This window comes from Furipterus horrens, unplaced genomic scaffold (genome assembly GCF_987537825.1).
Source record: "Furipterus horrens unplaced genomic scaffold, mFurHor1.1.pri manual_scaffold_13, whole genome shotgun sequence".
Taxonomy (NCBI): Eukaryota; Metazoa; Chordata; class Mammalia; order Chiroptera; family Furipteridae; genus Furipterus; species Furipterus horrens.
This window is the reverse complement of record NW_028327183.1, coordinates 55,268,430-55,329,377: the sequence shown is the minus strand read 5'-3', so window position 1 is coordinate 55,329,377 and position 60,948 is coordinate 55,268,430. Positions and strand designations below refer to the sequence as shown.

General features: G+C 53.7%; 4 protein-coding genes across 6 annotated transcripts; all 4 read right to left on the bottom strand.

Moving 5' to 3' along the window:
- Positions 1-1,494: 1,494 nt before the first annotated feature.
- On the bottom strand, positions 1,495-4,416 carry LOC149995437 (leukocyte immunoglobulin-like receptor subfamily A member 5). The gene is made up of 6 exons (XM_090261168.1): positions 4,367-4,416; positions 4,210-4,245; positions 3,759-4,043; positions 3,309-3,614; positions 2,216-2,266; positions 1,495-2,070 (listed from the first exon to the last, which is right to left on the bottom strand). Exons 1-6 carry the CDS (start codon positions 4,398-4,400, stop codon positions 1,934-1,936), a joined length of 849 nt encoding a protein of 282 aa, XP_090117294.1. The 5' UTR covers positions 4,401-4,416; the 3' UTR covers positions 1,495-1,933.
- A 2,473-nt stretch (positions 4,417-6,889) lies between these two features.
- LOC149995436 (leukocyte immunoglobulin-like receptor subfamily A member 6) lies at positions 6,890-11,365 on the bottom strand. The gene is made up of 6 exons (XM_090259223.1): positions 11,332-11,365; positions 10,656-10,937; positions 10,192-10,503; positions 9,692-9,973; positions 9,105-9,404; positions 6,890-7,267 (listed from the first exon to the last, which is right to left on the bottom strand). The coding sequence occupies exons 1-6, from the start codon at positions 11,363-11,365 to the stop codon at positions 7,146-7,148; spliced, it is 1,332 nt and encodes a 443-aa protein (XP_090115349.1). The 3' UTR covers positions 6,890-7,145.
- A 3,175-nt stretch (positions 11,366-14,540) lies between these two features.
- LOC149995435 (leukocyte immunoglobulin-like receptor subfamily A member 5) lies at positions 14,541-17,562 on the bottom strand. Of its 3 annotated transcripts, XM_090261170.1 has the most exons (7): positions 17,451-17,562; positions 17,304-17,339; positions 16,835-17,119; positions 16,385-16,690; positions 15,282-15,320; positions 15,202-15,213; positions 14,541-15,123 (listed from the first exon to the last, which is right to left on the bottom strand). In XM_090261170.1, the coding sequence occupies exons 1-7, from the start codon at positions 17,482-17,484 to the stop codon at positions 14,987-14,989; spliced, it is 849 nt and encodes a 282-aa protein (XP_090117296.1). In that variant the 5' UTR covers positions 17,485-17,562; the 3' UTR covers positions 14,541-14,986. The 3 variants fall into 3 exon arrangements, with proteins under 3 accessions (XP_090117296.1, XP_090117295.1, XP_090117297.1); XM_090261169.1 differs by lacking the exon at positions 15,202-15,213 and having other exon boundaries at positions 15,273-15,320; XM_090261171.1 differs by lacking the exons at positions 15,202-15,213; positions 15,282-15,320.
- Positions 17,563-27,190: 9,628 nt separating this feature from the next.
- LOC149995434 (leukocyte immunoglobulin-like receptor subfamily B member 4) lies at positions 27,191-31,400 on the bottom strand. The gene is given in 10 exon segments (XM_090259222.1): positions 27,191-27,427; positions 27,507-27,668; positions 28,284-28,336; positions 28,540-28,689; positions 29,619-29,669; positions 29,956-30,006; positions 30,291-30,596; positions 30,741-31,025; positions 31,210-31,245; positions 31,367-31,400. Coding segments are annotated over 10 exon segments (1,365 nt in total).
- Between the last annotated feature and the right edge of the window lie 29,548 nt (positions 31,401-60,948).

Sequence of the window (60,948 nt, the reverse complement as noted above, 5' to 3'; positions counted from 1 at the left end):
GGCTACAGTTCCCAATAGCACACAAAGCTGCCCTCTACAGGGGGGAGGGGGTTCTGCTTGGGGTGGAGAGTTGGGCTCAGCCCTCTTGTCAGCAACATGCACCGTCAGGGGGAGCGACTGGGTGTGGCTGCAGCGAGGGGACCCCTGTGGGAAGGCTCCGTGCAGGGGAGGGGCCAGGACAGGTGCACTCAGGTCCCCGAGAGGAAAACACCTCCTCTGGGTGGGAGGGTCTGCAGGAGGCCAGAGAGGAGGGTGACGGAATCACATCCACAGGAGGTCTGGGTATTCAGCTGAGGGGACGGTGGTGGTGAACTGATCCCTGAGAGAAGGGCTATGGTCAGAGGTGTGGGCGTGTCCCTTGGGTGAGGGGAGCGGTGGAAAGATGGAGGGCCCATCCAATATCCGCCAGGGTTGCCTGCAGGGGCAGATGGGGCTGTCTCAGGAGCAGAAAGCTGGGGAGCCGTGGTGACACTGTGGCCTGACCCTCAGCAGAAGCCACACCGCCCTGGGCTGGGTGTGTGTTTGTGTCCCCCACACACTTCCTCTCTCTGACTCCCGCGTGTCTGTGAGCAGGAGCCCTTCTCCGTCTCTCCCGTCCCGTCCGCTGAGGCCCGTGTGCCCCTCGCTGCCCTTCTCTGTGCGTGAGGGACTCCCCACGTGACACTGATTCCACCCCCACGCGCTGGGCAGAGGCACCAGGTGCGGGGAGTTCACAGGCTGTGATTACAACATGGAGAACTTACTGACCGTCTGTGTTGACCAGTAACTTCCACTCTATCTTCCTCATCGCAGAGAAGTTGGAAGCTCAGCTCTCACGGTTGTCGTGAGGAGCAGCAGCGCCCGAGACATGAAGACGCTCCATCTGGTGTCATTTCTGGGGCCTGATTGACACGCGGGCAGTGGGACTTGTGCAGGAAGGACTGCTTGGGAACCACAGGATTATCCCTCCCTCCCCCCAACCTGCAAGGGCTGTGGCCCATTCTTGGTTGAACGGCAGGTGAGCACAGATGGAAAGGACACAGGAACTCGCAGCTCACCCTGGGTCCTGCACCCCCACACACCGAAATGATGGTGGGCTCCCACCATGGGTCTGAGCCCTGAGCACTGGGCCCTGAGGGCATCTCAGACCTGGGGGCTCCCGCCTCCCATGAAACGGCATGTGGACAGGGGACAACTTCTAAGGTAAAAGAGACCCACAGGGAACCATGTGGTTGACTTGCATTTGTTTCTGATGACGTAAAATTCATGTAACATAGAATTGAGGCTTTTAAAGCATAGAATTCCCTGGAGTTTAGTAAATTCACGACGCTGCACCATCACGTCTCTCTAGTTTCAAGGTTTTCATGCCCGAAAGGAAAACAGCAAGGTGCCTGGCTCCCGTCTCTCCTGCACGTCAGCCCCCGAGAAACCACCTGATTTCTCTCTCAATGGGCTCCCTTCTCCTGGACATTTCATTTAAAATCACAGAAATGGGACCTTTTGTGTTTAGCCTTTTATTTAACTGAAAAAGTTTGATGTTCACTCACAATATGGCAGGTGCCCATAGTTTGTTCCTTACATTTAAAAAAACATTCAGGCTATGAAGACACAACATTTGGTCGTATGAATGGGATCCAGCATGAAGAAGTGTGTAGATGTGAATCCAAACCAGTCGTGTGGGTGACCGTCATGCCACTGGGGTGAGAACAGAAGGACAGTCAATGGGTGTCTGTGATGACTGGGAGGCACAGCCCCACAGTGGGATGGAGGGAGGCGGCTCACCAGAAAGATGGCTCATCTTTTCTGCCCCCATATGTCACCATCCACGTCTGCTCCCCTGGACGATCTCGGCAGTACTTTCCCCAGCTGCGCCCAGACTGTCCCTCACCACGTCCTGGGACATCAGATGAGCTTCACACTCCCCCACTCTGAACGGTGCCCGTCCCCTCCGTGCTCACGTCCCGGCTGCAGCGTGGGCCCTCCTCTCACTGTCTCGAGCCTGAAGCAGCAGCACCCCGAGGGCCAGCAGGACCAGACCAGCCACGCCCATGCGGATGAGGTTCTCCACCGTGTAGTCCTGGGGGTGGGAGGCTAGGGGTTGTGGGTAAAGAGGTCACAGAGGTCAGGGCAGATGGTCACCCCAGAATCACGGATGTCAACCCAGGGCACCTGCCTCCCTCTAACAGGACAAGTCCCTCTGGCCCAAGCCCCTCAACTCAGAGTTTCTCCTACTCACCGCTCTGGGGGTCTGTCTTATTCTGTGATGGGCTGATGGTGCCGGCTGCTCCTGAGAACCACAAAAAGATGGGACCTGACCCCTGCCTGTCCCTGCGTTCTCAGGTCTAATACCCATTTCTCGAAACATAAGCTCTGTGTTGTCCTTAGTGACACCTTTCTCTGCGGAGGAACGTCCCCTCTGGACTGCTCATCGCTCATGCCAATGCGGATCCCCATGACTCCATCTCGGTGTAACCAATTTTGGTGGTCCCCAAGTTCACTACAGTTTTTTCTCCAATTCAATGGAGCTCTGCTCTGCTCTGGTCTCACTCTGGGGCCCAGGACCACGTTGCTTAATTGCTTTGGGAGGAGAGTATCCACTTATTCTACAGCTGAGGATGCAGGTACTGGGATGAGGGGATGGTGGTCTTGGGGTCCGATGTCAGGAGCCCATTGCGTTGAGGGTCTGGGCCTGACCCCCTTTTTAACCAAGTTTATTGCATTAACCTGGTGGTTCATCAACTATTTATTTCATCAGTAATAATTCTTCGCGTCGTCAGGACTGCCTGCCATAGGATATGTGTGCGAGTTTATTATGCTTCTATGTAATTTACATGTATGCACATATATGCACACATATACACACACATAGAAGCACACACAGATCTATGCATATTATTTTCAAATGCTAGTGCTGACTCAGTACGTCATTATGACAGCATTTCTGGTTTTCTGTGGCTGAGCAGATAAGTAGCAAACGTGAATTTACACAGCGTGAAATATGCTGGTCAGACTCACACACACACACACATGTGCACTGAGGGAAGGAGACTATATCAGGTGCAAGGAGGCAGGTCTGCTCCGGGCCGTGTCAGGAGTGAAGGTCTTCCTTGGACGTGACCGTTGAGCTGATTTCTGAACGGGGAGGAGGGGCTTGAGCAGCCCCGTGAGGACCCGTCGCCCTCCCTGAGCCTCCTGCTTTCACTGCTTCTCACTCCCAGGGCCTCTCGGCCCAGAACCCTGGCACCTCCTCCCCTGACCGGCCACCTGGGCTGTCCCTGAGACCTGCCTCCCCACTAAGTCACTCAGGGGCCAGGATGAGTCGTCCTCACCTGAGACCAGGAGCTCCAGGGTGTCACTGGGCTGTGACCACACCTGGGGGGTGTTCCTGTAACAGCCGTAGCATCTGAATGTCCACCTGCGGCCGGGGGTCACGGGGTCCACAGGGAACAGGGCCTGCACATGCCCACTGGGGTGTCGCTGTGAGTCCCGGGTCCAGGGTAGCCTGTACTCTCCTTCCTTAGTCAGAATGAACCTGTCAAATCCCCTCCATGAGCGACACTGGAGGGTCACGTTCCGTCCTGGGGTCACGACAGGGCTGGGCAGGGCTGAGAGGCTGGGTTTTCTGCTGTAGGATCCTAGGAGAGAAGGAGGCAGCGTGTTAAATGGGGCTCACACCTCCCTCATGTCCCTCAGGGCTGGGCTGTGAGGGGGAGAGACCCTGAAAGCACCACTTTCCTGAGGACAGAGCCTGAGGCTGGGACCCCTGAGTGTCCTCTCACCTGTCACCACCAGCTCCAGGGGGTCACTGCGCTCTGACCGGCCAGCGGGGCTGTGGTAGGGACAGTGATAGATCCCTGCGTGTAGCTCTGTGATCTGTGTAATGGAGGTCTTGGCCTTGTCCCTGGGTTCCAGTGGCTTCTGTCTGTCCCAGGGCACTGGACTTCCCTCTTTGTCCACACGGTACTCCTCAGCTTCCAGGGTCCCTTGACACCAGATGGTCACGGAACTCCCCCAGGGGATCACAGGGCCTGGCTCAGCCCAGAGGGTGGGTTTGGGGAGGGTCCCTGGAAGCAATCAGGGGCTGGGTCACAAGAGATTCCTTATTCCTAGTTCTCAGCTCTAAGCCTCCAATTTCCAAGATGTCACTCATGGGTAAGAAAGCCTGGCCACCAAGAATGTGGCCCCTTGTCCCCAGGGAGGAGGGGACCTGGGACACCTGGGGAGACTCACCAGCCTGCACTGGGGTCCGCAGGCCCACGCTCAGCCCTGGAAGAGAGGCGCTGTGAGAGACGTGCCCTGAATCCTGAACGGGACCCTCCTCCCCATGAGCCCCCGAGTCCTGGGTCCTGGCAGAGCAGGGCTCCACCTACCCCTCCTCACGTCTCACCCAGGCACAGCAGGGCTGTGAGGGTGGGGGCCATGGTGTCTCTTCTCTGGACACCGCTGTACAGAAGGAAGTGGCCTCAGTGTCCTCGGGGTAGACAGACGCACAGGGTGTGGCCACTGGGAGGTTGGCAATTTTTGTCACGAGGGTGTCACGTCACCAGCTTCTCAGGAAGGGGAACAGGGTCTCCCCAAGGGCATGGTTGTCATTCCCATGATGGAGCCGGAAACAGACCTCGAGCCTCTTAAGACGTTCCTTGCAGGTGAGTTGACCCATGGGATGTCCTTTCAGGTCAGAGCCTCCCCCATGGGGACCCCTCCCCCTCAGCCTTCCATCAGCACCTGCCTGTGTGTCCTCTCCATTGACAGTGGTCACCTGGCCCTGCAGGTGCTTCAGGAAGACGTGGTCCCTATGCCTGCAGAGCTCAGACCTCAGAGACACGTCTCCCTCTCGCTGTGCAGGCAGGTCCGTTGTCACCGGGACCATGAGCACCAAGGGCACATGCAGGGAAGGAGGGGAAGGAAACATGCATCCTTCCCACTGGCCCCAGAGTGTGGCTTCTTTCTATAACAGCCCCAATCCAACTTCTCCTTTTTTGTAGCAACTGCATCTACTTCTCCTTCTTGGGAACCAGCCTCTGAGTCATTCCTGCCCCTCAGGGGCCCTTGTTCCTCAGAAGAGCTGTCCCCTCATCCTGTGGCCCCGTCTTCATTTTACAGCACAAAGAGTGAGTTCCTTCTTCCATTTGTGGGAGAAAGCTGATTCCCATTAAAATATTCCTCGGTGGTCCACGGCCTGTGTGACCTGAGCGCTCACGTTCCATCAGTCCCTGAGCTACAGTTTCATTGTTGGCATCATGTCACGAGCCTCAGTGCTCAGAGGAGGTTTGGGGTCCGCGGTCCTGTGTGGGTGGGCGGGGTCCATCCTTGTTCATTTCACATCCGATGAAGATGTTGGGATGAGACATGAGAAGTCAGGTGATGGACCCCACAGTCTAAGGTGGGCTACAGCTGTGCCCACTCAAGAGCCAATGCCATTTCAGAGAAAACCAAAACAAACAAAAAAAAAACAAACCAAAAATGAAAGTTTCCAAAATGGAGAGGGAACCACAACAGAGAAAACAGACCAAAGCTGGGGCCTCTTTGGATCCAGGGGTCCCCAGATCAGAGGCTCCTGCCCCTGTGCGGGCATGACAGGTACCCCAGGGTCCCCGCAGCAGGGAGACCTTTCACTAGGTGCAAATTGGAGGCTCTGTGGTCCCTTCGACCATCCAGGATGTCTCTGCCCACTGATGCAGTGCCCGGTCACAGCATTGAGTCACGTCGTGTGTGTGTGTGTGTGTGTGTGTGTGTGTGTGTGTGTGTGTGTGTGTGTGAAACAGACTCAATCCCGTTGAGTCTGACATGGGCGTCTGTCCAGGTGTGAGTATGAGGTTCACCTTGGAGTCATCCCTGCCAGGCACATCCCAGTCAGATGTTGTTTGAGCAGCAAATGTCATGGGGCAGAGTAGCTGAAACTCTCCACCCCCTCTCAGTCCCGAGGCCAGGACAGCCCTGGGAGGGACTGTGTGTGGAGAACCAGGTGTGTGTGAGCTGAGGTGAGTGTCAGCAGGAATGGACCAAGACGCACAGTGGTGTGAGCACTGCCTACAGAGTCAGTAATGGGGGTCATCATATCTGAGGAAACAGTTCATGAAGGATAGATAATAGTCCTTTTATTTTATATTTAGATTTCTGAAAAAATAAAGGAGCCACTGGTATTCTTCAAATAACAACAGGGGTTATATTATAGAGGAATATCGAATTTCAGAATCAAATTAGGCAAACATCTTAGAGGTAGGAAAAAAATGGAAATACACTCAAAACATTTTTTCCATCAAGGAGAAGATGCAGCTGAAGATACAATTATGAAACTGGAAGGCAGCAACGAGGAAATGTTTAGGGTGCAATACGGGGGGAGTGGAATTAGACAGTTAAATACAGGGAGACTAGAAAGAGAGAAACCCATGGATATGGGGAGTTTCAGGAAAAAGTGGTGAGGATGGCGTCTGCTACAGTCCAAGAGTCTCATAGCTGGCTGTTTTGCAGAGAAGCAGAGAGCACACCCAGTGGCAAGGACCACAAATCTAGACTTAAAAAAAAAAAATTATTTCAAAGAGTTGGTTTCACAGCCCACTGCCTGGTGCTTGCTTCAAACATCAATGTGCTCATTCAAACTGATGGCATTTCTGAAGAAACTCTTATCCAATGAGGACACAAAGAGCTTGATGTGTCCAGAGGGCATTTTTAGGAATGATTTCAGATTTATCTGTCCTAATAAGGATGCTATTTTTTAAAAAACAGGGCCCTACTTATATCCACGTATTCTGTTCTCTGAAACATATTCTGTGTTCTGAGCTGAAGAGAAGTCTAGATCAAGGGATGTGCCTAATAAAAATAAGGAAGAATGTAGACTCACATATGACAGTGAACCAGAGCATTAAGGTGCAGATCCAAAGCAGACACTAATGTAGTCTCATGCCATTGAAGTGACAAGTGAAGGGAATTGTTCTAAGAAAATCGGTAATGGTGGGACGGACATGTCTGCAGTTTAATAGCATCAGAGTCTCTACAGGCAACACTTGAGACGTATTTCATCATGTCAGCAACTCGTACTGCTCTTGACATTCTGTACAGTCAGTTCCCTCACATTGTGCTCCAGCTATTTCTCAGAACTTCCTGCTCAACAAGATTTATTTTCAAGAATCTACCTCATTGAATGGTGGACTTGTTGCCTTCTCTGTTCACATCCTCACTGCATTGTGGGCCCTCCTCTCGCTGTCTCGAGCCTGAAACAGCAGAACCCCGAGGGCCACCAGGACCAAGCCAGCAATGCCCATGCGGATGAGATTCTGCACCGTGTAGTCTTGGAGGAGGGAGGCTAAAAAAAATGGGGGTAAAGAGGTCATAGAGGTCAGGGCAGACTCAAATCACCCAAGTCCCCCTGAATAATCACCAGGGTACCTGCATTTCATTGACAGAGTTTGACACCCTGAGCGTAGTCCCATAACAGATTTTCTCCTAAGCTCCAGTCTTGGCATGTGAATTGTTTTGTGATCATCCCAGAGCATCAGCTGCTCCAGAGGAAAAGAAAACAGATAGGATGTGAATGAGGGGATGGGGGGATGCTCAAGTCCTCTCTTTTCTGATCCTGAATGGGCCTCTAACACCAACATTGCCAGACTTTGTCCCCAAGGTGAGCATTTCGGGTGTCTTACTTTGAATTTTATTAGAAAACAAAGGTGAACATGCAGGAATGTAATTTGTCTTGAAAGTCATGGCATGAGGGAGTGAAGGGCTTGGTCTACCTGCTCATTGCTCTGTCTCAGCTAATATCTTTTATCTGTGACTTGGGAATATAATTTCCATGTGACCATTCTTTCAAAAATAAATGATATCATATGTACAACACAGAGTTTTTGGATCATGCATTAACATAACCCATAAGTATTCATTCATTTTGTAATCTAATAGGAAGATTGATAAGAAATTAGCAAAATGATAAAATAAAATATTTAGCTGAAGACCTGCATGGAGTTACAGGCCTCTGTACACACAAGATAGGCTCTCATAATGTGACAAATAAAATTCCAGGAAATATAAGGACCTCTGAGAGGGGGAGGGCACTGACACGACTTCCTGTGAGAGGTGTTTTGGAAAATGACCTGATTCAGCTGACAACCTGGTGCTCATGGAAATAGAGCAGAAGTCCTGCCATCTCTCCACGCCCACGTAATGACATTGGTCCCTGGTGGAGACAGGACATGCTCAGAGTGGACTCATGTTCTTTCTCCCATGAGCATTCACTGGCACCAAAGCTCTCAACTGATTTAGTTTTTTCAAATCTGGGCCGTATAGGCTTCTGCTGTGAAAGGTGAGAGGACCACATCCCAGATACGGAAGGATTCTGTCACTGGGAACGTTTCAAGGAGGCTGAGCCAACTGCACTTCAGCCTAGACTCCCAGTGGATCCTCAATCACCCTGACCCATAAACAAGAGGCCCCCTTTACTCTGTCTTCCCCTGTGGGCCTCAGTGCACAGGTGCCGGGATGACGCCGGACCCTGGAATCAGCACCACGGACAGAGGCAGGCCTGGCGCCCACTCTTTGCTCCCCACCTGTGCGGGGCATCTCCCCTTCATGCATCTCCTCCCATGCTGACCACACAAGACCCAGTGACCTCAGCGCTACTTGAGACATGCGGTCCCATCCTTAAGTCTTCACCGTAATCCCCGGGATATTAGAAACAAACCCTTCTGTAAATATTTGATGTGTTGAAGCATAAACTCAGAAACTAGCATAGGACAGGTGGAGTCTGTGTGTCCTCTAGGCTAAGAGGACTCTGCTACCCCATAGACGTGAAGTTTGTCCATGTGCGTGAGGGTCTGTGAGCCCCAAATGCTGCCTGAATCACGAACCAGAGGAGGAAGTGGGGCTGTGCTGCCTCTTCATGTCCCATTTACTTTCCCCAAATGTTGGCCCTTCACCCTCTTCAGTCTGTTCCATGGAAACACCAAGAACCTCCTGAATCCTCAGATGTGGTGAGGCCTAGAGAGGGTGGGGACACCCCATCTTCTCCGTCTCTTTATGTGGGTGAGATTCCCCCTATTGGTGACTTCACTGTTTCACTTTTCTCCCCATCCCAGCCCAGAGCTCTCCTGGGACAGTCTGCTCCCTCAGTGGACAGGGTAGGAGTCCCTCACCTGAGTCCATGAGCTCCAGGGTGTCACTGGGGTGTGACAGCAGGTAGGGGGAGGTGCTGAGTGAGCTGTAGCACCTGTAGGTCCCTTTGTCACCTGAGGTCACAGGACCGATGACGAAGTTGGCCAGAGAGGGGGCGGCCATGTCCTGCAGACGAAGCTGCCGGGGAGGACCCGGGGACCCCTCCCTGTGCAGGTGGAAGGTGTCAGACCCGACCTCGGATCCACACCGCAGGGTCACGTTTGCTCCCAAGGGCACTGAGGGCCCCGGCTGGGCCGAGAGGGAGGGTTTTGTGTACAGTCCTGGGGGAGAGGAGAGGTGCGATGTGCAGAGTCACTCCCGTGCCCCAATTCTTGGCCCAGAGCTGAGGGACCTTGTCATTCCCCAGGGACACTGTCTGGGACACTCTCTGTCCCCCTGGGAGGGTCTCCTTCATCCCCATGCCCTGAACTCCCACTTCCTGACTCCTCCCCCTAAATCTGAGCCCCTCCCAGCCTCTGCTCCAGGTCCCTCACCTGCACCCCACATGACCACGGTGAGCCTAGGCTGAGCCCTCAGCAGACAGGACAGGGCCGGGCAGGGTCCTCACCTGCGATCAGGATGTCCAGGGGGGCGCTGGGGGCCGACCACGCGTGGGAGAGGCTGTGGCCGCAGTAGCACCTGTACCGGCCCCCGTGGGTGCGGTTCACCCGGCCCAGGGGGAAGTCGGGGCTGTGCTGCCCACTGAGACGCTGGGGGGCTGGGAGCCCTGCGTCCTTGCTCAGAGCGAATCTGTCACAGCCGGGCTCTGAGCGACACTGGAGGGTCAGGCTGTCTCCTCGCAGCAGCAGTGCGCCCGGCTGGGCCGAGAGGGAGGGCGCCCTGTACACGCCTGGGGAGGGGCTTCGTCAGCACCCAGGGGGCACACACCCACCACCCACGGGGCCGCAGGGAGAGTTCTCCTGGTCCCTCCCTGAGCCTCCCCCTGTGGTCTGTCCCCAACACGCCAGTGTCCCTGACCCCACGACCCCCAGGGCTCTACTAGGCACAAGGTTCAGATCAGTTACTTGGGTACAGGAAAGAACTGAAGACAAGTGTGGGCCGCCTCACCTGTGACCTCGATGTGCAGAGGGTCACTGGGGTGTGACCGCAGGTTGGGGTAGGAGCTGGGGGACCCGTAGCATCTGTAGGTCCCCCCGTGGGAGGAGCTCACGGGGCCCACAGGGAAGGTGGCCTGGGTCCACCACCTCCCAGCAGAGGACCTCAGTTCCGGTTTCATGCTTCGGGGCGGGTCAGCCCCTCCCTCCTTCAGTAGATACATAGTGTCCGTGATGTTCCGTGATCTGCACACGAGGGACACGTTCCCTCCCGCGGCCACCACTGGGCTTGGCTGGGCTGAGAGGGAGGGGGCCTCGTCCACTCCTGAGGGAGAAGAAGGACAGGAGGTGAAAGGACCGTCACCCCAACCTTCCCCAGGTGTGGGCTGTGAGGAGTGAGGTCCCTAAAGCCACACTGTTCCCTTCAGCCTCTGAGGAGGAGCCCGCAGTGGGGAGGGGACCCGGGTTCCCCCTCACCTGTCACCACCAGGAGCAGTGGGTCACTCCGCTCAGACACTGTGTTCCCTATACTGTATGCACACTGGTATAGCCCTGCGTGGTCTGTGCCCACGGACTGAATGAGGAACCCAGACTTGCTGGGATCCTGTGCCGTCCTCATCAGCCAGGGCTCAGAGCTCTTCCCTATATACAGAACGTAGCCATTTGCCCCAAGATTCCCCTGACACCAGATGGTCACAGGGCTCCCCTTGTTGACCACAGGGCCTGGGTCAGCCCAGATGGCGGGTTTGGGGAGGACTCCTGGAAAGGAAGAGACATGAAGTGTCAGGGGTGTCCTTGTTCCCCCAGTTTCCCCAGCTGTCTGTCCAAGGTTGCTCCCACACTGGTGACCATCAGCAGAGACACACTATGTGCCCCCAGATGCCCAGTGGTGATTTGGGGCTGAAGCAGGAGATCTGAGGGAAAACTCACCGGCGTAGACCTGGTCCCATGGGCCCCAACACAGCCCTGGAAGAGAGTGGAAGTGAGACTCCCCCCCACCCAAAACAGGGGCTCCAGAACTGCTCTGGGCCCCTGAGCACTGGGGTCAGACCTGGGCGAGCACACCTATCCATCCTCTCAGGACTTCTGTCCCCACTCAGCCTCCTCGGTCCTGGGTCCTTTTTGGGAAGCTTCTGTTTTCCTCCAAACTCACCGAGGCAGAGAAGGGCAGTGAGGGTCGGGGTCATGGCGCTGTCTCCCAGGGTTCCCGGTGTCAAGATGGCATATGGGGTCCACAGAGCCCAGCAGGACAGACAGACACACTGGAGTGATGAGGTCCTGGCTTGTGGGACAAATCACAGTTTCCTTCTCTGCCACAATCTGGTGGAGGAGACAGCAGGCTCTAGGAACTTTCATACCAGAATGAGTCTCAGCAGACCCCACCACACACCTGCCTCTGCCTCATGGGAAATGCAAATCCAGAGCGTGACACCTGTCCTGGAACAGGAGGGGGGAGGACACAGGGCAGGACTCTGGTGCATCTCTACTTCTGTTGTAGCTCCGGCTTTTCCTTTTCTAGAACCCACATGACCTTGGGAATTTCACTTCCCTTTCCCCAGAATCTAAATACAGATTTACTTCCCGCCTTTCTCCATCCCTGCAACCAACCAGTTTTTACTGAGCAGTTGCCTGTCCTGCATGAAGTTCACTGGGGGAGGTGACCTCTCCCCCCCGGACACTCTCAGTGCTGGTCAGTGACACCAGGCAGCACAGTGTGTAGGCAGTGGGTGATGTGGGTGTCATTTCTATAATTTGTTGAGAAGGAGAAAAACAGGACAGAAAGAATCAGGGGCCTCTGGCACCTTAGTCATGGAGTGTGGGAACCTGCTGGTGAGGGAGGGACTGGGACACCCTGGGGGACAGCACAGGGCACTGAGGAAGGAGGTGATTCTTCTACAGACACATAGTCACCAGCGTGTGCTGTGCCCTGTCACACAGGCCTCTGCTCCCAGCAGGTGCTCCTGGGCTTGTCTTTAAGGTATTGGAAGCCTGTTCATTACTGGGGTGTGTGAGCAGAGTGCTGCTTCGAGAAGATTCCGCTCCGTGGGGAACAGACCGCAGGGGTGGAGTAGGTGATAAACTGATGAAGCTCCAACCCCTTCTCACCCCCATGGAATGAGCTGCTCAGTCCTCTCAGCGGTTTATGAGAATTTCTCATGAAAGCCAAACACAAACCCCGTAACAGAAGTACATTTGAAGCTGCGTGAGAGGCTGCCGGGAGACATCTTTGTCATTATCTGGTCTAGGACATGTGCAGAGGCCTCTGCTCTGAGCAGGTTGGCTCAGGGGGCACCATGACAAGGCACCGTGTGGTCACAACTCAGGTGTGAGGGTCTGGGGAGGGGGGGTGGTCACTGGGATGGGTCTGGTATGCTGGCAGGTATGGGGACGCGCCCCGGCTTGGTGGAAACTCTCTGTCCTGCAGAGATTTCAGGATCGTGGGTGCAGAGAACTGAGTTGACCTGGGCACTGATTTCTGTCTGGGAGGAACAGAGGCGGCAGTTCTCTCTAGAGGAGAAAAGCCCTGAACCCTTTTCCTTGTGCCTTTTATTGAGAAGGGTACAGTCAGGATACACAAGTCACCAATTAACCCCAAAGTCTTTGGTTACTGTTAACTTCGAGGGATTACAGATAACAATGGAAGGAGCACAGTGATTGGTTTAGGTCTAGGTGTGCGGGATTCTCATGCCAGAGAATGACCAGGTGCAGATTTTCATACATTTTTTTTGGCCTGTGATTTTGGACATTTTGTTTATGTCAAGGAGGAGATACACAGAGCAGGGCAAGCTTCACAGCGTCATGTACATCCTTCAAGCCTGACTTCCCACGGGAACCCTTGGTGCAACTATTGGGTCTTGCCTGCCTCCAGCTTTCCCAGTTTTCCGGTTGAGACTTACAGGCCTTTTGCAAGGCATAGCACACAGTGGGGCTACACTTCCCAATACCACACAAAGCTGCTATCTACAGGGAGGAGGGGGCTCTGCTTGGGGTGGAGAGTTGGGCTCAGCACGCTCGTCAGCAACAGGCACCGTCAGGCAGAGTTACTGGGTGTGGCTGCTGCGAGGGGACCCTGTGGGAAGGCTCCGTGCAGGGGAGGGGCCGGGACAGGTGCACTGAGGTCCCTGAGAGGAAAACACTCCTCTGGTTGGGAGGGTCTGCAGGAGGTCAGCGAGGAAGGTGAGGGAGGTCACACTTACAGGAGGTCCTGGGTCTTCAGCGGAGGGGATGGTGGTGGTGAACTGGTACCAGAAAGAAGGCCTGTGGTCAGAGCTGTGGGCATGTCCCTTGGATGGGATGAGGGGTGTAAGGGTGGAGGGCCCATCCCCTCTCTGTCCTGGTTTCCTGCAGGCGTCAATGGGACTGTCTCAGGACTGAGGACTGCAGGGAGTAGGAAGAGGCTGAGGAGCCTCACACTTCCTCTCTGACTCCCGCGTGTCTGTGAGCAGGACCCCTTCTTCGTCTCTCCCATCCCGTCCGCTGAGGCCCGTGTGCTCCTCGCTGCCCCTCTGTGTGCGTGAGGGACTCCTCACGTGACACCGCTTCCACCCTCACGTGCTGGGCAGAGGTACCAGGAGAGGACAGTTCACAGGCTGTGATTACAACGTGGAGAACTTACTGACCGTCTGTGTTGACCAGTAACTTCCATTCTATCTTCCTCATCACAGAGACATTGGAAGCTCAGCTCTCATGGTTGTTGTGAGGAGCAGCAGCGCCTGAGACATGAGGATGCTGCATCTGGTGTCATTTCTGGGGCCTGACGCGCGCATGAGGGACTTGTGCAGGAAGCACTGCTTGGGAGATGCAGGTCTCCCCCACTTCAACCGCCAGCCTGAAAGGGCCTCAGAACTGCGGGTTGTCCTTGGTTGAGTGACAGGTGAGCACAGACTGAAATAACAGAAATGCGCTGCTCACCCTGGATCCTGCACTCCCACACCCCAGAGTGAGGGTGGTCTCCCACAAGGGACTGAGCCCTGAGCACTGGGCCCTGAGGGCATCTCAGACCTGGGGGGCTCCCGCCTCCCATGAACTGGCACGGGGACCGGGTGCAACTTCTAAGGTAAAAGGGCCCCACAGGGAACCATGAGGTTGAGTAGCATTTGTTTTTGATGAAGTAAAATTCACAAAACATAGAATTAAACCGTTTAAAGCATAGAATTCCCTGGAGTTTAGTAAATTATGATGCTGCACCATCACGTCTCTCTAGTTTCAGAGGTTTTCATGCCCCAAAGGAAAACACCAAATCATCCGGCTCCCATATCTCCTGCATGTCAGCCCCTGAGAAAACACCTGATTTCTGCCCCAATAGGCTCCCTTCTCCTGGACATTTCATATAAAACCACAGAAATGCGATCTTTTATGTTTAGCTTTTTATTTAGCTGCATAAGTATGATGTTCACCCACAATATGGCAGGTGCCAATACTTTGTTCTTTACATTTAAAAAAAACTTTCTGAGTATTGAAGACATCACATTTGTTAATATGAACGGGATCTGACATGAAGGGGTGTAGATGTGAATCCAAATCAGCCATGTCAGTGACTCTCAGGCCACAGGGGTGAGAACAGAAGGGCAGTCAACGGGAGTCCGCGATGACCACGAGGGACAGCCCCACAGTGGGATGGAGGAGGCGTCTCACCAGGAACATGAATTGCATTTCCTGCCCCCAAACCTTGCTGGCCACGTCTGCTCCCCTGGACGACCTCAGCAGCAGCTTCCCCAGCTGCGGCCCAGACTGTCCTCCACCACATCCCAGGTGATCAGATGGGCTCCACGCTCCCCCACTCTGAACGGTGCCCGTCCCCTCTGTGTTCATGTCCTGGCTGCAGCGTGGGCCCTCCTCTCGCTGTCTCGAGCCTGAAACAGCAGCACCCCGAGGGCCACCAGGACCAGACCAGCCACGCCCATGCGGATGAGGTTCTCCACCGTGTAGTCCTGGGGGTGGGAGGCTAGGGATTGTGGGGAAACAGGTCACAGAAATAAGAAAGATAAAAGTCACCCCCGAATCATGGTTGTCCTCCCAGAACAGCTGCGTCCCTCTGACAGGACATGACCCTCTGCCCCAGCCTCGTCACTGAGGAGTTCCCCTGCTCCCCACTCCTGGTACCTGGGCTGTTCTGTGATGGGCTGATGGTGCCCGCTGCTCCTGAGAATGACAAAAGGTAGGACCTGACCCAGCCTGTCCCTGCGTTCTCAGATCTAATACCCGCTTCTCGCAACATAGGCTCTGTGTTGTCCTTAGTGACACCTCTCTCTGCGGAGGAAGGTGCCCTCTTGAATCCTTGTCGCTCACACAAATGCAGATCCCCATTTCTCTGTCCTGGTGGAACCTATTTTGGTGGTTCCCCACATTCAAAACAGTTTTCTCTCCTATTCAATGCATCTCTCCTCTGTTCTGGTTTCAGTCAGGGACCCAGGACCATGTTATTTAATTGCTTTGGGAGGAGAGTGCCCACTTATTCTATAGCTGAGGATGCAGGTATTGGAATGAGGGGATGGTGGTCTTGGATTCCTATGTCAGGAGCCCATTGGATTGAGGGTCTGGGCCTGACCCCTTTTTAACAAGTTCATTCCATTCACCTGGTGTTTCATAATTATTTAATCCATTGGTAATAATTCTTCCCCTGGTCAGGACTGCCTACCATAGGATATGTGTGCGAGTTTATTATGCTTGTATGTAATTTACATGTATGCACATATATGCACACATATACACACTTACACATAGAAGCACACACAGATCGATGCATATCATTTTCAAATGCTAGTGCTGAGTCAGTACGTCATTATGACAGCATTTCTGGTTTTCTGAGGCTGAGCAGATAAATAGCAAACATGTGAATTCACACCGGATGAAATATGCTGGTCAGACTCACACACACACACACACACACACACACACACACACATGCACACTGAGGGAAGGAGACTATATCAGGTGCAAGGAGGCAGGTCTGCGCTGGGCAGGGTCAGGAGTGAAGCTCTTCCTTGGACGTGACCGTTGAGCTGATTTCTGAACGGGGAGGAGGGGCTTGAGCAGCCCCGTGAGGACCCGTCGCCCTCCCTGAGCCTCCCGCTCTCACTGCTTCTCACTCCCAGGGCCTCTGGGCCCAGAACCCTGGCACCTCCTCCCCTGACCGGCCACCAGGGCTGCCCCTGAGACCTGCCTCCCCAGTAAGTCACTCAGGGGCCAGGGTGAGTCGTCCTCACCTGAGACCAGGAGCTCCAGGGCAAAACTGGGCTGTGACCACACCTGGGGGGTGTTCCTGCTACAGCCGTAGCATCTGAACGTCCACCTGCGGCCGGGGGTCACGGGACCCACAGGGAACAGGGCCTGGAAGAGCCCACTGGGCTGTCGCTGTGAGTCCAGGGTCCAGGAGAGCTTGTCCTCTCCTTCCTCAGTCAGAATGAACCTGTCAAATCTCACCCATGAGACACACTGGAGGGTCACGTTTCCTCCTGGGGTCACGACAGGGCTGGGCAGGGCTGAGAGGCTGGGTTTGCTGTTGTAGGATCCTAGGAGAGAAGGAGGCAGCGTGTTAAATGGGGCTCACACCTCCCTCACGTCCCCCAGGGCTGACCTGTGAGGGGGAGACACCCTGAGAGCACCCCCTTCCTGAGGACAGAGCCTGAGGCTGGGACCCCTGAGTGTCCTCTCACCTGTCACCACCAGCTCCAGGGGGTCACTGTGCTCTGACCAGCCAGCAGGGCTGAGGTAGTAACAGCGATAGATCCCTGCAGTGTAATCTGTCATGTATGTGATGGAGAACTTGGCCTTGTTCCCAGGCTCCAGTGGCTTTTTTCTGTCCCAGGGCACTGGGATTCCCTCTCTGTCCACACGGTACTCCTCAGCCCCCATGTTCCCCTGACACCAGATGGTCACAGGGCTCTCCCAGGGGATCACAGGGCCTGGCTCAGCCCACATGATGGGCTTGGGGAGGGTCCCTGGAAGGAACCAGAGGCTGGGTCAGAAGTCATTTCCCAACCCCAGTGCCCAACTGTCAGCCCCGAACATCTCAGACGTTCTTCATCCGTCAGCCCAGACCTGCAGTTCTCCACCCCCAACCTCCCAGAATGTGGCTTCTTATCCCAGTGAGGACAGGGACCTGAGACACCTGGGGAGACTCACCTGCCTGCACTGGGGTCCGCAGGCCCACGCTCAGCCCTGGAAGAGAGGCGCTGTGAGAGATTTTCCCTGAGCAGGACCCTCTTCCCCGTGAGCCCCGAGTCCTGGGTCCTGGCAGAGCAGGGCTCCCCCTCCCCCCTCACATCTCACCCAGGCAGAGCAGAGCCGTGAGGGTGGGGGCCATGGTGTCTCTCCTCTCTGGACCCCGCTGTGCAGAAGGAAGAGGCCTCGGTGTCCTCAGGGTAGACAGACGCACAGGGTGTGGCCACTGGACGCTGGCCCTCCCTGTCATGGGGGTGTCACGTCGGCAGCCTCTCAGGAAGGGGAACAGGGTCTCCCCAGGAGCCCGGCCCTGATTCTCATGATGGAGCCTGAAACAAACCCCAAGCCTCCTGAGATGCGCCTTGCAGGTGAGGTGATTTAGGGCATGTCCTTCCAGGTCAGAGCCTCCCCCATGTGACCCCCCTCAGCTGTCCATCAGCACCTGCCTGTGTGTCCTCCCCGTGGACAGTGGTCACCTGGCCCTGCAGGTGCTTCAGGAAGACGTGGTCCCTGTGCCTGCAGAGCTCAGACCACAGAGACACGTCTCCCTCTCGCTGTGCAGGCAGGTCCCTTGTCACCGTGAGCGTGAGCACCAAGGGCACATGCAGGGAAGGAGGGGAAGGAAACGCACCCCTCCCCTTGGCCCCAGAGTGTGGCTTCTCTTCTACCCCAGTCACTCATGAACTTCTCCTTTTTCTTGGCAACAGCGTCCACCCACTCCTTCCAGGAAACCAGCCTGACTCACTCCTGCTCCTCCGAGCCCGTTCCTTGGGCAGAGCTGTCCCCACACCCTGCGTTCTGCCCTCTGGTCTTCACCCCTTGAGGACAATGAGTGGGTTAATGCTCTCATGTTGGTGACAAAGCTCATTCTTAGTTAAATGCTCCTCCACCGTCCACTGACCTTGTGTTATTGAGCAGTAATACTCGGTCTCTGGGCCTCAGTTTCCCCACCTGCAACGTGTCGTCATGAACCCCCACTCCTCAGAGCGGCTGTGGGTAGCTGTGCCTGGGACATGGAGGGACCCGTCCTTGCTGATTTCCTGATCCGATGAAGATGTGTGGGCTGAGAAATGAGAGGGTCAAGGTACCTGACTCTACAGTCAGGGTGGACGATGGACAGGCCCCCTTAAGGTCCCCCATGTGCTCCTAATTTCTGAAATACACACCAGGCTCAATGCAGAAAAGGAGAAGTAAAAGTTCCCAGTATCACAGGCACCTACCACAAATAAAACAGGCCAAAGCTGAGTGGCCGCCAATTCCGGGCATGAGCAATGGGTCATCCGATGGGAGGCTCCACTCTGTGGTCGGAAAAGATTCTGCCGGGTACTCCCACGCAGGGAGGGGACTTGGGGCAAGAAGGTAGTTGGAAGAAGTGTTTCCCCCTCCCCAGCTTTGGGGGTGGGTGCTGGGATATCTCTGCCCACTGATGACCCATGGTCAGCACTGAGCCACGTCTCCTGTGTGTCTGAAACTGAGTCAATCCAGTGTCATCTGATACGGGCGTCTGTGCAGGTGTGAGTGTGATGCTCGCACTGGACCCATCTTAACTTTTTGTAAAATATTTTATTTATTAATTTTCAGAGAGAGGGGAAGAGAGAAAAAAAGAGAGAGAAATATCAGTGTGTGGCTGCCTCTCACACACTCCAACTGGGGACCCAGCCTGAAACCCAGGCATGTGCCCTGACTGGGAATCAAACCTGCGACCCTTTGATTCACCGGCCAGCACTCAATCCACTGAGCTATGCCAGCCAGGGCTGGAGCCATCTTTTCCAGGCACAACATGGTCAGATGCTAAGTTTGGGGAGCGCACACCGCGGGGTGGGGCACGTTAGCCCTTTCAGGTCTGAATATCAGGACAGCAAACTCTCTGTGGACAACTGGACATGTGGGAGGTGCATGTCCAACAGGAATGGACATCAAGAAGAAACCATCCAAACGACACCTGGTGGTGTGAAAGGCTGTCTACAGAGCCATTAATGGGACTCAGGTTTCTGAGAAAACACTAGGAGTATATGAAACTCATTTTAACACAAGCGTGTTCCAATATCCGGGAAAAATAAAGAAGGAAATTTAATTCTTTAAAAAAATTAAAGGTTATTATATAGAAGAAGATAGAATTTTATAAACAATTAGGCACCTACTTTAGAGGTAACAAAATAAATGACAATCTGATTTAACACGCTGCCAATATTTGGTCCACCATGGGGACGATAGGGCTGCAGGTGCAATGACAGTGGGAAGGCAACGCGGAGGGAGCTCCGCGGGACACACTACGCGGGGCCTGGAGTAGGACATGACGACACAGGGGGACCAGACGGAGGGAGGCCCACGGGGTGGGGGTTGCAGGGGCAAACAGGGAGCACGGCGTCTGCTGCGGCCCGAGGGGCCCCGGCTGCGGTTTTGCAGAGAAGCAGAGGGAACGCGCAGAGCCCGGGAGCGTGGGTGTGGGAACGAACGGTGAGTCCTCACGTTCACGGCAAGTAGGAGAAATTGACAGACGCTGACCTTCAGACAAAAGCAAACCCTAGAAACTAAAGGCAGGGGCATAAAGTCATGGTGTAACTGTGAGTGAAGAACTCTGCATCCGCCCAAATGCGACGGGAGCAGCGTCGGTCCCGGGGGCCGGGGGGCGGGGGGTGCCCCGGCCCTGCTGTCGCGGCCGCCCGCTCCGAGAAGGCAAAGGCGAGCGGTCAGGCCCCCGCGCGCTCCGAGCATCCAGAACACGCCGTCGCTACAGGCTGGTCGGCCGTTAGCCCCGCCGCCGCCATCGGCTGCCGTCGCTCTGACTCGGGCTCGCCCAGCGGCGCCCGTCTCCCCCAAAGGCCCCTCCCTGCGGCCCAGTTCCTTCGGGGCAGCCGGCAGCCTACACTGTCCTTCCTTCCTTATGCGGACCTGGCGGTGGCTGGACCGCCCGCGAGGATGCTGGATGTATGCAAATTAAGCGTATGCAAATGAAGCGTATGCAAATTAACCTTGTCCTGGCTTTTCCCAGAAGAAATGAAGATGGGCTTTGCTCCTTCCCAGAAGTGCTGAGCGACCTAGCGCGACACACAGACCGGGGAAGCGGGGAGATGTAATAACCTGTTGACTGTGTTGATGTGTGGACTCACCCTAACCGAAAAGCCTATTTTTGGAAAGATGTGGCGTTGGCGCCTGCAGATTTGCGATAAGCGCTCTGGAGAGACCTTTTAGTGGGATTCAAAAGTCTTTTCAATTTATTTTTCTGTTTTCTTTTCAGTTCTTTTTTGTCTTCTTCTCTTTTCTTTTTTGCCTCTTTTGTTTCTTTTTACCTATTCTCGTCCTGTCTCTCCCTTTCTCTTTCTCTTCCCCCCATCCCTATTTTTGTCTTTTCCTACAATCGTCGTCGTCGTCGTCGTCGTCGTCGGCAGCCGTCCGTCTCGAGAGATGATGGCGTAGCTTCTTGAGAGTCTATCTGCACCGCCGAGAATGGCTGTGCAGTCCGACTCGGGAGTGACAATCCCTGCCACACTTGTTACAGGTGAAGGCAGATGGCCGTTGTTGCTCCTGTTGACGCTGCTTCCGCCTCGATCTTTTCTGGACCGCCTCCTCGTTGCGCGCAGCCTCTGCACGTGACGTACCTTGCCTGACCGCGAGCCTCCAGGCTAGGCGGTCGTCTGCTCGAACTTACCATGTGTTGAGATTGATGGAGCATTGTGTCATGTCCTTTTTGCAGATGTCTTTGAACCGCAGTTTTGGGCGCCCTGTCATCCTCTTGCCTTCTGCTAGCTCGCCGTAGAGGAGGTCTTTGGGGGTACGGCCTGCATCCATTCTTTTGACATGGCCGAGCCACCTGAGGCGTCTCTCGCTGAGAACTGCATGCAAACTGCTCATATTGGCTCGCTTCAGCACCTCGGTGTTGGGGACCTTATCCTGCCAGGCGACATGCAGGACGCGTCGCAGGCACCTCATGTGGAAGCTGTTGAGTTTCCTTTCGTGCCTTGCGTAGGTGGTCCACGTCTCGCTGCCATAGAGGAGAGTGCTGAGTACGCAGGCTTGGTAGATGCGCAGTCTGGTTTTCTCAGTGAGGCTGGAATTGTTCCACGCTCGCCGGTTCAGTCTGGCCATAACTGTGGCTGCCCTGGCGATTCTCCGGTTGACCTCCAAGTCGACTGACAGAGAGCTCGAGATGGTGGACCCGAGGTAAGTGAAGTCGTTGACAACCTCCAGGGTGTACCCGTCGATGGTGATGCATGGGGGAGTCCCCGTGCCTTGAGCCATAACATTCGTCTTCGTCAGGCTGATGGCTAGTCCGAACTCCTTGCATGCGTGGGAAAGGCAAGTGACTAGCTGCTGGAGTCCCTCTTCGGAGTGTGATGTCAAAGCTGCGTCGTCGGCGAAGAGCATCTCACGGATGAGCACCTCTTTGACTTTGGTCTTGGCTCGTAGACGGGCCAGGTTGTAGAGCTTGCCATCGGATCTGGTGTGAATGAAGACACCCTCGCTGCAGTCCTTAAAGGCGTATTGGAGGAGCATGGAGAAGAAGATTCCGAACAGCGTAGGCGCGAGGACGCAGCCCTGCTTTACTCCGCTGCTGACTGGGAAGGCCTCAGAGGTTGCGCCGTTGTAGGACACCGTGCTGTGCATGTTGTCGTGAAAGGACATGACCACAGCAAGCAGATGTGGTGGACAGCCAATCTTCCGTAGCAAGCTGAAGAGACCGCTTCGACTGACCAGATCAAACGCCTTCGTAAGGTCGATAAAGGCGAGGTAGAGTGGTTTATGCTGCTCGTGACACTTCTCCTGCAGCTGGCGTAGGGAGAAGATCATGTCCACTGTTGATCGGCCAGCTCTGAAGCCACACTGGGACTCTGGGTAGACGCGGGAAGCAAGAGTCTGCAGGCGGGCAAGTGCGACCCGGGCGAATACTTTGCCGACGACGCTGAGGAGAGAGATGCCCCGGTAGTTGTTGCAGTCGCTGCGGTCTCCTTTGTTCTTGTACATGGTGATAATGTTGGCGTCTCTCATATCCTGGGGGATGTAACCCTCCTTCCAGCAGCGACAGAGTAGATGGTGGAGCGGCTGTAGCAGGACTGGTTTCCCGCTCTTTAGGATTTCTGGAGGGATTCCGTCGCTTCCTGGTGCTTTCCCGCAAGCGAGGCGGTCGATGGCTTTGCCGAGCTCTGCCGCAGTAGGTGGGGTGTCTAGCTCCTCCATGACTGGTAGGTCTGGGATGGCGTTAAGAGCAGTGTCTGTTACGGTGTTCTTCGTTGCGTACAGCTCGAGGTAGTGCTCGGTCCACCGCCGCATTTGCTGTTCCTGGTCAGTGATGACCTCACCTGTCTTGGACTTAAGGGGGGCAATCTTGGAGGGGATTGGGCCTGTTGCCTTCTTGATACCCTCATACATTCCTCGTGCGTTGCCTATATCGGCGGCTTCCTGAATGCTTCTGCACAGGTTTAGCCAATAGGTGTTGGCACAGTGGCGGGCGGTCTTCTGGACTTTGTTCCTGGCAGCCCGTAGAGCTTGAAGTGTACTGGGAGTGGGCGTGACCTTGTAAGCCAGTAGGGCCTTCCCCTTAGCCTCGATCACGGGTTCCATTTCTTCCCAGTGAGCCTCGTACCAGTCAGCGTTCTTCTGCTCTTTCTTCCCGTAAGCAATAATGGCGGAGTTGTATATGGCGTCTCGGAGACGTGGCCAATTGGATTCGATAATGTCATCTGCCGCCACTCCCTCGCCGAGTGCATCTTCCATCTTGTTGATGAATTGCTGGGTCTTAACTGGGTTGCTGGCACAACTGGTGTTGATGCGTGGGCGACCCTTCATCTTGGAGTGGTGCAACCTCTTCGGCATTATGCGCACCTTGCTTACCACGAGGGCATGGTCCGTGTCGCAGTCTGCACTGTGGTAGCTGCGGGTGAGGAGGGTGCTGCCAATATCCGTTCTTCTGGTGATGACGAGGTCAAGCTGGTGCCAATGGCGGGAGCGGGGGTGCCTCCATGACACCTGGTGGATCTCTTTGCACTTGAAGAATGTGTTTGTCACGCACAGGCCGTGGTGACACGAAAGCTCAAGCAGTCGCTGACCATTCTCATTGATCTTTCCTCTCCCAAAGTTTCCAAGGCAGGTGGGCCAGGCCATGTGGTCGGCTCCTACTCTTGCGTTGAAGTCTCCAAGGAGATAGAGAGCGTTACTTCTGGGGATCTTGGATAACGCTTCGTCCAGTGCATGGTAGAACTGTTCTTTCTCTTCGATGGTGGCGCAGAGGGTTGGGGCGTACGCGCTAAGAATGCTGACTGGGCCGAAAGTTGTTGACAATCGGAGGGTAAGTAATCTCTCTGTGCCTCCTGTGGGTGGCTCTAGGGAGTTAACAAGCGTGTTCTTCACAGCAAACCCAACACCGTGCTGTCTTGGTTGGTCCGGAGACTTCCCTTGCCAGTAGAAGGTGTAGTTGGTTTCTCTGATAGTTCCGTTGTCAGCCAACCGGGTCTCCTGTAGAGCCGCAATGTCGATGTTTAGTTGTGCCAGTTCCCTATCGATGACAGCGGTTTTCCTGGCACCCTTGATCCACGGAAGGTCTGCAGTAAGTCCGGGGCACATGGTCCTGATGTTCCAGCTAGCGAGGCGAGGAGCTGGAGGCTTCTTTCTTGTTGTTTGCTTGGAATTAACTGGTGCGGGTGTTTTGTGGCCCACTTTTCGAGAGGCGCCTCTCTGATCCCCACGCACCCAGTGGGGCAGGCGAGCCATGGCGAGACGGCACCTAATTGGCTGGGGCTGCCCAGCTTGAGGCGGGCGGTAGCTGTCCAGTGAGGTGCGATGACCTCTCCCACCGTCAGAGGAGACCCCTGGCGCTCGTTTCCTTCGCCAATCGGATGAGCTTATAACCGGTATCTGTCTCCTCCCGTGTTGAGTCGACATCTTGCGATGACGCTGGAGTGTCCTCTCCAGTGAAACTGAAGCTACAGAGCCTGGGCAGGGTGATATGAAGGGTCTGCTGTTGCCCATGCAGCAGACCCCCCCCTCTCTTCGCAGCTGAAGGGTCCAAGGGAAAGACAAAGTCAATACAGCTTGGCTTCAGGTGCGCCGCAGGAGTTGCCGGTGTTGACTACAATGTCAAACCGCCTTAGGGACTCCGGCTCCGGATTTTCTGTCGGGGTTTACTCCCTTAGCCTTTCCCCTGAAGAGGTATGCCGCAAGGCAGCGGAGGTTTTTTGGAGTCAGAGTTTTCCTTCTCTGATTTTAGAGATGTCCTTCCTCTTTCCTCCTTTACAGGAGTAGAGATGGCCTACAATAAACGTGATATAAAAACCCAACTGTTCTCTGAGTGATTTCTCAGAACAAATGTATCCTGGCAGGGAGCGTAAATTTCCATGTTATTTTTTTCTTTTTCTATTTATCCATTTTTTCTTTACGGTTTTATTTACATATTTTCAGAGAGAGGCAAAGGGAGGGAAACAAACATCGATATGTATTTGTCTCTTGTGGGCCCCCCAACTGGGGACCTGGCCTGTAACCCGGGCATGTGCCCTGACTGGGAATCGAACCAGCAACCCTTTGGTTCACAGGCTGGCAATCAATCCACTGAGCCACACCAGCCAGGGATGAATCTATTCTTTTTAAAATACATGACGACATATCTACAATGCACCACGCAATCTTTCTAGGCGCAAGGATTGCCACACTAAATGTAAGCTCCAATTACTCATTCAGTTTGTAGTCTAGATAGAGGTGTTGATAAGAAAATGCAAAAAGGGATGTCCCGTGGTTAAAGGGGAAGCCACTATCCCACATACAGCCAGGTGTGGACTTTGAGGGATGAATTTCCCCTGAGGCCACACTCTGACCCCTTTTGCTGTGAGGAGGAATCTGCAGTGGGTGGGGACCCGGCTCCTTTCTCTGTTACCTGTCACCCCCAGAGGGAGGGGTCACTCTTCTCTGAGTAGCCCCTGGCTATCACCCTGCAGCATGTGACTTCGTGGATTCAGTGTTGCTCGAGTCCTGTGGGACCTTGCAGCCCAGTCCCCAAAGTCCGCCTCTTTATACCGACCATAGAGACAGGAGCTGGCAGAGACCCTCTGACACAGACTGTCACAGGGCCCCTCTGAGGGCAGTCTGGACAGAGGGTTTGGGGAAGACCTCTGGAAAGGAATCAGACCTGAAGCATCTGGGGTGCCCTTCTCCCCTCTCAGCTGCCTCAGCTGTCACTCCAGACCCCATCCAGACCGATCACCACCAGCCCAGACCAGCTGTATCCACCCAGCTGCCAAGCAGGCTTACTGGGATGAAGCCAGAGGTCGGGGAAGCATCACCTGCCTGTACCAGGTCCCGTGAGCTCTGCCGCATCCCTGGAAGTGTATGTAGACATACTCCATACAGTGACAACATAAATATGTGAGGATAAAGGAGCTCTACGCCCATAGGGTTTTTACATTTTCCTGGAGGAGGTAAAGGACTGACTGACGTGAGTGTGTTGAGTTAGTTATGCATGAGGATGTCCCCAACAGCCACTTTAACAACATTCAAAGATCTATAATAGTCGGGGTGCACTGCTTCTTTTTCTGCTCTCAGGAGATGTTGCCGTAAGTTTCGTGTATGTGTGTCTGCGTGTGTGTGTGTGTGTGCACGTGTGTGTTATACACGCATAAGCGTTTGGAAGAACGGAACAAGGAAGGCTTCTGAACCGAAACATGGATGTGTTGCAAAATGATGGCCACTTCAGCATTAGCTAACACCTCCTTCCTGTCACAGAGTTGCCGCTTGTTTTTGTGGTGGGAACGTCTGCGCTTCCCTCTCTTAGCAACACTCAAAACTATGGTTTAGCATTAGTAGCTACAATCACCATGCTGCACGTTAGATCCCCAGAACTTGTCAGTCTCTTAACTGGAAGTTTGTAACTTTTAACCAATATCGCCCCATTTCCCTTCCCTTGACTGCCTCTCACTGACGTTCTGCTTTGTTTCTTTTTGACTTTTTTATAGTCCACCGTGTTCGGCTGTAGGAAAATTTCTACAGTGTATTTAATGCGATACATAAGGTGGTACCGATTTTCTATTCATTCTTACATCTACTTAGTAAATTGTACATTGGAAGGTGTCCATTTTAACTACACGTTCTAATACATTGGCATCAAATTGTTTATGACGTTATCTGTTTAGAGTTTCCAGGATCTATAATGCTGTCCTGAGGGTATAATGTGTATTTTCCTTTTCGGTTCTCTGCCCATTGTGCTAGAATTTGTAAGTGTGATTAAGGTTTTCCAGAATGAATGTTTTTAGTTTTGTTGCTTTTTCTCTATTTTTGTTTGTCTTCATTAGTAGCTACTCATTACTATATCTCTCCTCTTACCTTTATTTAGAATAACTTGCTATTCCTTCTCTATGTTCTTTTTATTGATTTTACTGGGATGACATTAATAAAATTATATAGATTCCAGTTGTATAATTCTATACTTCTTGATATAATAAACTAGGTCATTAATCTTTGAGGCTTTTTGACATATATAGGAATTTTATTTTGTGTTTTTCTCTTTTTTATTAAATCAATTTTTATTGTAATTCTATTATAGTTGTCCCAATTCCCCCCTTTGCCCTCCTCTGCCCCTACTACCCCCATATTCCATTCACACACATTTATCCATTTTTCTGATATATTTGTTCCTGCTTAATTTTCTTGTTTCATAGACTTGATGTATGATGTTTATATCATCAATTTAAAATATCTTCTCACTCCTCATCAATAACCAATTCACACATTGATTGTTGATAAGTCTATTGCTTTGATTGTCAAATGGAGGGATATCACTTATCTTTAAGTGCAGAACCAGGGGATCCCCAAAGGGTTCCTAGGACCTTATGGGGGCCCACGTCAGGCCTCCGGGCTGGCTGGGGTCACTAGCTGAGTGTCCTTGGGGGCAGCTCCTGTACCCTCTGGGTTCCTTGCAGGCCCCCTCCCTGGAGTGTGGGGTCTGGGTCCATCCTGGGCTAGTGGATGGCCAGAGAAGCATACACACGAGGCTCATCTGGGGGCTCCTCTGACGGGGAGGAAGGAGGTGCCCTTGTCACTTGTTTGAGGGTCAAGCGGTTCAACTGGGCGTAGGTCACATCCTGGGGGGCAGCAGGTGCAGCAGCCTGGAGCAGGGGGACAGGGAGAGGGATGAGATGTGGCAGGGACTGGGGCCGCCTGGGGTCTGGAGAAGATGGGACCCACCTGACTGTTCATCTGTCTGTCCTCTTCTGTTTGCTTGCCCTTCATGTCTAGCAATTCCACTGACAGGGGGGAGGGGGAGGTGGCCATTCCCTGCCTTAGGCTTGACCTTGAGTGGTTCTCCTGGGTGACAGTCACTCCCTGGGAGTTGCCCTCAGACCTGATCTGCAGCAGACAGTGAGACAGAAACACCTCCCCTTGGTTCCACTGTGGAAATCCTCCATCAAGGCTCTCTGTGTCATCAGAGTAACGATTTCACTGCAGATCAGATAGGTCACTGTCCTGATGGCATCTGCAGGGACTTCCTGAGCCCTGGGCATCTGGTGCTTCCACAGCTCTGCTTCATAACCTAATGTGCTGTCTCTCTTGCTCACTTGGCTCCAGCCACATGGCCCATCTGGCTGAAGCAGCATGTGCTGCCTCAGGGCCTTTGCACCTGCTGTTGTCTCTGTTCTGGCCCCTCCCCCACCACACACTCTGTCCCCTGCTCTTGCTTTATTCTCCCTCACAGCACTGGCTCTCCAGGATGCCATCTGCCTGTGTGCCTGTGTGTCCCTTGCCCACAGGTGAATGTGAGGAGTGTGGGGACCAGGATGCCCCATGGCACCTAAGTGCAGCCAGTAACCAGTGACCCCATCACAGCTGCTGTGTGAACGCATGACGGGGACCCTGGAACCTGTGGTTCTTCACTTAGTCATGCCTCCTCCAGAGACCTGGGGCTACATAGGTCAGTGGCATCAGGAACGTCTTTGGTGGCCTGGACAGGAGCAGGAATCTCACCTGGGGGTTCAGCTGCACGCCCTCCCCTGGCTGTGGGTCCTTCACAGCTGCATCTGTGGGGGCAGAATGGGGTGTGTCTCCTGGCAGGTCCCTGGGATCCCAGGGCTGCAGACCCGCCTGCTCCCAGATGGGCCACCCAGGAGGAGGGGAGGTGCCAGGTCATGCAGTAGGGATTTCAGTCCCTCTCCCCCCTGATCCTGCACCTCCCAGGCTGTCCCCTCCCCCATGACCTCTGACATCCCCATTCCCTACTCACCTGATGTCCCACCTTTGCCCTGACGCCGCCGGTGTCGGAGGAAGAGGAAGAGGAGGAAGAGGGACAGCAGCAGGACTAGGCCCACTGAGACCCCGATCAGGACGATCCAGTACCATGGCAGACCTTGGGCAGGAGTGACGTCATGCATGAGCCAGAGATGTCATTTAATGAGCACCTACTGTGTGCAAGGCACATGCTGGGTCTGTTGTTCATCTCCGCTGACCTCACAGCCCTCAGGCCCCACCCCCAGTGCACTGAGGCTCAGAGAGGTTACCCACGTGCCCCAGGTCACCCAGCCTGGCTGGGCAGCGCGGGGACGGGACCTGGGACGTGGGGTCCCTCTGCTCTCCTCAAGCTGTCCCCAGGTGGCTGCAGCCCTGAGCTCTGGGCTCCTCCTCAGCAGGGGGCCTGTCCTGTCTCACATGGAGCCGAGGGTCCTTCCTTACTACCTGCCCCCAGCACAGCAGGGACACGGGAGGGGCAGGGGCAAGGGGTGGACACTGTCTCTCCTGGGTTGTCTCCCCCCACAGGGCCCTGGCGCCCCGTTGGGAGGGTCGGGCTGGGTTGAGGCACTGCCTTCCTGAGCCTGTGAGGCCCCTTATGTCACCTAATGTCACCGCAGTCCGTGAGCAGGAGGGGACCAGGATGAACAGACAGAACCCGACCCTAAGGGAAGAGAAGGGACCCCTGAGCCCACCGCGGGAGCAGCGGAGCCGGGACCGGAACCAGGTCTGACTCCTGGCCTCACCCTCCTCTGAGCTGAGCACCTGAGCTGAGGGAAAGGCCTGAAACCCCGAACCACTGTCCTGTCTGTCCCTCCCTGCTACGGAGGGGACAGACCCCAGCCCACCCCATCTGGCGGGGCGCTGCCCTGCAGGGCCCCCATCCCAGGCAGTCAGAGGCAGACTGAAAGGAAATCTAAGATCTGGCCCACGATTCTCTCCTTCTGCTCATGGAGACGCTGCGGCACAGACAGAGCGAGGACGTGCCCAAGTCCGTGTCTCCTGAGCTGCCTGCACTCCCACAGGACTCAGCGCTGTCCCCCACGGATGCCCCACCTGCCCCCCACAGAGACTTACCGCTCTGCTGACCTGACTCTGTGGTGGGGGGTCCTCCATCCTCAGAGCCGCCTGGAAATTCAGGATTGGGGTGAGGGGTGGGGGCGGCCTTCTCCTCACTTGAGCCTGGCTCCTCCCCCAGCCTGGGCCCCACATGTCCCTCTGCCATGACCCCCCTTTCCTGTCACCTGCAGCCTCAGAGCCCTGGGGGCCTGTGGCTCCCGGCATCTCTGCCTGACTCCCTGCCCTGGGACCCAGCCCATCCCTGAGTGTCCGGGGGACCCAAGACCCCTGATGGACCCTCAGAACTTCCAGGGCTGCCCTGTGCTCCGTCTGGGCAGAGGTCTCAGTGACCCACCAGCTGTGGGGATGGTCCTTGTGGGTGGGGGGCCTGGGCCCCCAGGGGGTCCTGGGAAGGGGGACAAAAGCAGGAGATGGTTGGGGACTAACCCTGGAGCTGTCATCAGACCCTTCTTCTACATCTGCTGTGTGGTCCCCAGACACTTCCCTGCCCACTTGTCACCTCTGAACCCAGGGGAGGGGGAGGGGAGGCAGGACAGGGAGGGTCTCTGAGGGGCACATCTGTGCTGGGCGACCATCACATAGACCCCTCAGTCCCCTCCAACCTCAGATGTCTCCTGGGGACACCACCCCGAGCTGACGGCTCAGGAAGGATGGGGTCAGGGCCCTCACCTAAGACCAGGAGCTCCAGGGGGTCACTGGGCTGTGACCACTCCTGGGGGGTGTTCCTGTAACAGCCGTAGCATCTGAACGTCCACCTGCGGCCGGGGGTCACGGGGCCCACAGGGAACAGGGCCTGGAAATACCCACGGGGCTGTCGCTGTGAGTCCCGGGTCCAGGGGAGCCTGTCCTCCCCTTCCTCAGTCAGAATGAACCTGCCAAATCCTTCCCATGAGACACACTGGAGGGTCACGTTCCCTCCTGAGGTCACGACAGGGCTGGGCAGGGCTGAGAGGCTGGGTTTGCTGCTGTAGGATCCTAGGAGAGAAGGAGGCAGCGTGTTAAATGGGGCTCACACCTCCCTCATGTCCCCCAGGGCTGGGCTGTGAGGGGGAGACACCCTGAGAGCACCCCCTTCCTGAGGGCAGAGCCTGAGGCTGGGACCCCTGAGTGTCCTCTCACCTGTCACCACCAGCTCCAGGGGGTCACTGTGCTCTGACCAGCCAGCGGGGCTGAGGTAGTAACAGCGATAGATCCCTGCGTGTAGCTCTGTCATGTATGTGATGGAGAACTTGGCCTTGTTCCTGGGCTCCAGTGGCTTCTGTCTGTCCCAGGGCACTGGGCTTCCCTCTTTGTCCACACGGTACTCATCAGCCTCCAGGGTCCCCTGACACCAGATGGTCATGGGGTTCTCCCTGGGGATCACAGGGCCTGGCTCAGCCCAGAGGGTGGGTTTGGGGAGGGTCCCTGGAAGGAATCAGAGGCTGGGTTATAAGTCATTTCCCAACCCCAGTGCCCAGCTGTCAGCCCCGAACATCTCAGACGTCCTTCATCCATCAGCCCAGACCTGCTGTTCTCTACCCCCAACGTCCCAAGGGGTGGCCCCTTGTCCCCAAGGAGGACAGGACCTGTGACACCTGGGGAGACTCACCTGCCTGCACTGGGGTCCACAGGCCCACGCTCAGCCCTGGAAGAGAGGCGCTGTGAGAGACCTGTCCTGAATCCTGGGCAGGACCCTCCTCCCCGTGAGCCCCCGAGTCCTGGGTCCTGGCAGAGCAGGGCTCCCCCTCCCCCACCTCACGTCTCACCCAGGCAGAGCAGGGCCATGAGGGTGGGGGCCATGCTGTCTCTCCTCAGTGAGCCCCGCTGTGCAGAAGGAAGAGGCCTCGGTGTCCTCAGGGTAGACAGATGCACAGAGTGTGGTCACTGGGAGGCTGGCCCTCCCTGTCACTGGGTGTCACGTCAGCAGCCTCTCAGGAAGGGGAACAGCCCAACCTGGGGGCCTGGCTGTCACTTCCTCAGCACAGGGGCTGGGCCAGTAGCCCGCTCTGCAGACATTTCTGAGCATCTCTCAGCCCCATTCTACCCATAAGCTGTCTCGCTGGCCTGAACTCCTTTGGACCCCCAGTATCCTCAGGTATTTATGGAGTATCTGCAATGTGCCTGGCCCAGAAATGCATCCCTGAATAACAGATTCCAACTCTGAGCTTGCAAATCTTGGACTAACAAAAACCAAGCAAAACTGCATCATCAGCTTCAAAAACCAGAGAGGGAGGGAGGGAGAGAGAGAGAGAGAGAGAATCACTCCCGTGTATTAGTTTCGTGTTGCTGCTATAAGAAATCACCCCAAGCACACGGTTAAAGCCATGCAGACTGATCATCTTTCCATCTGGGGGTCAGAATGCCTTGCGTTGCCTTTCAAGCTTTGCAGCTGCCTCCACCCTGCGCCTCATCATCATGTGCTTCCTCTTCCAAAGCCAGCAGGCACGTCACACTCGCCCCTGCTTTCCTGTTCCTTCTCTCTGGCTCTGTCCCCTCTGCCTGCCTTTCACTGCTGGGGACTTTGTGATGACCTCAGGCCCACCTGGGCCACCCAGAACCCTCTCCCATCTCAACAGCCTTAGCGTAACCACGCCTGCAAAGTCCCTCTTGCCACGTGAAGTGACAGAGTCACAGGTGCTGAGGAGGAGCAGGTGCACATCTTTAGGAGGTTGTTATTCTGCCAACCTCATGCCCTCGGGGGTGTCTTCAGCCGCAGCTCACAGACACCACTTGTGTTTGGTGACAGAGGTCTGTGGGGCATGCGCAGGGGTCAGTAATGACTCCCAGTCCACAAAGGGGGTCTCACATCTCATGGCGACAAGGCCAAGCCATCTCTACCGCAGCCCAGTGACAAGCCAGACACTGTTTCACAAAGGAGAAGGTTCTCTGCAGAAATGCACAGTGTGGCCCCAATATATTCCCTGTGACTCATCTGTCATTCCTTCCAAGACTTTGTATAATGATGCATCTCCCACAGAGGCTTTAAATGCCACGAGACCTCCTGGGCCACCCAGCCCAGCCCTTCTGCAAAGACGTCCCTTGTTCTTGTCCCCTCAAAACCAGCAGCCCCTCGAGACACTCATAAGTGGTTGGAGGTGACACCCAAGGAGGGTTATGTTGTCTACAAATTCCAAAGAAGGTCCACCGGACACCGGGCTCTTCCCTCGTTCATAACAGGGTCAGGTGGAGTCCGGAGTGTTCAGTAGAGATGGGGTATCTCAGCACGCCTCAGGCAGCTGGGCCCCCAGGAAGGTCTCCAAGGCAGCAAGACCTGAAATGGGGACCGGTTCCTCTCACACACATCCATCTCAAGAGGGGCCTGGAGGAGCTGCTCACTTCCCGTCTCTCAGGTGCCACCCTCACGGCGTGTAAAGGATGCATGGGATGTCCTGCCCAAAGGAGGGGTGACCGTGGTCCCTGCAGCCACGATGACAGGCCTGGAGAGGTCATCAGCCAGGTGTGTTGCCGCCTTGACACCCAAGGAGCAGACAGACCTCATAGAGACAGACCCAGAGAAGATAGTTTCCCCAGCTCCGCAGCTGCGCGACAGGCGACGGACGGTGTTTTTTCTAACAATGAAGACTCAGCAGAGCAGAAGCAGAAACTGTAATCATCCCCTGATGTACAAGATCCCACGGCCATCCTTCAAGGTCTGTTTGTCTTCTGCACGACCCCAGTGGGGAGTGGCGTGGGATGTGGACGCAGTCATGGTCCCTGTGTCTCTCAAGTCCTTGGTGGTGGCACGAATCCGCGCAGTCCTTCCAGGAGGGCAGAATTGCATTTGCTTCACTATCTTGGCAGGAAAGGGCATTTCCAGTGCCTTCTACCCGGCCCCTCCTCCACTGTATCTCTTGCTCCACAGCTCCTTTGTTCAGGTTCTGCGCCCTTCGAGAACTGCAGAACGAGGGGAAGGGCTGCAGGGCGGGTTCAGGAACCCACGCCATCTCCCTCCATCACCTCACAGGGTGAGACAGGCAGATGCCAATGGCTTGGCGGCTTCCGGAAGGAATTGATCATTGAACACAATGAACATTTTAGTAGAAAAGAAAAATCCACAGGAGACAGCAGGTTACCATTTTACCACTGAAGATGGTGATGATGATGTTTCTATTTTTTAAAGATTATTTATTTATTTGTTTATTTTGAGAGAGAGGGGAAGGGAGGGAGGAAAAGAGGGAGAGGAACATTATGTGTGGTTGCCTCTCGCGCACCCCCAACTGCAGACCTGGCCTGCAACCCAGGCATGTGCCCTGACTGGGAATCGAACCTGCGACCCTTTGGTTTGAAGGACGGTACTCCACCCGCTGAGCCACACCACCCAGGGCTGGTGGTGTTTTTATGGTGGGAGACATAAAGACAGGGAAATGGAAAGCCCACACACAGAGAACGGGGAGGCCCTCCATTGTCAGCTTCCAGCAAACGTTCCAGAACATGGATGTGCATGGGGCTCAGCTTGTGGATCTTTCTCCTCTTCTGCAGAAACAAGCTTTTGGAACGAACTCTGCACCTGCAGTGAATCCTGCTGAGCAGTCCCTGGGCCGTGACTTCCCATTCCATAGCGGGTGTCAGACTTGAATCTGCCTCTCTGGGTGATTTTCCACCCCCATCTCACCTCGACCCTCTCCTGGACACCCACGCACCCCCCGGGCCCCCTCCATCTGCAGGTCCCAACATAGTCTTCTCACCTGGTGTGCAGAACCTTCAAGAAAGCGACTACGTTTGCATTTCCAACCAATGTTATGCTACCTACACATTCAGTGCCTTTCCCTGCCTGAGCAAGTAAGTGTCCCGGATTGGGGACGGAGTCTATTTCACAATTTGTTGTAATGATGTTGTAGACAAAAGAAGGGAGGCTAATAATGTGTCCCATGGAATCGTAAGCCACGTCTTCTGCTTGTTCAATCATGAGCACTTCACACGCTGTGCTTCTGCTCGTAAAAGACAATAAATGAACATTTACATAACAAACACATTACATGATTAAAATTGCTTAATTGATCACCAATGCTTAAGAGTATTTATTACTAGCCCTGGCTGGTGTGGCTCAGTGGACTGAGTGCCAGTCTGCGTACCGAAAGGTTGGCAGTTTGATCCCCAGTCAGGGCACATGCCTGGGTTGTGGGCCGGGTCCCCAGTTGGGGGGGTGTGAGAGGCAACTGATTGCTGTCTCTCTCACACATCATGTTTCTCTCCCTTTCCGTCTCCCCCCTTTCCCCTCTCTCTAAATAAATTAAACCAAAAAAAAAAAAAAAGAAATATTTATTAATGAATAATAGATTGGTAACACACAAACATTGTTAATAGTCAACCATTGACTTGATTTACTTAGCTATCAGGGCTTAGTTTTAAAATATTTATGAATAAATAATGAACGAATAATACACCCATGAGAAGGCCAATTAGGGAGGATCTTAAACCAAAATCCAAGGCTTCTTCTAAAAAGCACAAAATGATAATAATAAAAATGTGATTCACTTTCCTTCCCCCCAGAAGAAGGCAGGGTAGGGGGGTGAATTTCAGAATCATGGTCATTTTCCTGCCCCACCCAAGCCATGTGGAGAGAGCAGAGGACAGAGCCTGGGGGCCTCGCTGACTCAGAGGATGCCGTAGGTGAGCCTCCGTCACCCCCGGTCCATGGTCAACACTGACCGTTTAAAGGAAGCAAAACTGCTATTTCGCCACATGCCTGTTTCTATTGTGGTCCCAAAGATGATGTATAACTTCTCCTTTTTCAGAAAAGCAGCTTGGCCTGTCCTAAGCCCCCAGGTCTGTGTTCCAGGGATTGTCCTGATACACCAAGGAGTGAGTGCTGGGTTTGCAGCTAAACAGAAGGTTAATGGTCTCTGCCCAAGACCTCACCTCTCCCCACTAAGCAATGGCATTGATCCCCTGACCGTCCCAGGGCGCCTTAGGATTAACGAAGCATAAAGCAAGACCTCGGGTGTCTCTCCTTACAGCTGTTGGTCACAGAAGGGTTGAGGAGCGGGGGAGGACCAAGGACTGATGGACAGGAGGAGGGTCTGGTCAGAAACGAACTATGGTAGCTACAAAAGAAGAGGCTTGTTCCTTGTAATTCATTGATTTGGGAGGTGGTACTTTGAGATGACGTACAGATCATGTTCCTCCTTCAACTTCCACTTACTAATCTTAGCAGCCAGGGATGTTATGTTGAAACAAACGCCTCCTCTCCTCCCAAATGCATTCAGTGTATAAAAATTAGTTTTTCCCCTACTAGCTCACTGCTTTTCAAACATAGCTGATCCTTCCTGTGCGTCTTTGTGCCATTATATGCAGATGCATTGACACCCTGTTTTCTTCCAAAACTATTTCTCTTCTCTTCACTGCTTTGTTCTTTTCACTCAACAGTACATTCTAAAATCCAGTTCCTATAAAGATGATTTCTTATTGCCTTTTATTGCTGCAAATTGCTTCATTTTGAGTATGAACAAGAGTTTGGGCGCTGAGGGCTTCACTCCCAAGATTTCACAAATACCAGTGCAAGTAATACTTCCATTAGTAATCTTAGGATGTATCTTTTCACATTTCCTGGGGCAAAGGCATAGTTACACATGTTGCTTTGGTAGATAAGGACAACTTCTCCTTCATAGGGATTGCCTGAGTTTTGCATTCTTACCAGAAATATGAGCATTTCTGTGTCTTCACAGATTTGTAAAAGCAGTAAATTGGCGAGCTTCTGGTTTTTGCCAAAGAGGTAAAATTGCATTACAATTTAGTTGAAATTTGCATCTTTTTATGTAAGTCTGAACAACATTTTCTATGTTAAAATGCCATTTAATCTTTTAAAATTAATTTTCTTTACATATAGTCTTCCACTTATCTATTTTCCTTTTTTAATAATTAACATCTACATATATTGTATATTCCATAAATATGCATATACAAAATATTTGATATGATTCAAGTATTTGCTAGTTTTTAAAAATTTGTGTTTTGTTCTTTCTTATTTCTGTGCCATGCACAGATCTGTTTCCTTTTATGTAGTCCAATTTCTAATGTTTTTTGATACTGCATCTGGATTTTGAATTACATACTATTTTTTAATGAAAATATTTATTTTTTCCACCTTTATTGAGATATAATGGAAATATAACTGAATTACCTTTTGAAACTCATGTTTATTTCACATATTTCTGTGGGTTATTTACTTACCTATTCTACATTTAGAGGTATGGTTCTAATTCCATTCTCATTTCCCCCAAGTCCATCTTTGCCCAGTGATTTAATATTCTGTTACTATAATACACAAAATTTCCATACTTGAACATACATCTGAACTTTGTATTATGCTGCCTGTTTCTTTTATGTCCACATCAAGTTGTTTTAATTACAGAGGTGTTATAGTACAAGGGGGGACCCCCAAAAAACAGAAATTATCTTCAAGAGGGTGAGTCCCTGGTAGTCCAGGCTTCCCCTGCTAGGTGAGTGTTCTAGGAACCCATCTGTATCAGTGTGCCAGCTGGTGTCGTTGTGAGAGGCTGCATTTGGCTTCAGTAAAATTTTTTGAAGACTTTCAACGCATTTACTCATTTCTTGATGGGTGATTTACGAGTGCACCTGCCCACACTGTGCAGCATGTTCAGCAGTTTTTGATCAAAACCAGAATGACCCCTGTGGTCCACCCTCCCTTTTCACCTGATCTCACCCTGAGTGACTTCTGCCCCCCCCCAGATGAAAAAGTCCTCAAAGGGAAGTGTTTTACCAAAGGGGAAGAGGTGCAACAGAAAAAACAGGCAGAAGCACTAAACACATCCAAATCCCTGAGTTCAAAAACTGTTTTGAGCGGTGGAAAAACATCTCGATAGGTGTATTACATCAAATGGAGCGTATTTGAAGGTGACTGAAGTTTAAATATGTAAGTCTAAATACACACCTTTTAATAAATAAATTCCGTTTTTTTGTGCCCCCCCCCTTATAATTTCTGGTGAGCTCGTTTTCTCCTGCCTTCACCGCTGCACATTTTTTTGATGTTTTCCTAGATAGACTCAGATTTTTGTTTTTCCATGTGGACTGTAGTACCAACTCGTTTAGTTCTCGGTATACTTTGGGGGCTGAAGTACATTTATCAATGAAAATATGGGGAGATGATGTCTTTGTGATGCTGGGACATTCTGTCCAATGACAAAACGTCTCTCCATCAGTACAAGTCTTTTCTTGTGCTGTTCAGAAATGTTTGAAAGGTATGTACGTGTGTTTGTAAGTGTTACAGTTTGTATTACGTTTGTTTCTTAGAATTTTTCTGTTTTTAAATCATTTGTAACTCTTAGCCCATTCCAGTTGGCCCAATTTTTCCCCTTTGCCCTCCCCCACCCATCCCACCGCACTGTTGGCCACGTCTGTGAGTCATTCGTACATGTTCTTTACATCATGGTTAAGTGTTTAGAATAAAACGGCTTAGGCAGAGGACTTGGGCACTTATTATGTGATAAGTGTTGACCATTTCTTTACATGGCTCTCACTCCTTTTTATTCTTCAGGTTCTGCTTTAAAAATCTTTCCCCGACTAAAACCGTGGCTGGTAACCTTATTCAGATGAATCCTGCGCTCTTAACAGCTTTCATAACTTTTTTAAAAATGTTTATTTATTTATTTTTAGAGAGAGAGGAAGGGAAGGAGAAAGCGAGGGAGAGGAACATCCATGTGTGGTTGCCTCTTGCATGTCCCCAACCAGAGACCCAGCCCACAACCCAGGCACATGCCCTGACTGGGAATCGAACTTGTGACCCTTTGGTTCACAGGCTGGTGTTTCTCTCACGCGTCAGTGTTTCTCTCCCTCTCTTTCTCCCTCCCCTCCCCTCACTCTAGAAGTAAATAAATAAAAGAGATGTTTAAAAAAGGAGAAAGATTAGTGGTTATGTATGAATGGAGAAAAAAGTAACAGTATAGCTGGCTAGTGGGTACAGGGTTTCCTTTTTGGGTTAAAGTTATTCTGAAATTGATTGTGGTGACAGTACCCAACTCTGTGAATGTACTAAAATAAAACATCGCATTATACACCTTGAAATGGGAGAATCATATAGCGTGTGAATGACACCTCGGTGAAAGTGTTACCAAGAACAACCTCTGAAGCCAAAGGAAAGATATTAACTGCAACTTGGTACCAAGTATGTGCAGAGAATGTTTGCTCGCGTAAACAGAGGCTGACTTCATTCACGACGGGAGACGTTCTAGGGAGAGCCACACTGTAAAGCTGTGCATCACCTGTGTGAGTGGAGCATTTCTGGCTGTGACCACAGGTACCCCCGGGCAGGATGTGGGGAAGCAGTCGTCTGTCTCACGCTTAGCCCCGAAATGGAACAGCCGCTGTGTCATCAAATCCACTAAATTGTATAATCAGTTGACTTTGTCTCTAGGAGTCAATCTTCCTTGAAGGTATATGATCAGGAAGACAACGTGACACAAATGTAGTGCTTTTTGTTAAAAAAAAAAAAAAAAGATGTGTGGATTAAAAAACTGTGGTACATTTACACAATGGAATACTATGCAGCCGGAAGAAAGAAGAAACTTCTACCATTTGCAGCAACATGGATGGAACTAGAGAGAATTATGCGTAGCGAAATAAGCCAGACAACAAAAGACAAATATCATATGATATCACCTGATACAGGAAACTAATGAAAAACACAAAGAAATGAGCAAAAATGAACAAGGAACAAAGTAACAGTTATTGGGGGGGGGGAGTGAAGGGGGATAAGTAGGGGAAGGGTTTAGTAAAGGAACGTGTATAAATGACCCACGGACATGGACAACGGGGTGGGAATTGATTGTGGGAGAAGAGGTGGACTGAGTGGGGGGAAGCATTGGGGGGGAAAGTGGGACAACTGTAATAGAAAAACAGTAAAAATAAAATTAAAAAATAAAAATAAAGGAAATGATTTAAGGACATTGTGGGAACAAGGAAGGCATAAACATGACAAAGAGAACTTAATGAACCCCTGACCTGCAGGATATAGAGTGTGGGGCTGACTGACAGCCCCATAGAGACCCCACATCCTAATCTCCAGACTCCGTGAATGACTTGCTTGCCTGGTAAACGGAGGGGCAGATGTGATGAACAAGGACCTAGAGGGGGAGAAATGAGCTGCGTTCTCCAGGGAGTCCTAATGTAACCACAGGGTCCTTCAAAGTGGACGAGGGGACTGGACGGTGAAGCCAGAGAAAGAGATGTGGCCACGGGAACGGGTGGGTGAGATGCACGTGTGAAGAACTAGACCCGCCTCTGCTGGCTTTGCAGACGGAGGAGGGGCCCTGAGCTGAGGGAGGAAGGCGACCTGTAGATGCTGGAAGAGGTGAGGAAATGAACTTGCCCCTCCAGACTCCGGAGAACGCAGCCCTGCAGACACTCATTTTAGCCCCGAGGGACCTGTGTCGAAATGCTGTCGGTGGAAATTCAGCTCTTTCATAGGACCGTGGAAAAGCATTCCAAGGACCCACACATGGGGGGCTGTGGCAAAATACCTTATTCGTGTGGAAGGGTGCCTCTGGGTGTCCTCTCTGTCTGTCCTGCCATTGAAGAAGGCCAACCTTGTCCGTGGCAAGGTCAGAACAAGCCAAGGTCCAGAGTTTCAGGCACATATGAGAGCTTAGTCCTTTGGAGGCCACGCCATCTGCTGCGGTCTCTAGTAGCTGCCAGACTGACATGGTTGCATGCTTATGGGCAAGAGACACCACGGACATATGGTAAGGTGTGTAACCAGGTGTGTGTGTGTGTGTGTGTGTGTGTGAGAGAGAGAGAGAGAGAGAGAAGAGGACTTCTTTGTTCCCCTGACATCATATTACCTTGGCTTTGGGATGGACCAAGTGCTTTTTCAAAAAACTAATTAACTTCCCAAGCTTTTGTGGGCTTTGCATGGGTCCACAGCCCCTAGTTAGACTGACAGTGCTCTTTGTTCAACCACCCCTCTCCCGAGCTGTCCGCCACACCCTATCAACAATCCAGTATGGGAGGGGCAAGGGAGGAGCATTAATCCCAGTGGCAGAGCAATGCTCTGATCACCGGGAACCTGAAGCTGTTGATTTCTGGCTAAGTGAGGAGGCTCATGCTCCCTGGTTTATTAAGCTTAATGTCTAATATTCTTTGCTCTCCTTCCTTATTAATAATTAGCTAAATACCTATGGTAACAAGACTTCCAAGGTTGTGGAACTCGGTTACAGGAGCAATCGGAGATGAGAAAAATACCAAGATACAGGGCAATATATATACTGCGCTGATTATTTTTAACAAAGTATTGGTAGGACTTTCACCCAAGATGGAGGCCTAGACAGACACACTGTGTCTCCTCCACAACTAAGAAGGAACACAACTACCTCAAAACTAGAGACAACCAGAAGTTTCAGAAAATTGAGCTGCATGGAAGTCCAACAAACAAAGATATAAAGAAGAAATACTCGTCCAGACAGGTAGGAGGGGCAGAGCCGGGGCAGAGAGGACACAGTGTGGTGTTGGCAGCAGCTGTGACAGTGGCAGGCCAGTGGAGAGCACAGTTACATGGTTTAAAAAGTAGAGAGGAACACCTGGGGAACGTTCCCAGCACCAGACCAGACCATGCAGTTCACAGTCCCAGCACTGGGGAGAATAAAGCCTCATTGCTTCTGACTGTGCAAACCAGTGGGGGTTGGGCAGAGGCAGGAACTGCCAGTCTCTCAGTAGAGTCTGCTTGTTTAAAGATCCCCCACAGTCCTAGAACATCTGCAGAACCACCTACTTTGGGAACGACGGCCAAGGGAACAGCTAGAGAGGCACCAGTCCCATACGGAAGTGGGAGAAGTGCCTGGAAAGGGCGCGAATGCTGAGAAAGAGGCATTGTTTCCTCTCAGAATCCTCCCCCACATGCAGCTCCACACCGTGGTGAAAAGGGTCACCTGTACTGATGAATACATAAGGCTCCTCCCCTTAAACGGAACAGGTGTGACAGCTCTACCTAAGACAGAGGCAAACAAACACAGCCTGTCAAGATGAGGAGACAGAGAAGTATGGCCCAAAAGAGGGAATGGATCAAGGTTCCAGTGGGAGAACTAAGCGATGAGGAAATAGCCAACCCCACACACAAGGAGATAGCCAACCTAACAGATGCAGAGTTCAAGACACTGGTGACAAAGCTGTTCACAGACTTGACAGACATGCTTGAGTATGACAAATGTATAAGGGAAGAAGTGAAGGCTATGCTAAATGTCGTCGTCGGCAGCCGTCCGTCTCGAGAGACGATGGCGTAGCTTCCCGAGAGTCTATCTGCACCGCCGAGAATGGCTGTGCAGTCCGACTCGGGAGTGACAATCCCTGCCACACTTGTTACAGGTGAAGGCAGATGGCCGTTGTTGCTGCTGTTGACGCTGCTTCCGCCTCGATCTTTTCTGGACCGCCTCCTCGTTGCGCGCAGCCTCTGCACGTGACGTACCTTGCCTGACCGCGAGCCTCCAGGCTTGGCGGTCGTCTGCTTGAACTTCCCATGTGTTGAGATTGATGGAGCATTGTGTCATGTCCTTTTTGCAGATGTCTTTGAACCGCAGTTTTGGGCGCCCTGTCATCCTCTGGCCTTCTGCTAGCTCGCCGTAGAGGAGGTCTTTGGGGATACGGCCTGCATCCATTCTTTTGACATGGCCGAGCCACCTGAGGCGTCTCTCGCTAAGAACTGCATGCAAACTGCTCATATTGGCTCGCTTCAGCACCTCAGTGTTGGGGACCTTATCCTGCCAGGCGACATGCAGGACGCGTCGCAGGCACCTCATGTGGAAGCTGTTGAGTTTCCTTTCGTGCCTTGCGTAGGTGGTCCACGTCTCGCTGCCATAGAGGAGAGTGCTGAGTACGCAGGCTTGGTAGATGCGCAGTCTGGTTTTCTCAGTGAGGCTGGAATTGTTCCAGGCTCGCCGGTTCAGTCTGGCCATAACTGTGGCTGCCCTGGCGATTCTCCGGTTGACCTCCAGGTCGACTGACAGAGAGCTCGAGATGGTGGACCCGAGGTAAGTGAAGTCGTTGACAACCTCCAGGGTGTATCCATCGATGGTGATGCATGGGGGAGTCCCCGTGCCTTGAGCCATAACGTTCGTCTTCGTCAGGCTGATGGCTAGTCCGAACTCCTTGCATGCGTGGGAAAGGCAAGTGACTAGCTGCTGGAGTCCCTCTTCGGAGTGTGATGTCAAAGCTGCATCGTCGGCGAAGAGCATCTCACGGATGAGCACCTCTTTGACTTTGGTCTTGGCTCGTAGACGGGCCAGGTTGTAGAGCTTGCCATCGGATCTGGTGTGAATGAAGACACCCTCGCTGCAGTCCTTAAAGGCGTATTGGAGGAGCATGGAGAAGAAGATTCCGAACAGCGTAGGCACGAGGACACAGCCCTGCTTTACTCCGCTGCTGACTGGGAAGGCCTCAGAGGTTGCGCCGTTGTAGGACACCGTGCTGTGCATGTTGTCGTGAAAGGACATGACCACAGCAAGCAGATGTGGTGGACAGCCAATCTTCCGTAGCAAGCTGAAGAGACCGCTTCGACTGACCAGATCAAACGCCTTCGTGAGGTCGATAAAGGCGAGGTAGAGTGGTTTATGCTGCTCGTGACACTTCTCCTGCAGCTGGCGTAGGGAGAAGATCATGTCCACTGTTGAACGGCCAGCTCTGAAGCCACACTGGGACTCTGGGTAGACGCGGGAAGCAAGGGTCTGCAGGCGGGCAAGGGCGACCCGGGCGAATACTTTGCCGACGACGCTGAGGAGAGAGATGCCCCGGTAGTTGTTGCAGTCGCTGCGGTCTCCTTTGTTCTTGTACATGGTGATAATGTTGGCGTCTCTCATATCCTGGGGGATGTAACCCTCCTTCCAGCAGCGACAGAGTAGATGGTGGAGCGGCTGTAGCAGGACTGGTTTCCCGCTCTTTAGGATTTCTGGAGGGATTCCGTCGCTTCCTGGTGCTTTCCCGCAAGTGAGGCGGTCGATGGCTTTGCCGAGCTCTGCCGCAGTAGGTGGGGTGTCTAGCTCCTCCATGACTGGTAGGTCTGGGATGGCGTTAAGAGCAGTGTCTGTTACGGTGTTCTTCGTTGCGTACAGCTCGAGGTAGTGCTCGGTCCACCGCCGCATTTGCTGTTCCTGGTCAGTGATGACCTCACCTGTCTTGGACTTAAGGGGGGCGATCTTGGAGGGGATTGGGCCTGTTGCCTTCTTGATACCCTCATACATTCCTCGTGCGTTGCCTATATCGGCGGCTTCCTGAATGCTTCTGCACAGGTTTAGCCAATAGGTGTTGGCACAGTGGCGGGCGGTCTTCTGGACTTTGTTCCTGGCAGCCCGTAGAGCTTGAAGTGTACTGGGAGTGGGCGTGACCTTGTAAGCCAGTAGGGCCTTCCTCTTAGCCTCGATCACGGGTTCCATTTCTTCCCAGTGAGCCTCGTACCAGTCAGCGTTCTTCCGCTCTTTCTTCCCGTAAGCAATAATGGCGGAGTTGTATATGGCGTCGCGGAGACGTGGCCAATTGGATTCGATAATGTCATCTGCCACCACTCCCTCGCCGAGTGCATCTTCCATCTTGTTGATGAATTGCTGGGTCTTAACTGGGTTGCTGGCACAACTGGTGTTGATGCGTGGGCGACCCTTCATCTTGGAGTGGTGCAACCTCTTCGGCATTATGCGCACCTTGCTTACCACGAGGGCATGGTCCGTGTCGCAGTCTGCACTGTGGTAGCTGCGGGTGAGGAGGGTGCTGCCAATATCCGTTCTTCTGGTGATGACGAGGTCAAGCTGGTGCCAATGGCGGGAGCGGGGGTGCCTCCATGACACCTGGTGGATCTCTTTGCACTTGAAGAATGTGTTTGTCATGCACAGGTCGTGGTGACACGAAAGCTCAAGCAGTCGCTGACCATTCTCATTGATCTTTCCTCTCCCAAAGTTTCCAAGGCAGGTGGGCCAGGCCATGTGGTCGGCTCCTACTCTTGCGTTGAAGTCTCCAAGGAGATAGAGAGCGTTACTTCTGGGGATCTTGGATAACGCTTCGTCCAGTGCATGGTAGAACTGTTCTTTCTCTTCGATGGTGGAGCAGAGGGTTGGGGCGTACGCGCTAAGAATGCTGACTGGGCCGAAAGTTGTTGACAATCGGAGGGTAAGTAATCTCTCTGTGCCTCCTGTGGGTGGCTCTATGGAGTTAACAAGCGTGTTCTTCACAGCAAACCCAACACCGTGCTGTCTTGGTTGGTCCGGAGACTTCCCTTGCCAGTAGAAGGTGTAGTTGGTTTCTCTGATAGTTCCGTTGTCGGCCAACCGGGTCTCCTGTAGAGCCACAATGTCGATGTTTAGTCGTGCCAGTTCCCTATCGATGACAGCAGTTTTCCTGGCACCATTGATCCACGGAAGGTCTGCAGTAAGTCCGGGGCACATGGTCCTGATGTTCCAGCTAGCGAGATGAAGAGCTGGAGGCTTCTTTCTTGTTGTTTGCTTGGAATTAACTGGTGCGGGTGTTTTGTGGCCCACTTTTCGAGAGGCGCCTCTCTGATCCCCACGCACCCAGTGGGGCAGGCGAGCCATGGCGAGACGGCACCTAATTGGCTGGGGCTGCCCAGCTTGAGGCGGGCGGTAGCTGTCCAGTGAGGTGCGATGACCTCTCCCACCGTCAGAGGAGACCCCTGGCGCTCGTTTCCTTCGCCAATCGGATGAGCTTATAACCGGTATCTGTCTCCTCCCGTGTTGAGTCGACATCTTGCGATGACGCTGGAGTGTCCTCTCCAGTGAAACTGAAGCTACAGAGCCTGGGCAGGGTGATATGGAGGGTCTGCTGTTGCCCATGCAGCAGACCCCCCCTCTCTTCGCAGCTCAAGGATCCAAGGGAAAAACGGAGTCAATACAGCTTGGCTTCAGGTGCGCCGCAGGAGTTGCCGGTGTTGACTACAATGTCAAACCGCCTTAGGGACTCCGGCTCCGGATTTTCTGTCAGGGTTTACTCCCTTAGCCTTTCCCCTGAAGAGTTATGCCGCAAGGCAGCGGAGGTTTTTTGGAGTCAGAGTTTTCCTTCTCTGATTTTAGAGATGTCCTTCCTCTTTCCTGCTTTACAGGAGTAGAGATGGCCCACTTGGTGTCTGAGCCACCTGCCCCCTCCAGGACCTGATTCCCTGATTCTGATCAGAGGGGGATGGGTGGAAGGCTTGGGTGTGGCAGCAGGTCAGGCTTGGGCTGGGGCTACAGTTCCCTAAACCACAAGGAGCGGTTCCCTACAACCTCTCACAAGATTGATCAGGGAGAAAAAGAAAGAAGACACAAATGATCAAGTCAGAAACAAAAAAGATGATAGTCACAGACTCCACAAATATTTTAAAAATTTTAAGGATAATTCAAAACCAAATAAATACACTACAAAAAAAGAAAATTATAAGCTAATATCCCTGATGAAAATAGATGCTGAGATACTCAACAAAACATTATCAAACCAGATCCAACAATACACTGAAAAGATCAAGTGGGATTTATTCTTGGGGTGCAAGTTTGGTAAATATTCACAAATCAATAAACATGAAACACCACATAAACAAAACAAAGGACAACAACCACCCGATCCCATCAATAGAGGCAGAAAAGCACTTGAAAAAATACAGCACAAATTCATAACAAAACTCTCAGCAAAGTGGGAATAAAAAGAACACACATCAATACAATAAAAACCATACATGACAAACCCACATCCAACATCACACTCGATGGGCAAAGACTACAAATGTTTTCCTTAAGATTGGGAACAATCTACAAATTCAACACAATTCTTACCCAGATACCAATGGCATATTTCACAGAACTAGAACAAATACTTCAAAAATTTATATGGAACCACAAAAGATGCTGAATAGGAAGAGTAATCTTGAGAAAGAGGAACAAGTTTGGAGGAATCACATTACCTAATATCAAACTATACTACAAGGCCATAGCAACCAAAACAGCATGGTACTGGAATAAAAGCAGACATACAGATCAATGGAACAGAATATAGAACCAAGAAATATAACCACACATTTGTAGTCAATTAATATATGACCAAGGATGCAAAAACATAAATGGAGGCACTTCCAGCCAAGATGGAAGCACAGACAGACACGCTGCGTCTCCCACCACAACCAACAAGGAACACAACTACCTCAAAACCAGAGACAACCAGAAGTTCCAGAAAATCAAAGTGCATGGAAGTTCAGCAAACAAAAATACAAAGAAGAAATACTCATCCAGACAGGCAGGAGTGTATATGGCAGGAGTGTATATGCTAAATGAAACAAAGGAAAATCCACACAAAACCAATGGTGAAGGGAAGGAAACCAGGGTTCAAATAAATGATTTGAAACATAAGGAAGAAATAAATACTCAACCAGGACAGAATGAAGAAACAAGAATTGAAAAAAATAGGGAGAAGCTTTAAATGTTCCAACAACCGAATCATAGGGTTGCCAAAAGGAGATGAGGAAGAGCAAGAAATCGAAAGCTTATATGAAAAAATAATGAAGGAAAGCTTCCCAAATTTGGCGAAGGAAATAGACATACAAGTCCAGAAAGCACAGAGAGTCCCAAACAAGCTAGACCCAAAGAGGACCACACCAAGACATGTCATAATTAAAATGCCAAAGTTTCAAGATAAAGAGAGAATCTTAAAAGCAGCAAGAGAAGAGAGTTACCTACAAAGGGGTGCCTATAAGACTATGAGCTGATTTCTCAAAAGAAACTTTGCAGGCAAGCAGGGACTGGTGAGAAGTATTCAAGGTGATGAAAAGCAAGACTACTCTGTCCAGCAAAGCTATCATTTAGAATGGAAAGACAGATAAAGTGCTTTCCAGACAAGGTAAGCTAAAGGAATTTATCATCACCAAGCCATTATTGTATGAAATGTTAAAGGGACTTATTTAAGAAAAAGAAGATAAAAAATATGAACACTAAAATGACAACAAACCCACAACTATCAACAACTGAAACTAAAAAAATAAAAACAAAATCCAACTAAACAAACCAGAATAGGGACAGAATCATAGGTATGGGATCATTTGGAGGGTTATCAGCTGAGAGGGGGGAGGGGGAGAAATGAGGAAATGGTGCAGGGATGAAGAAGCATAATCGGTTGGTACAAAATAGACAAAAGGAATTTAAGAATAATATAGGAAAGCGTGAAGCCAAAAGCATATATGCATGACCCATGGACATGAAACTAAGGGGGGTGGGATTGCTGGAGGGAAGGGAGGTACTGGGCAGAGGGGAGCAAAGAGGAAAAATTGGGACTACTGTAACAACATAATCAATAAAATATACTTTAAAAAAGCGAAAATAAGATTATCTGTGTTTACCTATTCATCACATATTATTTTTTCCTTCTGAAAACTAAGAACAGTTACGTCCGATATGTGGGGGTACAGGGGAAGGGATTAGAATGAAGTGGTCATCTCTGAACGTACCATTCTAGGTAGTTGTAACTTCCAAAACCGGAAAAGATTCTACGTATTCCAAAACATAATTAAGTCATAAATTTGTAAAAACACACTCTGACACGAACATAAATAGATGAAAATAAACGAGCTTTATTCAATAACCACAGCCACACGGTAAAACCCAAAAACAAAAACGAAAAAGGAGGGGGGACTGTGAACTTGCCAGCACTTGAGCTTTCCTATGAGGGACACGGGACAACGTAAATGAACCCTGTAACGCCCCGCCCCCCGTGGGAAACACCCGTGCAGGTTGACACTGCGCATCTTCCGTGACACTAAGCGTGCACGTGAAACAAGACCCCAGGGGCCCTGAGTTCACGCAGCCCCGGGTCGTGCCGTCGAAACACTGCTCCCAGTAAAAGGAACCCAAGCACTTGGGGACCCCCGGTCCAGGGCAGGGGCACAGATACGCCCGGGCTCCCTGTCCACCTAGAGAGCGCGACGGGGCCCAGCTAAGCGGCGGGGGTGTCGCGGAAAGCGCAGCGGGAGCTGACAGGACGCCGTGACCGCCTCTGGGGAGCTGAGCGGCCCTCGCACGGGGACGACGCCTCTGCCCGGGGCGGGATGTGGGCACCGAGCAGTTGGCCCCCGCGCTGGGAGCGCGCGTTCCTTCCTCCCTGACACCGACGCAGATCCGGGCGCAGAGAGGGGTCCGCACTTCCCCGGAGAGGAGAAGCCTCGGTGGGCGCGAAGGGAGCCTCCCTCCCCGCTGCCGGCGGTGGGGGAGAGGGGAGGCGCGGGGTCGCGTGCGCGCCCGGCTCTGCAGGAGGAGGTGCCTGGGGCTCCTGCTTGTCCCGCACCCCGGCCGCCGCCCGGGGACCCCGCGCGGGTGCAGCCTGGACGCAGGGCGGCGGCTCCGAGTCCCGCCGCGTCCCCCACGCCCTGGAGCCCCCGCGCGCCCGGCTGGGCTTCCGTCTCCGGGGGTCGTGGTTCGGATGGAGCGTCCGGGGTGCGGTCGGAGCTTGTCAGGGACCCCCTGCCCGGGTTTGCAGGAGCCTGGGGCGCCCTGAGGCCACGAGTGTCGGGCGCCAGGCTCGCGACGTTCCCGCGCCCTGTGACCCCGCGGGGCCGCGTGGTGGCTCCCGGCAGCGCGGACGCATTAGCTCGCGGGTCCGCGGGTCAGAGGTCCGAGGGGCGCCGAGCCTGCGGGTCTGCAGGGCTGCGCCCGTCCCGGAGGCTCCGGGGAGACGCCGTTGCTCGTCCTGCAGCGTCTAGCGACCCCGCCTCCCGGGACGCGTGGCCTGTTGCAGGAACACAGATCTCTGGGTCGGGGCATTCTCATGTCCCTCCGCCCAGGCGTCCTCCCATGACCCAGGAGATGATCAGCTTTAGGCTGTTAAGGCCACTGAGTCGTGGAATCCTGGGAACAGCGGGTTCTGTTGAGTACTCCGTCTGCCTCCTTGTTAATAAAGTCTTACAATGGAGCTGACCTTGAGGATTAGTGGGTCTGCCTTGCTTCCCTGACAGGTGCTAGCTAAACCACGAGTTACCCTGGCTGTATTTTACATATTAATGACACTTGGTAAGAATTCTTTCACTTGTAAAATTCTCCTGCTGTTGGCTGGAATGTCTCACCCCCTGTTCTAGGAACTTTTGAAATCCTAATAAAAGGAGGATGAGGCTTCCCGCTCTCCACTGTGGGTCAGAGCGAGCCACAGTCCTCCGTCCGCTACTGGCCAATCATCCTGCCGGCCGGATTTATCTCAGCGTCCGAGATCATAATTAACACTTCATCGGACCCTTCCTCCGGGGCCTTCAGGGGCAGCCCTGCCGGCGGGTCCTTCTCGGGACCGTCACTCGGCCCGTGTCTGCCGCCTGCCCCGCGGCCGAGGGGCCTGCGCTGCGGGGGCCGCTGTGAGCCGCGCTGCTGCGGGGACGCGCGTGAGCACGAGCGTGGAGGCCCCGCTGTTGCTTCCTGCGCGCGGACCCCAGGGTGGCGAGGTTGGGGTGGGGGGAGCGGGGGCGGCTGCTGCTTCGACGCTGGTTCCCTGCTTCAGCTCCGGGGACGCCCTGCAAACGCCCGGGGTGGCTGCGCCGCTTTGCACCCCGCCGGGGGCACACGGGCTCCCGTTTGTCCACAGCCTTGCAACGCTGGCTGCCCTCCTTTGTCAGTTTATTATTTTTAATTGATTCTTCAATGACAGTCGACATACAGCATATTATATCAAGTGCACAACACGGGGATTAGACAGTCACATACATTCTGAAGTGATCCCTCCACAATAAGTTCCAGTCCCCGTCATTTAAAAACGATTTCAGCAGCGCCATCCTGAGGAGAGCGCATGACGTCTCTCCGTGGTTTGGGATTCAAGTCAGCTGGGACCTGAGGGGACAGGTCCAGGAGGCAGAGACCATTCCAGGGACAGAAGTGGGTGCGGGGGCCCAGAGCAGGTGCAGTTCCACAGGTGACGGGTGTGGGTGGGACCAACGTCTCGGTTCCCAGGAAGAAGGTGAGAATGTGGGGCTCCAGGGCGAGGAGTGGGGGAGCAGAGGGTGGAGGGACCTGGGGCCTGTCCTAGAACCTGGCGAGAAGGGAGCCCAGGAAGCAGAGGGGCGGGGCCATGATCCTGGTTCGAGTCAGACCTGGAGCCAAACCCTGGAGACCTGAGAGGGACCACGAAGGTGGGGCCAGGATGTCAGTGCTGAGCACGCTGTGTGTGAGGATGAAGATGGAGAAGTCTCAAAGGCCAGCCTCCCATGGAGGGCACAGAGGGAGCAGCATTGGGTCTCCTGGGCTCCAGCATGAGGCTCAGCATCTGGGGGAGGTCCCTTCTGGGGGCCTGGGGCCTCATCCCTCCAGCAGGAGCTTCCCGGTCTTCATCCCTGTGGTCCTTGTGGGGACCTGCACTGGCTGTGCCCAGCCTCTGCCAGGATCGCCACCAAGATCAGCAAGACCATGCCAGCCAGGCTGAGACGCACACAGTTCCCCAGCGTGTAATTCTGGGAGGTGGGGGCTGGAAGCAGAGGACAGGGGGTCACTGACAGGTGGACAAGGCCCAGCCAAGCCCAGCACCTGAGACAGGAGCTGCTTCTTTATTTGGGAGGTCCTGCCCCTCCCAGCACCCAACCCCCCAACCCCTCCGTGCGCTCTTCACTTCTGTGAGTACAGAGGTGACTTCAGGGGTTTTTTCTGTGAATGAGAAGGGACTGGGGGGTGTGTCTTGCAGAGACCCTCCCTGCACTGGGAACCCCCAGCCCCTGCCCTCGCCCACCTGGAGGACCCTGGGTGTATCCCCGGGTACAGGACCCCAGGTCCACGCACAGCTGCCAGGTGCAGACTCGCGCAGGGGTCTAGGGCGGGTCTCCCCTCCCGGCTCTCAAACCCCCAGGTGAGCAGGCCTGTGGCAGTTGAGGTGCAAGATTTCACTGCCACTGAGTGTCTGCCTGCCAGGAGAGAAGCAGGCCCCCGCCCCACTGCCACCACGCTGCCCACTCCCCAGCGGGGCCCAGAGGAGGGGATGCCCCAGGCTGAGGTCTCACTCCTGGGCCCAGGAGGGGGCTCCGGGTGGGAGACCAAGGTCTCAGGGGCTCCTGTGTGGGGCAGGGAGGCACTGAGCCCAGGCTCCTCCTCAGCCTGTCCCTCTCTGCCTGGCCCTGCAGCTCCCTCAGTGTCCACCCCTGGCCTCTGTGCCTGCACCTGTCAGCACAGGGGATGCCCCCTAGACTCCCAGGAAAGGGGACAGGGAGATGGGAGGACACCAGGATGCAGTTCTCTGCTCCTGCTTGTCTGGGGGCTGGACACCCCTCAGAATGTCCCACCATCCTCGCTACGTGAGCACAAAGCAGCTGGTCCCCGGCCCAGAGACAAGCAGGGTGAGGGGTAGCCAGGGCACCTGGCCACAGGGTCAGCAGGTCCTGGAGGCTGACCCCACCTATCAGGGCCACTGTGCGCCCACACTTCCCAGGGCATGGAGCGGTCACAGGGTCAGGATGGCCTGGACATGCGCACTGACCCATGGGAGACTGAGTCACCGCAGCATAAAGAGCAAAGGGAGAGAAAATACTTGGTTTTGAAGGAAGAATCTCCCCTGCCCACCACTCTCCCTTGAACTGTGACTCTGGGACAGCTCAGGAGCTGACCACACAGGGATTGACATCTCCATCCCAAAGGTCCCCCAAACCACCATCCGGTCAGGACACATTACCTGGGGCCTCCACAGAGTGTGCCCAAGTGGACAAAAAAGGCTTAAACCATCCTGAGTGCAAGGACAAAGGTATCCTTGGAGGGGGTCTGTCCCTGGAAGTCCCCTCCCCAGCCAGCCCTGCAGGCACAGCTCCCAGCCCACCCCATGCCGGGTCAGTGTCCAGGCCACTGTGGTGCCTGGACGGGATAAGGCTCCAGGGCTCACAAGCCTGGTGTGGACACCAAGGGATGTGTGGGCTGAGGGGCAGGGGAGCCCCAGGGCTGAGGGCCAGCAGATGGGCAGGGAATTGGGACAGGGGACACAGTGGGGACAGAGGACACAGCTGGGGCAAACCCGGGGGCAGAACAGAGACGTCCTCACCTGTCACCTCCAGCTGCAGCACACCACTGCGCTCGGACCACATGGTCCCTTTACTATACATGCAGCGATAACTCCTGGCCATGACTTCACTCACTGGAGGGATGGGGAATCTGGCCTCTGTCTCCGGTGAGCCACGTCGGGGCATGCTTTTCTGATCCTCATGCACAGATCCTCCATCGTATTCCAGGCGAAATATCTCAGCCCCAGCTGGGCCCAGGCACACGATAGTCACATTCTGTCGTCGGTGAAGCACAGGCCCCAGTTTGGCCCTGATGGAGGGTCTGGGCAGGGTCCCTGGGGAGAAGCAGAGCTCAGGGTCCATGGGGAGGAAGTCGCCACACCTCACAGCCCCCCCACCCCCACCATTCTCAGTGCTCCCCTCTGTGTTTTTAGCAAACTCACAGAGTTGAGCAACCACCCCACCACCCACTGTAGGACATTCCCACCATCCTTCCTCCAATCACCCCCCACCTCCGCTCGTTCATGTGGTCGTCACCTTGCTCATTCTTTCAACCACATCCTGGCTCCTCTCATCCATTGAAGGTGCGCTCCATGGTCCCCCCAAACATGAGACACACACTCAAGGACCCAGCTTCCTTGTCTGAAAGGGTCGAAGGAGCACAGAGGCAAGATGGGATGGTCCAAACACACCGCCCCACGCGGGGATACGCACCCTGGGTCAGTGTGGGAGTCTCTGCCATCCAGGGACAGCTGACCTCGTCTGGCAGTCAGAGGGGGGAAGCGCTGAGCGGAGACCAGCCAGAAGGACAAGTGGGAACCAGCCAAGCCCAGCGAGAGGAGACGTCAGCCTGGGAGGGGTGGGGTGCAGCGGGACAGTGGCATTTGCGGAAGTGACAGCGGGGCCCAGCTCTACAGATCGGGGAGCAGACAGCGTGAGAACAGACAGACCCAGACACAGAGAGGGGCCCGGGTCTCATTCTCGCTGAAGATGAGCCCTCAGAGTCCTCTAAGGAAATAACTATTTCTTCTGAAAATGGAACAGACCATGAAAACCAGGGCAACTGTATTACAAGAATGATAAGAAGTGAAAACATAAATTAAAAAACGTAGACTCACCGTTCTGCGTGTGGACGGTCTGGCCCAGGCAGAGCACTGGAAGAGAAGCCGTCGTGAGAAAAACGCCCAGCGCCCGGCTCCTCACGGGGCTGCATCGGGGGCCTTGATGGAGGCAGGGGCTCAGCCCCCGAGAATTCCCAGCGCCCTCCTCAGCCTCACCTCTGAGCACAGCCCGTCTTCTTGCTCTGAGTTTCAGTAAACCCCAGTCCCCTCTCCCAAAGAGCTGCTCAGTCTGATCCCATCCCCATACCCAGGTACCCACTTCTAGGACTCAACCTCCCAAGTCACACTTGGGACGGGGGCTGAGCTGAGGGCTCAGGCCCCCAGGAGGGACCAGGAGTCTCCTGGGCTGGGGTCAGGACTCAGGAAGGACGTAGACCCCTTCCCCAGCTTCCCCCCAGATCTGTCCCAGGAGGCCTTCCTCCTATTCCAGGACTCACCAAGGCCCAGGAGGGTCATGGGATGGGGGCCCATGACTAGCCTTGCAGCCCGTGCTGACGGTGAAGGACAGAGCCTGCAGCTGGCACAGGGAACAGGAAGTGCTGGTCGGGGCCCCGTCTGAGGTTTGTTAGGTCAACTTACGCGTGCACAGACAGGAAGAGCTCTAACCAGCCGGTCCTGAGCGCAGGGTGAGTGTGGCGTGTCAGAACCTGAGAGGCTGGTGCCGCGCTCTGGGATCTGAGGGAGTGGCTCACACCATCTCCTGGGGGTCTTGGGTCCCTTTCTCCTGGGTCCCCCTGTCCTGTCCTTGGCCGCTGATGGCAATTGTGGGGCTGCTTCTATATGAGAGAGGGCTCTCTGCGTCTTCGTATTGGCAGAAGGAGGCTTCTTACACTTAACCTGATGTGGGTACGGCAGCCCCTCAAAGGGCATCTCAGAAATAAAATTCCAAACCCTCATAGCTGTTCGATAGAACTGTATCCAGCTGGGGACACACCGCCAAGTTCATTGTTTTCTGTGTTCTTCTTCAGCTGTTGTACTTCTGTGACTCTTTTTAATACATCTTTTTCAACTGAAAAAAGAAATGGAAAGAGAACCAGCGTGCCTGGCGATAAGGGAGGCAGACCGCCGGGCAGGATGTGGGGAGAGGTGGGCAGGGCCAGAGGAAACATGTTGATGAGGGATCTGACCTGACTTCATGCAACCAGTTGTGGATTTCAGCAGGAAAGTCAAGTCCTCAGATGTGCTTTCTCTAAATGCACCTGCGGGGGAGAAGAGGGCAGAGCCAGCAGGGAGAGGACCCTGGACGCCCCAACAGCTGCTGTGGAGGGGAGAGCCGATGGAACTCAGACTGGGGACACCCGACCCAGCAGGGATGCGGGTACATGTGAGGACAGGTGAGAACACGTGGGGTGAAATCAACAGGGTTCTGGGATGGAGCAACGTGGCAGGGGTTGGGGATAAGGAGAATCGAGGACAACTGTGTTATCTGGTCCTGGATTGATGTCCTTCGCAGAGAACACAGGACGGGGGTGCTGAGGGTTCAGTTACAGCGGGTGAGAATCAGGGATCCATTTAGTGGTTCTCAGGAGTCTGGAAATTAATGCTGACGTCCTGTGGGTGTTTGCAGCTGTCGTGAGAGACACAGGAGGGACATTCACCTGGTGTCACTCAGGGTTCAGATCCCTCCCGGAATCCACAGGGCTCCCGTCAGAGCTGCTCTAGGGGTGGGAGGGGTTAGAAATCATGTAGAAACAGCGCTGGCTGGTGTGGCTCAGGGATAGAGTGCCAGCCTGCAAACTAAGGGTTGCTGGTTCGATCCCCAGTCAGGGCACAGGCCTGGGTTGTGGGCCAGGTCCCCAGCTGGGGGCGCGCGGGAGGAAACCACACGTTGATGTCTCTCCCTCTTTCTCCCTCCCTTTCCCTCCCTGTAAAAAGGAAAAAAGAAAAAGAAAGAAATCGTGTAAAAATAACTGACTCTTGCGTGTGGATCACCTGGCCCAGGCAGAGCACTGCACGGGAGGCCCCAAGGGAGGCCACCATCAGAAAGACACCCACGGTTTCATGTCCTCACACGGGGGTCCCCGTCCTGTGCTGCAGGGCATGACGTCATCTCCGCCGTGACCCCCAAACCGCCCGCATCAGCGTGACTCCCGGGGGCACCTTCCTTCCTCTATAACGGGGCACAGACAGGTCCCCAGGCGCCCCCCAACCAGGCCCCTCTGGCCGTTGTGTCTGAGCTGAGCCTCCCCGTGTCCAGAGCAGGTCGGAGGCCCCGGTGCGTCCACGGAGACGCAGGCCCCGGTGCCCGCGGGCGCGCAGGGCCTGCAGGCCGACTCTCCCCGGCCCCGCGGGTCGTGGCCCGGAGCGCGGACGGAGGTGGGGCCCGGGCCCGCGCGGATCCCAGCTCTGTGGTCCCGGGGTCCCGCCCGCGTCCCGGCTCACGGCGGCCCGGGGTCCTTGTCCTGGGGGGGGCGGCGCCCTGCGGACAGGGGGTGCGGGCCGCGTCCCCGGGGTCTCCCAGGCAGCGAGTCCGGCCCCCCCGCGGGCGCCCAGGAGGCGTGGTCCCCGGCGGGCGTTTGTGGGGAGCCCCGCCCCCCCCCCCGGGCCGACACCGCGGGCACGTGCAGCGCCTGGTGCGAGTCCGTGACCGCCGGGCAGGGCCCGGGACGGAAACAGGGGTGACGTCGGGGTGCAGGTGATGCGTGGTCGGTGGGTGCTGTCAGAGCGCGGCGGCAGCAGGACCGCCCCCCGGACTTTTGACGCATGCAAATGAACCGCATGCAAATGAACCGCATGCAAATTAACTCGCCGAAAGGGTTGATGGGTAAACTCACCGTAACGGTAATGTACATTCAGAAACGTGTGGAGAGTGTGCCGGCCCACGCATGGAGAAGTCGCCTGTATGTGCTTTGGAGAGTGACCAAGAGTCTTCATTCCAGTCCCTTCTGATTTTCCTCTCTCTTGCTGTCGTGGGTCCCGGAGTTGGTCTGGGAGTTTTTTCTTTCTCTCACCCCTTTTTTTCTTTTTCCTAAATAAGGCTGGTGCAAAATGCTGCACTGTTCTCTGGGTGACTTCTCGGAGCAACGCTACCTGACAGGTACGTGTTTATGTAGACAGAAATTTACATACACAGGTACAGGCATACATAAATACATAGAAAGTTACATAGCTACTTAGATACATATAGTAACACAGATACATAGGTAGATACTTATTTATACAGATAAATACCGAGGGGGGCAGTATGAGCAGGAAACCGGTTGCCCTGCCATCGGGTCCTCACAGGCGGAATGTCCCCAAACCACACACTGATTTACGCAAACACTTGGTTCCCCACATGCAGCAGGGGAACCGCAAACTCAACGCCTTCACGCTGTCACGGGGAGAGCGCAGAGAGGAGAGCGGTGCGCTGGAGGGACACTCAGTCACCCCCTCGTGCCCCAGGCAGGTGGCACCAGCTCAGGCCCGATGCCCTTGTCTCTGTGCCCCTGTGTCCTGGGACCCTGGGCTGTGCGCCGCACACGCCTGCTTCCCCGCTGGCTCCGGTTATTTCTACACGAAAAGCCCCGAAGTCTGCAGAAGCAAATGCACCCAAGACACAGGCGTGTCGTCCACAGGGTGGTGGGGGCAGGGGGTGGCGACTCTTGGAAGGTGGAGTTTGTGAGGAAGCAGGTGAGTCTGGGCTGGTGGCTGGATTTCTGTCCGGGCACTGACTGCACCCCTTGGTCCATGTGTGACACGGATCACAGGCACTGTGACTAGAGTAGGTCTCCTAGCCTCTGCCCCTCACACAGTGAGCCATGATTGTGACCTCACACAGTGAGCCATGATTGTGACGTCACAGGGAGGGCCCATTCCCGTGAGGAGGAGACAGGGGGAACCAGGACCTGGAGGCAAAGACCTGAGACCGCTCAGGGTCACGGCCGCAGCCCCAGGCAGGCTCCCAGGCAGAGCCGGGGTCATCGGGAAGGGACCTCCTCACTGACCTGGGTCAGCCAGGTGAGTCTGATAGACACGGAGGAGGTGTCTGCATGCCGGCTCTCATGTCCTCCTGGACAGGGCGGGGCTCTGCCTCTCCAAGGGCACAGACCTCCGGCTCTCCCCAGACCTCAAGCTCAAGCTCAGGGGAGACCCAGTCCTGTGGTCGCTGCTGTTCGAGGAGAAGAGAGTCAGCTTGGAGAAGGCACAATACTGTCTAGCTCCACCGTAAATGTTCTAAAAGTCTTACCTAACAAACAATTTAGGTTAAAAAAAAAAACGAACTTTGGCCTCAACCCCCTCATCTTCCCAGAATCCATGTTTCTCAGACCAGCTGACCCAGGGCCTGTAAGAAATGAAAGTAAAGCAAATTGCTCTCCATCACGTGGGTGGGCCTCACCTAATCAGGTGATGGCCTGAAAAGGACCCAAAAACTGACCTTTGGAATTCTGCTTTTGGACTTGAAGTACAACATCAGCTCTCTTAGATCTTCAGCCTGCAAGTCCGCCCTTCAGGATTTTGACCTGCCAAGCTCCATAATAGTGTGAGCCAATCCCAGGAAATTAATCTCTCTGTATGTATCCATCCTGTTGGTTCTGCCTCTGTGACAAACCTCGCCTGGTACAATGGGTACGCAGTTTTTTGCAGGGGTGATGCAAATATTTTGTAACTAGATACAGGCAATGGTTGCATCAGATTTTGAATATACAGAATGTCACTGAATGGTACCCTGTCGAATGGGAAATGTTATGTTCTCGCAAGGTTGACTGCAATGGGGAAAGAAAAGTCATTATGTAATGTTTGTCCAACAGCACTTTTCTCACATTATATGAGGTTATTCCTATTGCACTCACAAGGCACACTCATCGTGAGCGCGCAGATGCCATGTGGCCAGGCCACGTCCAAGATGCTTCCACTTTTGCTTCCTGTCTGCCCGCCCCAGTGCAGAGTAGAAAAGAAATTGTCTTCTCCACATGCCAGCACTCTGCGGTCAAGCGGGCTCTCATCCATGTTGAACTTCTCTGCCTCCTACAAAAATTTGGCTCCTTCTCTGGGTGTCCCCAGCACTTCTGGACTTGTATCTAGACACCTTTCCAATTCGACCATCAGGACTCATCCCCAGGAGGAGGGAGGGGGGCAGGAGGAAGGGGCGGATCCTCGGCTGCTGTCCATGGTTCTGATCGCGGTTTTGCTGTGCGAGACCATTTTCAGCACCATGGTCAGAGTCTATGGGACACTTTTCATTAGCTGAGCCCCCACCGTTGGTCCTGTATAGTCTCCATGCGGGAGTCAAATAAAAGATATGCAGCCAGAGCAGGAGGGTAAATTTGAAAAATAGTAGGAGATTCACTCACCAACAGTAATCCAGACTCCCCTTCTCCCCCTGGCTGGTTTGGCTCAGTGGATTGAGCGTCGGCCTGCAAGCTAAGTGTCGCTGGTTCGATCTTCCAGTCAGGGCACATCAGAGAAGGAAAACTCTGATTCCAAAACACCTCCGCTGCCTTGCGGCATACCTCTTCAGGGGAAAGGCTAAGGGAGTAAACCCCGACAGAAAATCCGGAGCCGGAGTCCCTAAGGCGGTTTGACGTTGTAGTCAACACCGGCAACTCCTGCGGCGCACCTGAAGCCAAGCTGTATCGACTCCGTCTTTCCCTTGGACCCTTCAGCTGCGAAGAGAGGGGGGGTCTGCTGCATGGGCAACAGCAGACCCTCCATATCACCCTGCCCAGGCTCTGTAGCTTCAGCTTCACTGGAGAGGACACTCCAGCGTCATCGCAAGATGTCGATTCAACACGGGAGGAGACAGATACCGTGTCACTCCCGAGTCGGACTGCACAGCCATTCTCGGCGGTGCAGATAGACTCTTAAGAAGCTACACCATCGTCTCTCGAGACGGACGGCTGCCGACGACGACGACAATCACTGGAACAGCCCAGCGTGTCCCGTCATGTTCGGTCTTCCATGTTTATGCCAGAAAGTCTCTTACTGGACCACGTTCAGGTTGTACGTTACTGGGTGTGACTGAAAGATAGACGGAGGTCACAGCAAACTGGTTGCAAGCCTACATCTGCCTCTTGCAAGTTCTCTGTCCTCAGGAGCATCAGTTTGCCTCTCTGAAGCTCACTTTGCTTTTCTGTAAAACGCAATAATAGTGGTGTCGGTTTTGAATGTGTGTTTGGAGGATCGATGGTCAGAAGTTATTATATTCTGGCTCTCAGAGGATCTGGAGCCAGGCCTTCTGGGTCTCATCATGGCTCTGCCTCTTGTTGACTATGTGACTTATGGAAAGCCACTCACACATGCCTCTGCTTTGTCATGTCTAGAATGAAAATCATCACAGGACCAACTTCATAGGGATTTGGTGAGAATCCAAATAGTTTATATGTGTGATGTGTGGACCAAAGTGCGTGAATACAGTTAGCACTCATTCAAGACTGAATCGTTGTTACTATTATTACCATTATCACTGTTATTTCAATCATTATGTGCCTAGACACGGCCTGATACACTGTGTGCAGTAATGATCGAAGCTTTTATGGATTACGGTGAGGACCGCTGTGACAAAACTCGCCTGGGGCCATGTGGGCGAGAGTTGGTGTGACAGGAACTCAATGCTCTTGTCATAATCCCACCAGCCAACCTTTAGTGTCAAGGTGAGAAGGACCAAGGCGGGGACTCCACCACTCCCAGATGGAAGATCGAGGCTCGCAGTACTTTGGCCATGAGTTTGCATCAATTAGCTCTTGCACTTCCTTCCTTCCTCAGCCTTTCTAATTATACCAAGACAGGCCTATGCTTCACAGAACTTCCCCAGGCTCCCGGCAACTTTCCCTGGTGGGGTTGGCGCACGGAGGAGGAGGGAACTGCAGATGGTCTGCACTGCAGGGAGACAGGTAACAGTCAGATGAGTCAGCTGGAAGGAGGAGGAAGCTGAGACTCATCACAGGGAGCCCCAGAGACAGAACTCAGCTGTTCTTGGCAGTGGGCAGATGCTGGAGTTCCTCCCTAGTGTGACGGCTTCTCCTGGGGCTCCCTCTGTTGGCACAGCACCTACTTTCTCTTTGGCTCTCCTCTCCCTCCATCTGTCTATGTGTGTATCTCTCCCTCTCTTCCTTTCTCCCTCTGTCTCTCTCTCTCTCCCCCTCCTCCTCACTTTTCTCCTCCTCCTCCTCCTTCTTCCTCCTCCTCCTTCTTCTCCTTCTTCTTCCTCTCCTCCCTCCACCCATACTGCTGCACCTTTGACTCTGTCTTCTTCCCTGTTTCTTCTCTCTGTCCCTCTGTCTCTATGTGTATGTCTCCATCATCTGTCTCATGCTCAGCCTCTCTGTTTTTCCCAGCCCCTTGCTCTCTGATTTTCTGCCCCTCTCACTATCAGGATCCTGGGGCTCTAGGTCTCTCTGGA

Bases quoted from the DNA above. Each gene is read 5' to 3' on its own strand.
- LOC149995437 (XM_090261168.1), bottom strand. From the start codon at position 4,400: ATGGCCCCCACCCTCACAGCCCTGCTGTGCCTGG. The intron at 3,615-3,758 runs GTGAGAGGACAC...CTTCTCTCCTAG, and splicing joins CCTGGAGCTGGTGGTGACAG to GATCCTACAGCAGAAAACCC. The intron at 2,267-3,308 runs GTGAGGACGACT...TGTGGTTCTCAG, and splicing joins CCTGGAGCTCCTGGTCTCAG to GAGCAGCCGGCACCATCAGC.
- LOC149995436 (XM_090259223.1), bottom strand. From the start codon at position 11,365: ATGACCCCGACCCTCACTGCCCTTCTCTGCCTCG. The intron at 10,938-11,331 runs GTGAGTTTGGAG...CTTCCTTTCCAG, and splicing joins CACTGCCCTTCTCTGCCTCG to GAGTCCTCCCCAAACCCGCC. The intron at 9,974-10,191 runs GTGAGGCGGCCC...GCCCCTCCCCAG, and splicing joins TCTGCACATCGAGGTCACAG to GCGTGTACAGGGCGCCCTCC.
- LOC149995435 (XM_090261170.1), bottom strand. From the start codon at position 17,484: ATGGCCCCCACCCTCACGGCTCTGCTCTGCCTGG. The intron at 17,120-17,303 runs GTGAGTCTCCCC...GGTTCCTTCCAG, and splicing joins GCGGACCCCAGTGCAGGCAG to GGACCCTCCCCAAGCCCATC. The intron at 16,691-16,834 runs GTGAGAGGACAC...CTTCTCTCCTAG, and splicing joins CCTGGAGCTGGTGGTGACAG to GATCCTACAACAGCAAACCC.